At 40.9% G+C, this 61,030-nt stretch overlaps 11 protein-coding genes across 11 annotated transcripts; 7 read left to right on the top strand and 4 right to left on the bottom strand.

The window, feature by feature from the left end:
* The first annotated feature begins 11,052 nt into the window (after nt 1-11,052).
* Nucleotides 11,053-31,069, top strand: mrps5 (mitochondrial ribosomal protein S5). Its single transcript, XM_084375247.1, has 12 exons — nt 11,053-11,121; nt 11,947-12,099; nt 13,590-13,715; nt 14,231-14,344; nt 14,998-15,117; nt 17,159-17,193; nt 25,360-25,450; nt 25,853-25,899; nt 26,250-26,307; nt 29,709-29,771; nt 30,154-30,290; nt 30,466-31,069. The coding sequence occupies exons 1-12, from the start codon at nt 11,073-11,075 to the stop codon at nt 30,688-30,690; spliced, it is 1,218 nt and encodes a 405-aa protein (XP_084231373.1). The 5' UTR covers nt 11,053-11,072; the 3' UTR covers nt 30,691-31,069.
* A 4,243-nt stretch (nt 31,070-35,312) lies between these two features.
* Nucleotides 35,313-35,707, top strand: LOC311270533 (histone H2B-like). The gene has a single exon (XM_084375453.1). The coding sequence runs from the start codon at nt 35,327-35,329 to the stop codon at nt 35,693-35,695; it is 369 nt and encodes a 122-aa protein (XP_084231579.1). The 5' UTR covers nt 35,313-35,326; the 3' UTR covers nt 35,696-35,707.
* Nucleotides 35,708-37,454: 1,747 nt separating this feature from the next.
* On the bottom strand, nt 37,455-38,125 carry LOC311270985 (histone H3.2; the record flags this gene model as incomplete). Its single annotated transcript, XM_084376289.1, has 1 exon — nt 37,455-38,125. The coding sequence occupies one exon, from the start codon at nt 38,123-38,125 to the stop codon at nt 37,715-37,717; it is 411 nt and encodes a 136-aa protein (XP_084232415.1). The 3' UTR covers nt 37,455-37,714.
* Nucleotides 38,126-38,382: 257 nt separating this feature from the next.
* On the top strand, nt 38,383-39,004 carry LOC311270341 (histone H2A-like). The gene has a single exon (XM_084375150.1). The coding sequence runs from the start codon at nt 38,487-38,489 to the stop codon at nt 38,868-38,870; it is 384 nt and encodes a 127-aa protein (XP_084231276.1). The 5' UTR covers nt 38,383-38,486; the 3' UTR covers nt 38,871-39,004.
* A 583-nt stretch (nt 39,005-39,587) lies between these two features.
* LOC311270528 (uncharacterized protein) lies at nt 39,588-40,618 on the bottom strand. The gene has a single exon (XM_084375448.1). The coding sequence runs from the start codon at nt 40,330-40,332 to the stop codon at nt 39,634-39,636; it is 699 nt and encodes a 232-aa protein (XP_084231574.1). The 5' UTR covers nt 40,333-40,618; the 3' UTR covers nt 39,588-39,633.
* Nucleotides 40,619-44,456: 3,838 nt separating this feature from the next.
* On the top strand, nt 44,457-45,395 carry LOC311270538 (histone H4). Its single transcript, XM_084375458.1, has one exon. It carries the CDS (start codon nt 44,464-44,466, stop codon nt 44,773-44,775), a length of 312 nt encoding a protein of 103 aa, XP_084231584.1. The 5' UTR covers nt 44,457-44,463; the 3' UTR covers nt 44,776-45,395.
* An 838-nt stretch (nt 45,396-46,233) lies between these two features.
* Nucleotides 46,234-47,009, top strand: LOC311270535 (histone H2B-like). Its single transcript, XM_084375455.1, has one exon. It carries the CDS (start codon nt 46,245-46,247, stop codon nt 46,611-46,613), a length of 369 nt encoding a protein of 122 aa, XP_084231581.1. The 5' UTR covers nt 46,234-46,244; the 3' UTR covers nt 46,614-47,009.
* Nucleotides 47,010-50,378: 3,369 nt separating this feature from the next.
* Nucleotides 50,379-51,955, top strand: LOC311270529 (histone H1.4-like). The gene has a single exon (XM_084375449.1). It carries the CDS (start codon nt 50,737-50,739, stop codon nt 51,430-51,432), a length of 696 nt encoding a protein of 231 aa, XP_084231575.1. The 5' UTR covers nt 50,379-50,736; the 3' UTR covers nt 51,433-51,955.
* A 4,179-nt stretch (nt 51,956-56,134) lies between these two features.
* LOC311270532 (histone H2A) lies at nt 56,135-56,532 on the bottom strand (the record flags this gene model as incomplete). The annotated part of the gene is made up of 1 exon (XM_084375452.1): nt 56,135-56,532. One exon carries the CDS (start codon nt 56,530-56,532, stop codon nt 56,149-56,151), a length of 384 nt encoding a protein of 127 aa, XP_084231578.1. The 3' UTR covers nt 56,135-56,148.
* Nucleotides 56,533-56,888: 356 nt separating this feature from the next.
* LOC311270531 (histone H3.2) lies at nt 56,889-58,398 on the top strand. The gene has a single exon (XM_084375451.1). It carries the CDS (start codon nt 56,895-56,897, stop codon nt 57,303-57,305), a length of 411 nt encoding a protein of 136 aa, XP_084231577.1. The 5' UTR covers nt 56,889-56,894; the 3' UTR covers nt 57,306-58,398.
* A 1,567-nt stretch (nt 58,399-59,965) lies between these two features.
* LOC311270534 (histone H2B-like) lies at nt 59,966-60,395 on the bottom strand. Its single transcript, XM_084375454.1, has one exon. It carries the CDS (start codon nt 60,382-60,384, stop codon nt 60,016-60,018), a length of 369 nt encoding a protein of 122 aa, XP_084231580.1. The 5' UTR covers nt 60,385-60,395; the 3' UTR covers nt 59,966-60,015.
* Between the last annotated feature and the right edge of the window lie 635 nt (nt 60,396-61,030).

Below are 61,030 nucleotides of genomic sequence, written 5' to 3' on the forward strand. Positions count from 1 at the left end.
AAATTATTTATCAGCTTACATTATTCAACAAGTGTAATAAGTGCAGAATGCTGGTTAAATGAATAATGGAATGGCAATCATTTAAAAAAAACACATTTCTCACTCGGTCTAACTGGCAACAGCTTTTGCATGACTGCAGGGTATTGGGCCGTGCTGTGCTGAGCTGTGCTGTGTTAGCTTGAGTTTTGACTTACTATGTGATGCTGCACAGATGCCTGTCACATGCTATAACTGTAAGTGTGGATGCTAACAACTGAGGTTTGACAGATGTAGGTTTTTCTGGTGAATAAGAATATATATTTTTGGATTAAAGATAACAATTGTCTGTATTTGGCGCAGTACAAAAATATCTTTAATGTCCAACTTAAATGTAATTCTTTGTCATTTACAGCACATACAAATCATTCTACTTTTAGAAAAATCTGAATCCCAGGAGAAAAAAAATTGTATTTGTATCCACGTCTTAATAATAGATTGATGCTAACAGCCAGCCAGCTGCCTGCTATACAACACAAGACTTTGAACAACCCACATTGGCTTTTCTGCTAAAGTCTTATCCATCTTACAAACATGAACACGCTTCTCGTCCTGCGCCTTGGCTTGTTAAACTTCCAACCAAACACTCCCCAGGCTAAAGTGCACTGCTAACATCAGTTTGTAGGTTAGCTAATTGGCTGCTCAGTCCTAACTCTTCAATAACACGAACAACACACATGTAGACTTCCATGTTTCCTATGCCTCTCTCTCCCCTGCTGGTGCTCAGCCTGCCAGACAAACAGAAGCATGAAGCTCTGCCCTCATGTGTTATGTTTTGCGTTTCATTTCCTCCTTGTGTGTGATTTCCCACCCTTTTCCTGTGTTCACTTGTGTCCTGTTAGTTAATCAGCCCTTGTGTAAATACTGTAGTCTCTGTGCTCCCTGATGCCTTTGTCAGTTTCCCTTCTACTATGGTTTGTTTCTGTTTTTTATTCCTCGTGTTTTTCCTACTTTGTAATTTCCCCCTTGATTTGTACTTTGATTGTCTTGGTTTGTACTTTGTTTAAGCTTTTGTGTTTCTTCATTGTATTTTGTTATTTTTGCACTTAGTGGATTTTTTGGATTTGGATTCTATGGTTTTTGGTTTTCAGCTTGCTATTAAAAAGCTTGCCTTTTGTTCTGAACCCTGCCTGCCTCCTGAGTGTCTTGCATTTCGGTCCTCACTATTTTGTCAAATGTCACATATAAATATATGAAAAAAAAACAAATACATGATAAAAGCATGTTTTAAAAACATGTTGCCATTATTTTAAATCTGACTAAATGTCATTTCAGTTGGATTTTCATAATTTTGGTGTCAGTAAAGTCATTTCTTTTCCTTTGTCTGTCAAATACTATACTTTTCTGACATTAAACGTGGTTCACAAAATGTTTTTTTCCAGGATTACAATCAAAATATGCAAATACTGTAGCTTGAGAGCCATCTCACCTTTGTTCTTGATTGATTCAAAGGACAACTGCACACAACTTTTCGCTTTATACCGTCTTTATAAGGGACTATCAAGTAGTTACAACAATCCAGCAATGACATTCTCGGTATGGTGGTATCCTCTCATCAATTTTAGCTAAATTATCTACTAAATTCTCGGTTTTGGTAACAACGCAGTGAAAAAGCATGGAATTTACATGCTAATGGCTGGAGCACTGGAGTCCATTCCTTGAATTTCTATCCAGTTCAAAGGAGAGAAATGAATGAACATGATGTTGTCTACAAGTGAAATAAACTCGACCAGACTGTGATGTAACTGTAGTAAGTAAGAGCTTTTGTACGAGCCCAAGCAGTGTCTCACTGTGTCATCACAGTGTCAGACAGAGTGAGTAATGATGAATAATCCCGGTCATGGCCTGCTCATCATCACTGCAGGTGAAAATGTGACTGTCTTCAGTTTTGGCTGCTTCACTTCTCTCCCTTTACTGCTGTGAAAGATGACACAGTGTATCTGACATTAAGAGAAGTTGGCAGAAAGAGAAAAATTGTAGATAATGAACAGATGTCCAGAGGGAAGGCAGCTGGCTGAGGTTCAGGTGAGGTTACATATTGAATTTACTTAAATGTCAAGTAAAACTCTGCTGGCGCAATGAAGGTGAGCCAGGCTTAAATCATCAGAGCCTGAAGGAGTCCAGATTGAATGATGTAAAAGCACTAATCTATGACGAACGGGGAAAAAAACATGGTTGCTCTCAAAAAGAAGTGAAGGCAACTCACATATCCTCCTTTTTACTTACTCTTCTCTGAGTTTACGCTGGTGTGGCTCTCTCCCCTTTTCTTCATTTCATCTATTTATTCTCCCATTGTTTTCTGTCTTGTACCTAAGTGGAGAACAGCCATGCTTGCAGATCACAAGTTTATTATTTTGTTATTGAGTCGAGATAACAAAGCCTTGTTTTCTCGTGATAACAAGCATAAGAGTGGACGGTGACATACACACCACCTGAACCCTTTTTTATGAAGTTTTGTTGTTTGCTGTAAGTATATTTTCCCTCGTAATTTGATTGGAGAGCATTAAGATAATGGCTAATTATTTTAATGGAGGGGCCAGTGGTCGCATTAAAGGAACAGTTCACCCAAAAAAGAAAATTCTATAAACATGTATATAATACTTTTAGCTTAGCATCTACAGGAAATTTTTGGCTTAAAGGGAGTGTAAATAGTATCTTTTTTTCAATTTAGGACCTTAAGAGACCTTGATCATGCCAGACAAGCTGTATGGCACCGTTTAATGTTTTGTGGACTATGAAGCTTTACTCAACCTTCCATCAACATGGATAGTGAGAAGAAACTACGAACATTGAATGGTATAATAAAGTATTTATATAAAAAAATAGATTGTAGCACAGTCTCATGCATTGATTAATCATGAGTTCTACTTTATCTGTAATTTATGTAAATCAGTTGCTACAGCTGGCAAGACGTTATGCTGGCATGGCGCTCCTGATCTCTAATAAAAAATGACAAATAATACGAGGAAACGACCATTTGTTTTCTAGTGCTAATGGATTATTTATCTTACAATCTCAAGATAAGGAGATGACGTACTAGTGTTCCCAAGATAACAGCAGTAAAAAATAATCAAAACACAGCTGTTCTCGCAATGAAAAGTCTCCCCAGTGTTTATAAAAAGTCAAATCTTAGTCAGTTGTTGCTCATTTGTTCAAAAAGGGGTGAATGTTAAGTCTAAACCCTTTCATCAACCTCAATTATAAAAATATACTTATTCCACATTGTTGCGGCTTCTGCTCGCACTGTAATCCACCATATAACTACTTTTAAAACATCCGATCTCTCCTACTTGCTCTTGTTTCATGCTTGTGATTCTCTTTCTTTCTCTTTCATCCTTCCTTTGGTCTCAGTGGGTGTCCATGTGTTTCACTCCTTATGTCCCACCCTCTCTGCCTGATTCCCTTTATGTCTCATTAACTCTCATTTCTGCTTCCTTTCTTTCATCCTTTTTTTGGTTTTCTGCTTCACTTCTGTTGTTTTCATTTTTTTTAAAAGATCCATTTAAGTGACATTTAATCTCCCTCCGTTTCCGGTCGGGTCACCCCTGGCTGATGATACTGCTGGCTCTGTGGCTCACAATATACTTATTTACTTACAATTCCCTTGTTTCCCTCTTGTCCTTTCACCCTCTTCATCCTGCTTACCTTCCATCCTTTATCCTCATCATCCTTTTTCTCTTCCTGCCTCCCTTACGCCTTCCCCCAAGCTTTCCTTCCCCATTATGCTTCCTCCTGAGTATCCTCCTCTTTCCATATTTACCATTCCTTAAATTTTCTCGCCTCGTATTTTCCTTATTTTCTTCTCTACTTTCTCTTCTACCTCCTCAATCCTCTACACACACTTTTGTTTTCATTAACAACCGTCCCACCCCTCCTCCCTCTGCTCACCTTGTCTCACAGATTTCCTTTTAAAAACTCATTTTATACTTGACCTTCCCATTTTCAAGGCACATACAGGCCAGTGTGCACACACACACATCTCTTACTCTGCTTTCAGAGTGCTTTCTCATCGATTGCACTGACTATTTATTTACACACTTTCGGACCAAGTACTTACAGTAACGTCCATCACCAGGTCGGATTCTGACATATCTTGGTTAAAAAACAGGGTGGAGGTGTGAAAACATCCTGGTAAAACATCAGTCTTTACGAGTTAAAATAAAAAAAAACTAAATCTGAGTTATGAGTGTGTGGCTTTCCTATTCTTTCTTTTAAGTCTGCCTCATTAGAGTAAATGCCAGCTTGTGAATGTGAAAATAAGGATTTTGCTTCAGCTGTCCACAAGGTGTTGTGGGGAGATGTGGAGCTGCAGAGGAAAAAAAGAGAAAAACTCCTCAGAGAGAAGTTTTCTGTCAAAACTTGTTTAACACACAGTCAGGGGGTGAAAGATTAAAAGGATGGGGGCAAAGTGAACTGAACTGAGACACAGCTTTGTAGTCTTCATGCATGAATATTTAAAGAAGCTGTTACAAAGTCTAGTTTTGCAAACACGTACAGTATACATTCATGCAACATCTTCTTCATCTGTCTGTTCCTCCTCCTCTTCCCCTCTTTCTTCTTTAAGCCACCACTATTTTCCCTTTCTTCCCTGTGTATCCATGGCTTCCTCCCTCTCTCATATCCCATCTCTTCATTCTTTCAATTTAACCTCCACCATGACCTATTCCTTTTCATCTCTTAATTTTTCCCGTCTTTTTTCCCCGTTACATAATGTCTCACGTGGTATTTTTTTCATTTTACCCTGAACTGACGAACCTTTTCTTCTGTTCAACGAGAAAAACAAGAAAAGTGGAAAAATTGGGTGTTATGGCAGAGATGGATTAAAAATCAATCACTGAAATTATAGTCAGTGCTTTGTAAAAAATGAAAAATCCAAAATTCACCGCAAGGAAATGACAAAAGTGAGAAAAAATAAAATGGTAGACACAAAAGCAACAATCTAAAAACAACCATGGTAATTTCACATTTTGCAGAATTGTGTTCTTGAAAGGGAATGAAAACATTCTTTCCACTTACAGCTCCACATCTCTATTGTCCTCAATGCTACCTGACAATTGGGCTTTGAATTTCTGCAAACACCAAAGTCACCAAATTACTGCCCATTTTGCATCCGAAGCTAAATTAAAATGAATGACCTTCGACTGTTCCCTGTTTCTGCACTGAAGGGAACAAAAACATCAGACCAGTCATTTTGTTGAGTTGTGTACAACGAAGTAACGGTGCGTTAAATGTGGTCGCCTGTTGCTGCTTCCGGGATAAGAAAGTCTGCGAACAAAGACTAAAGTCACATCTGACAGATTTTCATCAGCAGTGGTGGTCGTTTAATGGTTTATTCACCACCAGCAAAGTCAGTTCCACCATGGGATGTATATTTTCTCGCTTTACTTGCACTAGTGTTTATCCGCTCCAAACAGCCACATTGCTTTACTGTACATTAGCCGGTAGCTAGCGAGAAACGGCACACAACGAGGGTGTGTGTGTCTTTATGTTTAAATTCAGGTCAATTCTCAGCATGCACCATAATTAATGGTAGAAAAAGTAGGTTTCCCCTCCAGCTCCAGTCAGCGGTCAACATTACAGTATAAACACCCGACAGTGGAGGTCACCTGCTGGAGTCAGGTTGATAAACAGGAGTGAATATAAACCCACATTTTTTAATCCAAAATGCTAAAAAGTAATCTCTGAGCTCTCCTCACGTTGGTAAACAGCTCCAGATCAGAGCAGAATCTCAAGGTGTTTATTCCTCTAGAAGGTCTGGCTCTGCATCAGGCTACTTTCTTCTGTTTTGTCTTGATAGAGAGCCCCCTAGCAGCAGAAATTGCATAGTATGTGTATAAAGGTGCTACTTGTGAATGAGAAAGTATGCGTCATAACATTGTCACTGGCCTCCATGTCAGTATTGGATTGGTACTGTGCATGTGCAGCTCTCAGCAGAGATGATAAGAAAGAGAGATGGCTAACTGCTTAGCTTCTTCCATCATCAGCCCAGGAAAAATTATTTTATTGATCAAACACAGGTTTTAACACCTTCTGGTTGCAGTCTGATGAGCTCTATCGTCTGCTGCTTTCTGCCGTTCCCTGTTTTCCGGCAGCCAGGAAGGATTTGGTGACAATTACCGGCCGGTACAATCAAAGCCAGGTGTGCTGTCACCTCCCCTCGCCTCCTGTCCCGTCCTGTCTGCTCGAGGATAGAAGAGGAGAAGGAGAGGAAGAGGAGGTGTCAGAGAGGGGCCAGCCGGGAGTTAGGGTATCGATCCACGTCAGGTGAAGATGACCTGAAGACAACTCCGCTGGGAGAGCCCTTCAACTCTTCCTCTAACTATCTGCCTCTCTCTTTCTGTTTCCTGCTGCTTTGTGCTTCGGCTCTCTCTGCTGAGTAAGTATTTAAATTCAAGGTGCTTTGGAAATAAAACTGACATTGACAAAGTGACAGTATATAATTTAACGTCTGACATTTTGCTCTGTGACGAATGAGACGCTTTGAACGAGAAATATAAGAATCACCACTTTAATCGAGAGACATCCGTGTCTTCTTTTCATTGTAAACACCATCATAGTCTTTGTCTCTCATTCCCACGTTTTTCTCCCACTCACTGTCATATATTTCTGATATTTTAAGCCCATATACAACATCAACACTTCTCAGATCTGTGGACTAACGGCTGTTAAATGTTCTGTGGTCAAGGCTCAAAACGAAGCTGTGCTTTTACAGTTTTAGCTCCAGCATCACGAGCAGCCTCCTCCTCAGGTCAACTGAGTCGGCACTTCATTTGAAAACTATTTCAATAGATTTTCATATTTATGATGTGCTGCTGAATTACTCCCATTCGTTCTGCATTGTTTTATTTTGCTGCTATTGAGATTTTGTGGTTTTGTCCTTGGTCAGTTGCTTTGCCGTGGCATACTTTCGAGTGGATAACAAAGCTTACTCAGACGATTACTCTTTCTCTTGAGAAATCACACTCACGCTGTTCAACTCCTGACTTGCAGCCTGGAGAGAGTCTCTGGCAGGCGGTGTGATAGATGTGTACCTTTAATCTCTAAAGCCACCTGGAGGAGACAGATGATTGGAGGATTTCTTCCCTCTGTCTTTCTATGTGTCTGACCTCGCTCTCATTCTGTCTTTCTCCTCTTCCTTTCCAAAATAAAATGTTTTGTGGTACCATTACATGCCGTGTCGGTGTTGTTCCTGAAACATCATCAATAATGTTTCTCCTGGACCGAAATGCAAAACAGCCAGATGTATAGTCTTGTTTTTTCACTTATAGCTAGTGGCACGGCTCCAGACTGAAGACACATGTCTCCAAGGAGCACAAGAGAACAAATACCAACAGTACAAACATCGAGGTGGTGAAGGGTCAGAGGAAAACAGATTGTATCACCGAACATGGAGGAGCCAGAATGATGTTTTGAGAAAGGGACCTGCTGTACAGATCTGAGGAGAGAGAGGTGGCGCTGATGTTTAAGTCCCAGATAAGAGCGCAGCGGAGAGAGAGATTATGATTGAACAGGTAGCGATGGTTTGAAGTCTCACTGTAAGCCGGGAGATTTCAGTCTCTGATGGAAAATGTGAAGTTCAGCTATGAGAGTGTGAGTATAACAAGATGTAACATCAGTCGTTCTGGGCCTCATTACCTCTGTAGCACTTTATTCTTTTTCTGAGAGTGATTTAAACTTGACTTTTCTCTGATTTTAGGAAAATGCCTGATACCATAAAACAATTTAAAGTCCAACTTGCCTCCTTCATTACAAAATAACATAATCAGGTGTGGATTATCAGGAGCTGTTTGTTCTGAAAGTTTTTTGGTCATTTATCTAGTTTTACCACTGTTGTCTTTTAAAGCTCATTAACACCCACACAGGTGTTTTCAGTTGATTAGCTTCATTAGTCCTCTCCTCAGACTGTGTGGGCGAGTACAAATCGCTCCTTCTTTCTCCTGTTGGTTATCTTTCACCTGTGATGGCAGGGAAACTTATCACTTATCATCTTGCAGGTCATCCCAAAGCTTTATTTGTTGGTCATGGGCGTGGATACACGAGAGCAGCCTCACGGAAGACTTGACGTTTAAATACTCCACTCCTACATTTGGCATATTTAAACAAGATGGCAGATGTGCCGTCATATGGGGCTTCAGAGGAAAGGACATGCACAGGGTCTCTCCATGCATCCTCAGTGGGTGGGACTTGGACGCAAGGAAAAGAGGCAAGTATGAAAAAATGTCCACTAAAGACACGTCGGATGTAGCCCACTGTCTTTGTTACCAAAGTAACTGACTTTCACCACCAGGTTCCTGGATTTCCAAAATAACGACTCCCACGTTACATTTGTATATGAAATAATATAATATTTATTGACCCTCGTGGTTTGAAACAGCCCACCCAGTCAGTGCAGAAACCAAAACTGCATCACTGACATTTTCTGAGCTTCACTTCTGTTTCCAAGACAAACTTCTCTCACTTTGACTCGAGTAGTACTGAACTCCCGCAGCACCACTGTGTTTACCTCAAAAAAAATATTTTCCCACTCTTTACTCCCCCGCTCGCTACTGTACAAAGCCGCGGAAAGTGACTCACTCTTTTACATAAAAACCCTGGATGAAGCTGTCATTATGGGGCAATTATTTTGGAGAAAAGTTACTGTAAGAAAAGGCATTGATTCTTTCAAGAGCACCTCCCACCTCCTGCTGTCACACAGCTGGGCGGCTGCTCTTTCTCTCTTTCTTCTGCAGCATTTTGATTGCAGCTCTCCACTGTTTTGAGAAAAAGGCAGGAAATTATCTTGAATAAGGTGAAATTGAGACGCATACGCCGTATAATCACCACTCAATCATGCAATCATGTCCAAAGGTGCTGATTGGTGGCCTGCAGCACTTGATTTAAGAGAGAGCTGTATGTATGTATGTGTGTGTGTGTGTGTGTGTGCACTTGACAATAACACGTGTGAATACGATAACATGCAGATGACACAGCTTGATCCGGGGAGGTTGTGGTGGAGACAGGCCTCTGTAAAGATGTGGGCACAACAGTCTCTGATTTTCAATTGTCTGGACATCCTGAGTCCCATTTCATCTATTTAATTTCCCTGCGACTGGACTTTAGCCAGCAGCAGCCTTAAATCCAAGATGGATTACCGTGACTCATATCCCGACTCTCTGCCTCTCTTCCCCGGGGCGATCTGGCTGGACAGGTTAGATGGTCGAAAAATGACGTCGGCAGTGATCGTCTCAAAGTCTGCTGCTATTAAAGGAACATTACGTAGCTTTTTACCTTCAAATAACATCGCACACAATGCCAATTTCTACATAATGTTGCTAAGTATGATGTGCATTGCTGACTTCTTGTGTGACAAGTTTTTTTATTGGTGGTTCAATATTTTCCCCGCTGTGTGGATGATTACACACTTCTTCTCCTATTTTACGACCATCTGTAAGCAGTATTGAATTCCCCCACCGTCTCCCTTCACCGTTCCCTCTCATACCTTCATGTAGCTCATCCACTTCACCTTTCTCCTGCCTCTTCTCCCCAGCTTCTCCACATTATAATCATCTTGTCTCCTCTCCTCTTGATGTGATAATTAATATCAGAAGAAAAAGGGGGGAAATCCAGGGCTCGGTGGGGTTTTTGTATATGCAGCCAATCAGCAGAAAGCCTCCTGGAAAATAATCTGTTTAATTTGATTTTTCTCCTCATGGAACCGAGAGCTCATCAGAGAGACACGAACACATCATTCGCGTTGAAATTATTCACGTTTTTCATACAAATTATTCAACTCATGCTTACAAACAGTTTAAAAAGCATTGAAGATGGCTCAATATTGAAACATTAACATAATCAAATACAACAGACCCGATATAAAACGTAGAAACAGAGACAGAGATACAGGGGTGGAAGTGTGTGTGTGTGTGTGTGTGTGTGTGTGTGTGTGTGTGTGTGTGTGTGTGACTGCTCTACGTGAAGCAGTGCCAGCAGTAACAGCATCAGTGTTTTAATGAGGAACAGGAGGTGATGTTCTGTGTTGTTTAACAGGAAATGAGAATAAGAAGAAAATTAAGGAAGATGGAGGAGGATGAGAAAATGAGCAGAGGAGGAAGGCGATGACCGAGACGAAGGATGTTTGCTCTGTTGTGTTTTCACTATTTGATTATATTCTCGTCCATTGCGGTCTATTATATTGATGAAATCACAATGATGTTGACGTCATAGAATTTTTCCATCAGTTGAATTTTGTTTTAAGCTGTTTCCTTTCATGCTTATTTAATTTTGTGTTATTTTTTCCCCCCTAAATTGTTGTTGACTTACTGTGAACTCTAAAATGTCATTATCTAACAGCACGTAGAATCTGCAAAAGGCCTTGGACTCTTTGCCACCGCTTGGGCAGTTCAAAACCCTTATTTCAGATTTTGTTTCATTTGATTGTAGATGCTAGTGTAATTTTATCGGTGTATTACTTTTTATACAAATTCATTTACATTTCTCAAGATACAATGTACACTTAAACATCAACCAAAGACCCACAATCTTCATGGCGAAGTGAAGACAAACTGAACAAAAACAACATATAACACTACACACCTTTAAACCACACATCAAACAAATCAGCTCAACATACACTTGTATTTATTTATTTCATTATTCTTATACCTCATTGTTTATATTTGTATATACATATTATATTTATTTAATATTATTATATTATGTGGGCTTTCTCCATAGCAAGTTTAAGTAAAACATAATAATATTTTCCTTTTTTTTTTTTTTTTTAAATGTGTCGAAGTTTATTATTATTTATTATCAAAGTCATCAGTATGATAGTAATGAGACAAAACCATCCAAGAATAAGCTGGACAAATTACAAAAAATAATAAATAAAATTGAATAAATGAATAAAACATTTTTTTTTGTTGAAACAAACAACAACAACAACAACAGCAACAACACAAATCAAACCCACATATCGCAATTTACATTTTCCTATTTTTCAACAGGCATATTCAAGACGCCATGTTGTCCTCTGAAGGACCCCTCAGAATCCCAATATGGCGGCGTCCTTTCGGGTGTGCTGTGCCCTCCGCATCTCACTCGGAGGTGAAGTATTTCTCTTTCTTATCCTCCAAAGCTTCTTTAACACAATACTTTGTATATGTCGCTGTATGTTTACTGTGTTTATGTTTACGTGTGACTGTTTTGTTTGTGGTCAGTTGTGTTTACGGACCCGGGAGAAGCCTGTCGCTGCTGCAGAGCTGTCATTAGCGGGGGACTCCTGGGACATAACTGTGTTTTCAGTGCAGTCGGTGTTTTACATGTGATAGTTTATGGTGTATAAGCACATCATGCAGTGAATAATAACATCAGGTCGTCACATTTCAGACGTTTAGATTGAAATTAATTGTACTCGCTGCCTCGCACCGTGTCTGTTTTACATGCTGGATGTTCCTCCGCGGTGTCACTGCGCTGTAATCGTTAAGCAGTTTGTCTAACCGTTATTGTAACTAATACTTATAATAGTCTGAAGTATGGAGATGTTAGTACTGATGATTAACACTGTAGCTTTATTTATGGTAAATAGAAATGATCCCCAAGTAGCCTTGAAATGATTTGGGCATCCACCACCAAACTCTATTCAAAAATGTTTCAATTTAATGTTCCCATGTTTATTAGGAAACGTAGACGCATCTCAGAACATATCTGAAGACAAGCTACGCAGTCATGGAGTGCAAGCTTTAATTCGGCAAAACTTACAATGTCATCAGGCTTTACTGTCCATACTGTTTTACTCTACTTTACGCTGATGCTTAACTAATATCAGCATGATGCTTGATGTGACATTTATCAGGATGTTTACTGTTAAGTTGATGTTCTAAGCGATTCTACACCTCTAAGTGATTAAGTGATTCTGTCTCTCTCTTTCAGGTGTGGCACCACTCCGTACAATAAGTGGAGCAGTTCAGGTGTCCCAGTTGGCGAGTCGAGCCTCAGCTGCATCCCTCCAAAGAAGCCCTGCACTCCCCCTGTTCCCTGCAACAGCATGGCAGCAGACAAGACACGGCAGCTTCTTCAACAAGTGTAAGTATATAAAGATCACTCGTCCCCACTTCAGAGCCATAACATCATAGTCTGGGTGTAATGTCAGGGTGTCCTCATTGTGTTGGTCCTGTAGTGTATCTTATCAGCAGATTCAGTTACGTTGTTGTGATGTGAGTCTTTGAAATGTGCATATATTTAGCTTTTTAACACTCTCTTGCTTCCTGAGTGTCTCCTTCTCGCTCGCTCACCGGCTCACTAGCTCCTCTTTTTTATAATCCTGTCTTTTTCATTTACAGTCACCGCCTGAGCATTTCTCAGACAATTGCATATTTTGTGTCTGTCAGCATGTCAGGAATACAAACACTCACACTGTCAAACACTCTTTGAAAACCGCCACGTTCCATCGACTCTGTAACCGGGCTCATATTTCTACATGAAGAGTCTTTTAAATATTTACTCTCAGGAGGGTTTTGATTGTATTAACCAGTATTTTTTTGGATGGGTCATCTGTGCATGTACTGCAGATCCTAAACTGGACCGACCGTCCTGTATATCTACTTTAGGGGCCGAGTCTTTGCACACATTAAGACTTTATTGTATTTTAATTACAGTCCCTTGGCGATCCCACATGTCAGCTGTTTGACGTCTTTATTCTCGGCCTTTACAGCCTGCAGAGTCCATACATCCTCAGAGCAGCTGGCACTTAAATTCGGCTGCGTCATTTCTAAGAAATCGCATTCATAGTCTTCTGAATTTTTGATTGTTTTCGATTAGTATGCGAGCTAAACTACCTGCTGTGAAAGTGTGGCTGAGAAAATGGATTGACGTTGAACTGAGAACGCCCCGTCAAGTTGTACAGCGGCTCTGTCGGCAGGATTGCGACTTTTCAGTCAGGGAAGAAAAGAAAGTGGTGTTAAGACAACTAGCTGAGACTCATTGTCGGAGAATTTAAATGGTAATTTACAGAGTAGAGCCAGTCTTGTGGCATTGGATGCATCTGATCAAAGTAATTGAGGGTTGCAACTAAAAATGATTTCAACAATTAGTCAGCTAATGAGGGGGTCGTTTAACTGTCAGACAACAATGGAAGATGCCAATCACAATATCCTAGAGAACAAGGTGACATCTTGACGGGTCTTTCGACTTACAATCAAAACACTAAAATAAAAGAAAAATATTATAATGTTAGACCAAAAAATTATTGTAATGAAATGAAAGGCAGTGGCAGTGATGAACTGACGTAAAATCTAAACATTTAATTGTAAAAGCCGTACTCAAGATACACTTAGACACTTCTTTCTTGTAGTTTTGGGGTCTGTTTTTTGAATTTAGAGATCAGCGACAGAGTTATTTGCTGATGAAATCCTTGTATCTTATTTAATTTGACTGACAGTGTGTGTTCAGCAAAGTTTGGGTAGTGGCCAGATGTCTCACAATCCTTTCTTTTTCTTGTCTTACACAGATAAAATTGAGAAAAGATACACATCTGACCGATCTTTTAAAGCTGTGTGTGTGTTTTTTATTTACAGTGACGGCTGAGGAGTTGTGGAAAGGTGTGTTGGCTGAGTCGGGTGCCGGAGCCAGAAAGGGCCGAGGAAAGAGAGCCAAACGCAAACTGAGGAGAGATCTGAACCGAGGACAGAGGATCGGAGAAGGTCTGTCTTTCTTTTAGTCTCTGCAGATTTCTGTCTTGACCTTCCTGGGTTTGATGTCTGAGTCATACCTTCCAAATATTAATTGGATTGTTTCTATGATCTTTTATGTTCAGAAGTTTTAAAATGTCTCTTTCTTTCCTGTTATGTTGTGCACTGCTTTGCTGATGGACACGACACACTAGAATATTCATTAGTTGATGTTAGTAATTTATTGCAGCACTCTGCTGTGCGGAGGAATCAGCCTTTATTCATTCCGCATGTCTTCTTTCTCCTGTTTTCACTTAAAGAGGAACGATCAGTCTTCATTCAGTCTCAGTGTCACAGTCGTGTCAGTCTGTCTCTTCTCTCCTTTGCTTTCACTTTAACTAAATGCCTTTAAATTATCACTCCTTCACGATCCCTGCTCGGCTGTCTGTGGTGGTGGAGAAGTCTTAAATAATGTAATTTAAATTAAATCACATGATGCTCCTTTTCCCTGATTGTTTTCTCTCTTGCTTTGTGTCTTTAACTCGCAGGTCGCGCCGGTTTTCTGTGGCCTGGTCTGAACACTCCGGTGGTAAAGGACGGGACTGTGCGGGCCGTGAGCCAAAGAAGCGAGAGCGAGCAGCAGGAGGTGCAAGCTGAACTCGGTACGAAGCCTCAAGAAGAGGCCTCTGTTTTTCAGAGTTTTTTGTCATAGTAAAGGGTTGAAAGACTGAAAGCCTGATGGAAACGTTTTGGATTTTTTATTTGAAAGCCAAACAGCAATTATTTTACTGGAAATGGCTCATTTAGGAAGCAGCAGAGATAGCACAGAGGTCTTAAAGCGTTGCTAAGCTTTTTTTACATCTGATGTAACCAGAACTCATTGTGTGTATTGAGGTATAACAAACATGTCAAGTGCATTTCCTTCCTCATGAAACATTTGCAAAGCTGTTTTTTTTTTATATCCAGCATTGTTTACATCCATATTAACTAGCTTGCAGCCTTCTTCTTCTTCTTCTCTGCCTGTGCTGGCACATTGCTGCATATCTTGGCATGATACCACCACTAGTGGATCAGTGGAATAGTGTGAAACCATTGGCAGGAATGTGCACCGACAAAACGGGGTCCCACTCTGAGAAAAACGGCTCCATAGCCGTCCTACGAGAGGTCAAAATCTCCACAGGGAGCTTTTGATTTTTAGAAACAGACGCGCTGCTGGTGTGAGATAGAAGCTGCTAGTTTTTCTCCATTTGTTCACAAATAACGACACAGTTAATTTGAAAAATGACTAATGGCACCTATCATTTTCTTCTTGCAGTTAATCAGAGAGATGAGTGGGAGAGGAGGAAGAAGATGAAGGTGAAGAGGGAAAGAGGATGGACGGGAAACTCGTGGGGGGGCATCAGCCTGGGCTCCCCTGACCCTGGACCCAACGGAGGTAAACACTCACGCAGTGCAGAAACATTTAAGTAGACGACTGAAGCGATGGAAAAAGAAGAGATGGATGAAGTAAAAGAGGACGAACGAGGAGTGACAAGGCAGTTCGGCAGCTCTTTAGGACTAATGAAGATGAGAATGTGACCAAAGTGTCAAGTGAGACAATGTCCTAATTTAGAAAGACATCTCTCTCCTTTTGCTGTGTGGCTTTTCTTCTTTTCTGTCACACTTCCCGTCTTTAAACCCAGAACTCTCACTTTTTCCATCTCACGCTCCTCACTCCTTCTCTCTCCTGCCATCTCTCGACCCATTTCTTTTTCTCTCCTCCATTACACATCTCCGTCTTTATTTATCTCTTTCCTCCCACACAGTCTTCGACAAGAAACCTAAATGGCCGTTCTCTTTTCTACCATGTTTTACTGTACAGTCACCTGACTTTTCATCTGGAGACGTCGTTAAGTAAAATGTCAATTTGTCCAATAATTTCTTCACCAAATGACCTTATATTTAAAAAAAAAAAACCTAACAACATTCCCGTCAACTTCACTGGTACTTTGTTAGCATGCTCATATGCTAGACATCATTGCTAGCATGGCTGTAGGTCTTTTGCCATATTTCCTACTTCATTGCAGAACGATAAGTGAGTTTGCAGAAACAAAAGTCCAGGTACACGCAGTAGATAATTTGCATTATCAGGAGCCAGCCCCAGTGACATTTACTACAAATTGTATTTTATTTTGCTGTATTTATTTCCCAGTAATTGAGTTAAACTAACCATTCAAATTAAGCTTAAAGCTGCTGTAAGCGTTGTTTGTCTGTTTTACAGTTAGCAGTCCCCTCCCTCCTCAATACGTCACCACACGTGCACGACTCTTTTACTTTTTTTTAGGCGTCTCTTGGCCGCTTTCTTTCCTTCAAGTGTTTGTCTTTTGCTTGATGGCTCCATTCCATTCATGCGTGCCTGTGAGTCATACCTTAATGGTATGTGGCCTTTATTGGTAATATTAGTTGGACATTTCCTGCTGTTACATGTTGATATTTCTGCCTTGTGTTTGTGCTTTTGACCTTTTTGTTTTTTAATTGACTGTCAACTAAAGAGCAAATTGTCCTTTGGGGACATTAAAGACCTACAACAATCAAATCTTCTGGGTTTGAGTAGAGGCTGTAAAGTTCACAGGAGGGTTTATATCAGGACTTTGGGTTGAATGTAATGTTTTTTTATGTAAAAAGTCTCTGGAGCCAATAAAGGCGCCTCTGCAGCCTAATCAACTCTTCATTACAAACCCACAGCTGGTTAGAATCCACCTGATTCACTGACGGAGCTGCTCGCCTCCTGTTTCCATTCATTATTACTCGTTTTAACTTTGTCTGAATCGAGTTCAGCACATTTACCTCAAACTACTTCCTGACGGTGGACGAGGTGCTTTCTCCCGCTTCTTCTGGCTGATTCTTTCACATACTCATCTGCTTTGTTTCTCTTATTTCCTCTTGATATTACCTCTCTCTCTCTCTCTCTCTTGTCGCCGTGCTAACAAGCTCTGACACCGTGAAATACATTTGCGCTCTCTCCAACACGTACGAACACTTTTCGTTAACACACACGCTGTATGAATACACAGCGGACCTGGTGAATGTGATGTTCAGAGAGCTGTAACTAGGTTGTTTCTCTCTGATCAGGTTTAGCTTCTTGCAGATGGTGAGCTCTAATGTCCCAGCTGAGGTGTGCGTGTGTGTGTGCGCATGCTTGTGTGTGTGTGTCCGCGTGTGTGCATGCATGTTTTCTCCTCGGTGCCTCTGAGTCAGCGCTCCTTTGTTTGTTGTTAATTGGTAAGAAGTGAACAGGCTGCTGTTGGGAGAGTCACATCCTTCAGAGGTCACTGACAATGAGAAGTGTCAACTCGTTACACTGCAGCAGGGGCTTCTGGGTATTTGTTACGCTAGCAGGAGCCTGGTTTAATCTGTTTAAAGTGTCTGAGAGTGTGTGTGTGTGTGCCCAAATGTGTTTGTATGTAAAAGCTGTCTTTGTTTCGCTCTCTCCACAGAAACCTACCAAGACTTTGATTCCCGTGTCATTGAGGTGAGCGTCTCTCTTTTCTGCTGAAACAAACCACAAACATAAACATGGGAGTTTTTAATTATCAGCAGCTGTTTTTGTAAATGTGAGTCAACACCGTTCAACTTTTAAAAGCTTCATTCTGACCTTGTAGAAACTACAAGTAGCAATGTCAGTGTTTTAATTGGATGTTTTTCTAATAATTACACAAGTTATCAGCAACATTAAAAACTGCTGAAGATATAAAGAAAACTAACCTGACACGTCAGACGGTTTCTTACACAGAACCATCTGGGAAGTCGCCCCCACAAACTGTTTGGAAAAGGGAAGACACTTTCAGAAAGTACTCGAGGTGGTTCGACAAACCATCTGTCAATCACTGTCTATCGCAGGCTGACTTCCACCAATTAGATCAACAGTAGGAGAGCGCTGCCTTCAGTGGAGCTAGCTGGTAAATAAAGCTCTTGCCGACATCAGTCGGGGGAAGAAGGAAAAAATAACATCAGTGCTGCTCTTTGCTATACGTAGAGTAGCTTGTGAGTAGCGAAGAATCTATAACGCAGTATTGATCTGCCACTCGTAGCTTGAAGCCTGGCAATATGAACTCTTATATTTAACGATATGCTACTTTGGCTCTGATGCAGCGTCCTCTCACACACTGTCCCGCCCACAACAATATCTGATTAGTTACATGTCACAATTAACAGCCTTTAAACAATAAAATAATCTGAATCTGTAACTCGTAACTACGTTGATCAAATAAATGTAGTGGAGAGGAAGAATAAAGTAGCAGAAAATCTAATTACTCAAGTAAAGTAACTGGAAATTTAACTTAAGAGCAGTACTTTGGTAAATTGTACTTTGATTTATTTCATCACTGGTTGTTTGAAATTTTGACACAAAGAGATTAATTTTTACTGCAAATGAATATCGGCTCCAAATATCGGTTTTCACTCTCCTTGATTTCTAATAATCGGTATCAGCTCTGACAAAGTCACATCAGTCGACCCCTACTCTTGAGATCCCAAATTCAGCTGCCTTCAAAGGTTAAAAACAAAACAACAACAACAACAAAAAAACAGCCATTGAATATTGAGTAGTATTAAACTCATGAAATTGTCACATTAATTACTGAGAGAACAGTCTTTGGATGGTTTACATAAAATATTTGTAAAACCAGTAACAGCTGACATGTTTGTCCACATGGAGGCAGCAGAAACATCTCTGTGCCCTGCAGTGACAGTGACAGCGCTCTAACTAAATCCGACTGTACAGAATAATGATGCAGAAAGCCTCAGAGGCTGAAACTGTTTTCAGGAAACTCAGAATGGTGGAAGATCCAGTGTGGCGTGTACACACGGATGGTGTTGGAGGCAAAACTGCTGAGCATGGATAGCTGCAGTTGAGCATTAAACTTGATGTCATTCTGCCGCTGCAGCGTGTGGAGATAATATGCTTATTAAAATGTTCAGTTGACCTGAATTTTTTATATTTTTGTGCTTCCTGAGGCCAAATAGTGTAATTTCTAAAAAGTCACATTTGCATTTGTGTTTGATACAAAGCAGGTACAAGTTTTCATCAGCACGAACTGAATAAGATTAAATACAAAGTGTGTGTGTGTGTGTGTGTGTGTGTGTGTGTGTGTGTGTGTGTGTGTGTGTGTGTGTGTGTGTGTGTGAGAGAAAAGATAAGCTGTATGGACGGACTCAGTTCATTTAGATTCTCTGTCTGTCGTACTATATTTTACCTTAATTCAATTAGCACTAATGGACCCGACTCAACTAATGGGGGCAATGCAACAAGGTCACACACACACACACACACACGCACGCTGCATACACATTTACTTGTACAGGGACACACATGCACGCATTTAGCTAAATACACATTCTGTACATAGACTCTCTGTCACACAGTATCTACATTGTGTGTGTCTGTGTGTCACATTAATAGTCTTCCCCAGCCCTCCTTCCTGCATAATTAAGAGTGGTGTCGCAGACATTAGGCTTCCCCCTGGAAACTGACGGACGCTTTTATGGTGCCATCTCCCTCTATAAATACATCCTCCGTGTGTGTATCTGGGTGTGTATCTGGCTGTGTGTGTGTGTGCAGCACTATAAATTCAGGCCTAATGAAATGAAAAAGGCTTACTGGAATAAAAGGCTCGTCTCCCAAGGACGATGACGTCGGCATACCGTTAGTGAACACGTCCGACGGGAGGAGAGGAGGAAGAGTGGAGGAGAAGAGTTGTGAGAGGGAGTTAAGAAAGTCGGAAGGTGAGAGAGAGGAGGGGAAAGAAAGTAAAGAGGGTTGAGTTATTTTCTTCACCACAAAGTACAATGGCATTCAGTAGAGTGCATACCTCCGCTCAAAGGCCCATCAGTGACCTTTTGTACTCACTCATAGATACCAGCCACCAAAAACATGCCTGACAATGATGCCTGACAATGATGTTGAAAAACGCTCTATATTGCATTCTTAATGAATGTCAGGAAACATTTCCTGGATCTGTCTTTTTCTCCGGGTCCATACCAAAAGTTAATGCGGTCTGTTCTGGGTATATGCACGTCGTCTTTCATCTCATTGTGCTGCTCCTGCACTGTGAAGAAGCAATGATTTATGGAGGTTTAAGTTGAAGTGTGTGAGGACGTGATAGGGTGAAACACAGAGAAACATCAAAAGTAGAGCGTGCACCATCGTGTATAATTTAATCCAGCATAATAACCATTTAGCTGAATGTGCGCAGTCTTAGAAGGAACTGTAATCTGTCGGAGCTTTAGAGACCGAGGGACGACGGAGGTAACGGTAAAGACGAGAGCGAGAGGAGAGTTAGAGCGACAGAGAGAAAAGTGATGTTCATGGCCTCTCTCCAGGTACAGCAGCCACTTGGACAGGACTCAGTGATTTCATTAACAGAGATGGAGCGTTGTCAGTGTCAGAACAGGGGTTGTTATCCTTTTTTCTCTCTCTCGCTGAAGTCAACAACCTTGAAAGTTTTGCTGAAAGTAAACAGACAGCAGGATGGATGAGAGCAACTTTGCGAGACTTTCTATTGGATTAAATGTTGCGGGTTTTTTTAACAGGCAGCTCAGCGAGGCACGTACGAAACTTAATATCCAAAGTGAGAAGCACATTTTAAAAGAAGGCATCGCTTGTAGATGAAGCTTGCACAGAGCGTGCTGCTAAATTGCACGCAAATAATATGCATTTTAGTTTAGTTAGATGTTTTTTAATGAAGGCAATTTTGAGCTGTTGGAATTAAAACAGGAGGCGGTTTCTCACACATTATTGTCTCTTAATTGCAGACAAATGCAGCGGTTTCAATAAAATGTAAGATTTTAACTCATTTAACTGTTCTCACAAAGATTAAAAAAAGCTGAATGACAATAGTTTAATTTTGTCTCATTTTCTCTTGTTTACTCACAATAACCTACGCACATTTGAGTCACTTGCATGAGCCAACATGATGATTATTTTTCTGCTCAGTGGTCCTAAGAAGCTTCCTTTAGACATCAGTTTGTTTTATTTTTACTCTCAATATGAATCATACATGACAGCATTGCAGAGATGTGTGTGAGGTCCTTAAAAAACATTATTGTGACGATTTTACAGCCAACTCTTAACAGATTTTTAATGAAACGATGTTGATTTTTACTGAGTTTATTATGTTTTTGTTCATTTTTTTTCTGCAATTTGTGAGTCAGCAGGATTTCTCGTAAACTTCTGAACAGACTTTTATTTTGACAGTGATCTACATTTTTTTGTCAGTGCAACAGACTCAACACATTGAAGCCTGTGACATGAGCCCTGTTCACATGGGACTAGTTTTACCTGGAAACCTCTAGTAATTTTGTAATAATTGTGGAGATAAAGTAAAAGTTCCTCTGCATATTACTGACCATACCTCACCAACACAGTTAATGTGATAATAAAAGTCCTGTTTGAATTGGCATCTCTGTGATTTGAGGTCATATTTTCTTTAACATCTCCTGTCTGTAGTCGGACAATGAAACAATTATGAAATTTGATTGCGGTTCATAATGTGTTGAGCAGTTACCAGCTGTGCCGTGAGATCGGCTTAATTGGTGGTAAAAATGAGTGATGACAGAGAAGGTTAGAGCAGTGAGGAGTCCTTGTATTAAATGTAGCCACAAATCATCTGTTACTTGATCCTGAAGGAGCTGCAACTGTGTATTAAAGCTTGAAACACATTTAGAAAGTGGACAAAACAACTGTAAACTACAACTCAGGTGGCTGTTGATGAAACGTAGGTAGAAGTTGCCAGCTAATCGTGGGGCAGTGCAGTATGCTGGGCACATACTGTAGATCTCAGACATTTTTACTTTTTTTCCCCCACAAACTGGCAACTACCATTTATGGGATTTAAAGACTTCTGTGGTTGAGCTTCACTGCCTTGGCTGTAGTAAAGATAACCCTTTTGTAAATCAATAAAATGTATTACAGATAAAATATGCCTTTGAGGAAAAAAGGAGCAGAGGCACGATATCACACACCGAATCAATATATGTAATGAGTGAGGCACTTTTCTGGTCAGGATGTGCCAATTTGGCCGAGACAGTGATCATTTGAACACATTCGAAGTTTGCTTCACAGTAATTCATCAGTTTTTAAAAGTTGGTAGTCAAACAGGAAGGTCATGGTGGATGAGAGTCACTACATGGTCCTGCTTACTACACAAGCTAAGGAAACACAGACCGATGTTAAATCATCATATCGCATAGAGATGGACAATTAACAGGATCAGGTCATGAGAATACATCTACTATAAAACAAACATGACATTAAAGGGGCACTATGTAGTTTTGGAGAAGAAATTCAAACTCAGAATTGTAATGTTTACAATATTAATGAGGTAATAATACAAACTCAGAAATATAAGAGGAATATAAAGTCCCTAGAACGCAGTTTGAAGCTAGAAAGGCGGCAGGGTTTCGCCCTCAAAACCACGTACTGCACCTTTAAGTATTTTATGTATGTAGTCAGATATTAATATGTAGTACAACAAGGATTTATCCTGTCCAGCACCGCATGGAAGAAATATTTTCAGTTGTGCAAGAATTAAATAAGCTCTTTGCCCTATTCAGTGTCATGAGCGGCGTAAAGAGTCGAGATGTCATCTCAAGTCAGAGGAGTGTTTAGTTTGTGCACTCGCGGCGCCTTCTGCTTCCATGTGGTGAGAACTCCTCCCCTGCACTGCAGCGTACAGACAGATACAGGGGAGAGAGACGCGCAGCAGCAGATTGAGAAAATCAGAGATGAAACAGAAGTGAGAGCGAGCTAGAAGCATCCTCCCACCGCCATGCTGTCGCTCATCCGGCGGAGGGATGAAACTCGGCCCATCTGCTCCGCTGCGAGCGCTGCGCCAAAAAAACTGCTGCATCTTCACCTAAAATGTGGAGCCAAGAGCCGAACGTCACTGGAGATATTTACACATATTTCGAGTAGAGTTTGGCTGCAAGAAGCTACAAGTCGCATCGAAACATGAGAATTCATAACAAGTTGCATTTTGATTTGAAGAAACAGCGTTGAGATCCAGTCTGGTCTGGATCTTTGAATAGTTGCCTTATCCTCAACTAAGCATTACCGCGAGAAAGAACATGTCGATGCCCTCCTTCACATTTAAATTTGGCATTTACGCTACAACAGCTCTTCTGTGTGCATGTATATTTAAGGTAGAGAAAGGTAAAAGAAAACGTGTCAAGTATTTGGAGGCTTGTGGCACCATTAGTACCTCTTGTGTGTTTGTGTGAGTGTGTTTGTTATGCAGGGTTGTGTGTTTTTTTTGTTGTGTTTTGTTGTCTGCTGCCTCTCTGACCTCAATCCTTCTGCTGTGGCCCTGCAGTCAAATTATAAATCCTCCACTGAAATGCGCGTTACATAACGAGCGAAGCTGAAGGCGCATCTTGACTTTGAAGTTCCCCTCAGCCGAAACTCAACGCTTGTTCTGTCACTTGCGCTCTCTGGCGGGGAATGAAAGCGTCAAGGTGAACCGTCCTGGTGGTCCCTGCACAAGCTCGCCCTGAGAAAAAAAACACCAAGCAATAGATACGAAGAGACATAGGAACACTCCTGGATCCTTTTTTGTTTACAAGAGAAGAGATATCACTTTTTTTACTGTGGTGTTTGAGGTCAAGTTGGAAGCCACGGTTTTGGGGTTTATAGGAAAGTTTTATCAAGACAATCAAAAAAACAACAAGGTGCATGATAAATATAACAGGATTGTTTACTGCGTGTTAAGAACAACAGCATCTAAGTTGAGTACACAGAAGTGAGGGAGTCGAGAGAGCTCAAAGGTTTGTTTTCGTCACTAGGAGGCGTTGACCTGTTCAATTTGTTTCAAGTACCCAACGACAGGGGAGCAATTCCACCACAACCTTTTCTTATCCACAATTCACTGTTGATTCGTTGCTGATGAAGTTTACTGGGAAGCCAAATTGTTCTCCAACAACTGGTTTTGAGGAAAGCAGGTGATTCGTCCAGCTCAGGCGTTTCAATTGACTCGCACACAACTCAGGGCCGCTCAGTCTTTCTTCCAATTTTACCTAGTGGCTACTCAATTTTCCCAATGGAGCACCTTTATATATGAGACGTCTGTAAAACTGTTGACAGGACACCTCAAAGTGCAGAAAAGGTCAATTATGACTCTTTTATTTCCTACATTTTTGGTTCATGGAGGTTTTAGATTTGCAAAACATAGTTGCTGTGATATTTTCTTTATTTAATAAAGTGTTGAATAGCTTCATATTCCAACACTAATCACTGTTATAGTGTGTGTTTTCAGTAACTCTCCTGCCTGCGCTCAAAAAGCATTTTCTGGTATCCCAGCCCAATATATCCAGTCAGGACAGAGAACTCCATTAAGAGGTGGTCCCGTACTGTTATATGCACGTCTGGCGATTACCGCTGCGAGTTCATGTGGTGATGTAGAGAGGAGGGAGGGGGTCGCTAACTGCGAAAAGGACAGGAAGTTAGCTGAAAAAAGTAAAGTCAGTGGGCCAAGTGGGAACACACGGGTTATGGTTATTCAGCACACAGGAGTGGGCTGAATAACCATGAATTAAACCCAGAAGCTAGAAAACTTTTTTTGATGTTTAGTATCTAGGTTCGGTTATTTGATCCGTGAATTTGGTCCTTGTTGATTATGTGCATCATTCCTCATATTGTGTAGCGACTGTGACCCCCATGCCGTCACAGCTCTAGTTACTTCCTACCTGCTGAACGTGTAAACCGGCAATCGTTTGCTATCACGTTAGCCGTAACAACTTGAAAAAGAGAAAGATTATTGTAACATAATTAATCGTAGTTAAAAGTAGTTACGTTAGTCTTGAGGGTTGAAGCTACTATAAAATCAGAGGGTTTATTTATAAGACATTAACTGTAGAAAGGTACGGCTTAAAATATCTTCTAATCAGTGCTGTAATTATCCTAATGAGCTCACTTTAATTAGCTCATCAGTATAACTGGCTAGTTTTATTTATCATAGTGACGTTCGGCAGCTCTGCACACTGTCGCTTCCTGTGTGAGTGTGTGTTTGTAAAGTTTTGTTAATCTATAATCAAGACGTTTGTGTCTTTGTCGTCCTCTTCATTACTTCCTAATCTAAATCATCCCATGTCTTCAGAGGCAGCAAAGCCTCTTTTCCTTTCCTTTTCTCTTCCCTCACCCTCTACCCTTCTTCTCTTTTGCTATTTTCTTCCTTTACCTTCCCTCCATCTCTCCTCTCTCTGTCTGTGGTGTGTCTCTGCTGCCCCCTGGTGTTTTAAAAGTGGTACTGCAGATAGTTGATCAGCTTGTGTGGTTGCACAAGGGGGGACGAGGCTGCATTGTGTGTGTGATGGAGAGAGATGATTGTTTACTTTGTTTACAGATCGATGAAAGTCATTTAAATCTGAATCGGGATTGTGGTCCACAGTGACAACACACAGACATACATTCACATTTAAAAACCTAAACAAACTGTTGTAGTTGTGTCTGTTCAGAAACTTTAAAATAAGGTTCTTTCTATCTTGTTCTCATATTTCTATGTTATACACTCTCTAGCTATTTTTATTTTACGTTTTTTATTTATCTGTATTTATTTCTGTCCTGCTGCTCTGGCACCCAGATCTCTCCGGGGCATCATCAATCTAAATAACTTCAAAACGGTCGTGTTTGTTTGTTGTTTTGTAGGTGAAGAGTGTGTTCAACATGACGGCCAAGGAGGGCAGGAAGAGGTCCATCAGCTGTCTGGTCGCCGTGGGAAACGGCAACGGAGTCGCAGGTTCGACCCTCTGAAAACTGAACATAGCTCATGACTACAGGAACAAAAGTAGGAAAAGTAACCGAGAAACCTCCCCAGCCTCTGTTGATTTGGAGAGGTTCAGGAAACAGTTTGACAGTTTTCAAGCTCTTCAGAAGGCGAAATCAAAAAGAAGAAACTGCTGACGAAACTCTGTAGAAATCCGCCTCAGCCTCTTATTACAGTCTGTTTATTTCAAAAGGCATCACATCAAAGAGTTCATGTAGTTTTATAATCGCTAACACGACATTCACATTTTGGTTTTAATTGAAAACATCTCTTACAAATGACACCGTGAACTGTCTCCTCTCTGTGACGTGGAGCTCAGTGTTCGTCTCTTCACTCTCTGAGATGTTTTAAATCTGACTCCTCTCCCTCCTGCAGGCTTCGCGTTGGGTAAAGCAGCAGACAGAGTCACAGCTCTGAGGAAGGTGAGGTTTTTCTGCTTTTGCAGCATTTCTACTGAACTTCTACTAAACTTTTCTCTAATGCTCCTGGGTTGTCACTGATTAAACCTCTTCACAGCTCATTTGTTCACATTTAGAGACCAACACAAACACGATTAAACTACTGTGTAGATTAATTTACTGATATTTGTTTCCTTTGAGTTTCTGCAATGAAAGAAAAGTGAAAACTAGCCAGTTTTTAAATCACGGTATATTTGGATCATTGCCACAAGGTTGATACCGAAGAAATATGTGTACCTATGAATACTGATGTTGATTTAATAAAAAAAGATAACTTCCTGTTTGTGTTTCTGTCTTGTTACTGTTATCCGCAGGCCAAGAACAGAGCCATCCACTACTTGTACTATATAGAACGATACGACAACCACACCAGTAAGTGATGATATTTGTGTTTTCTCCGTCTTTTACTTTTCCTTTTGGAACAGCCTCTCCTCCTCCGACTGCTCATTCACATCCTTCCTTTTCTTGTTTGAAGAGCCACTGCTGCTTTAGTTTTTGTTTTTTAACAAGAACATCCTCAACATTACTAAGTTTAGACAGATTAGGTTTGCTGACAAAGTAACGATCTGTAAGTTAATGTTATGATTGGCAGCTGCAGTTGACAACTCTAAATACTACAATACCCACGAGCCTCGGAGAAGAAGCCAGTCTTCTTTGTCACGGTACTAGAGCTCCTGAATTCACCCCAAATTGACCCAGAAGTGAAGTTGTTTAAGCCACACACTACAACTAACAATAATTTTCGTTGTTGATTATTGTTGTCTTAATTGAATAGTTGTTTGGACGACAAAATGTCATAAAACTGTGAAATTAATTCGATTGATGTTTCCAAAAGCCCAAAATGACGTTCTCAAATGTTTGTTTGAAAAGTAATTTACTATCAAAGAAGAGGAAAGAAACTGGATAATGTACACATGTATGAAGCTTCTATTTTGACCTTTTTTTCTTAAAATATTACAAAAACAGATTAATTTTGGAACCAATTAGGTTCTTAAATTAATTGCTGATTAATGTAATTGTTGACAACTAATTGAGTAATTGTTGCTGCTCTACTGCAGACTGATTGACGCAGCCCAAACCATTTATAATAATGATGTTATTGCAACAAAGAACCGGATATTTTCTTACACGGTTGATTACGGTTTGTTCTGATGACTCAACCTAACAAGTTTCATGCTGGTCCGAGCTGTAGAAGTGCTCCAACTCTGAGTCCCATAAAATGAGTAAATGAATGGGACGTAACTTCCAGAAGCAGGTGCACCAAAAATAGCATCTCCCACTTTATAACTCTATTACTTCCACTTCCCCCCCTCCTGCCTTTCTCTCCATCTCCTCATGCTCTTCCTCCCCCATCCCTCCCTCGTCTCCCCTTTTTGTCCTGCACTGTCTCGTCATATCACCTGTTTGTACTCATCTTGAACTCGCAATGTTGAAAATGGATTTTTGAAGAAAGGTATCAGAGTCAAGAAGCACCAGTCGTACTTTCGTATTGTTCGGCGCCATTTGGCTGCTGCTGCTGCTGCTGCTGCTGCTGCTGTTGGAGAGCAAAGCCAGGAAGATTAATGAGTGTGAGTCATCAGCCTTCACCGCGCCCACCGGAGGAGAAAGTTAGCTTCCTGTTCTGGCCTGAGACCAGATCAGAAGTGTCTGTATGTGTGTGTGTGTGAGCTCAAACTTGGTCATATTTAATTCATAGAGAAAAATAGTGAAATCCTCCCGCATGCCGGCTCTCGCCGTGCGACCATCTGCAACCTGTCTGGACTGTAGTGTGATTGGTTGTTTGTTTACCTCTTTGTCACATAGCTCATAAATCATTGTTGTCATCATTCCTTCGTCCACCTTTGCTGCTCCACTCCCTCACCGAAGCCAGCGAACGATTTTTTCAACCCCATCTGTTTGTTTGACAGTCAGTAAGATATCTGAAATAGTTGAAGTCCAGTGGCCAGTTTGCCTGCAGGTGTGTAATCACTCAGGTTTTTGGTGGCAGTCCAGATCTGGGATTTCTCTCCCACCAGATGATCAACGTTTTTTCTTCAGAGAAATCGTTCAGGAGGCCGCAGGCTTGTAAATTGGACAATTGCTCAAATCTGGCAGATGTCCGAGCTCCACTTACCTTCCAGTTCTTGGCGCTGACACCAGTATTCCCACTTCCTGAGGACCAGGGTTACTTTGTGAACATTCATGTTGCTCCGGTGGTTTTCAGTTCGATACGAAGCCAAATTGAATATGAATAAATTTGAATGTGGCAGCGAGCTGATTGGTTCAGTTTGGGCAGTTTCCACTTTTGACCTTCAGGACTGAAGAACAAGCAAACAAACCATTTTGACCTGTTGATTTAGCTTTCACACAAAAGATATAATATCTGCCACTAGTGGTCTCGTTATTAAAGCAAAATAAAAGATTTATGCCGATTTATGTCGGACAGAGTCGCTGTTCAGCTGGTCAGAGCCGGCCAGCCCTGGAGGGAAGAGTCGGTGCAGAGCCAGACCGTCTGGAGGAATAAATACCAGGAACCACATCAGATTCTGCTCTGATCAGAGCTGTTTACCGACGGGAGCTCAGAGATTACTTTTAAACTTTTTGGATTGAAAACTGGATTTATCTTCACTCCTGTTTATCAGCCTGACTGCCGCAGTGATCCGTGGAGGTGACCTCCATTTTGGGGTGTTCATGTACTGTAATGTTGACAGCCGACTGGAGCTTCTTTACTTCATAAACTTAACGTTAAAGAGTAGGAAGACGGGAAAAAAAGTGAAAGAACAAGAGATGTGGGGAAGTGAGTTCAGTGTTCGACCTGAATGCAAACACACAAATACACATAACGTCAGTGTGTATCATTACTTGCTATCTTACAGCCAATGTACAGTAAAGTAATCTGCCATGTGTAATGCACTGTTACCTTCAGTAAACTTTAGATTTCACTGCGTTTGAATATTGTTGGAAAAAAATCTGAATAATAGAAGTACACGAGATTCTTCCATTCTTCGTCTTTGAATTCGTATCTTAGTCAGAGTTGGTGTTTGAAACATGTGAACACACTCACTATCATTTCTGTCTGCTTTGACTTTGTCGCTGTTTGGATCTGTGAGTCACACAAAAGACACGCACTTCCAAATGAGCGCGGACCTCCTGCAGCCACAGCAAATGTTCAGCTCCCTCTGTGGTGTATGTGTGTGACATTTAGTTTTGCATCTTCAACACAGCAGGGTGTGTCCTCCAAGCACAAAATGTTCTTTCTATCACTGCTTCATATCTGTCCTCCCATCCATAACTCCTTCCTTTGCTGCTGTTGCAGCACCAAGTTAAAAACCTCATTCATTAAGAGTGTTACATTTCAGCTGGATGTCTAGAGGATGCAGGGACGGCAGCCAGAGGTGATTCAAGAGAGATTTGACACAACAAGATTTTAGCCTCGAGCTACGAAGTTGTACAGTTTCATCAGGCGTGATTCAGCAGCACACGGCTCCCGCTGAGGGATTGTGTCTGAATAACTTATGAGCCACAGCTGCTGCAGTGAGCAGGAGAAGCTGGCATGTGGAAGGACATCTGGTGGGCAGGTGGAGAAACACAAGACCGGAGGGAGAACAGCAGAAAAGATGCATAACATATAACACAAGTGCCTTCACTTGGAGATTGCACAAGACTCATGAAAATAATGAGAGTTTTTAGAATAATTTTGTTTGGTTTTAATTTAGTAGTTTGGATGATTGCTCTCTCTTTTCTTTCTATCCAGTGAGTAATTGAGGTTTTTTGTTTGTTTTTCTCTTCAACAGTTTTTCATGACATTGAGTCGAAGTTCAAGAAGACGACGCTTCGTATGAAGAAACAAAACGAAGGTACGTCTCTGTTCGTTTAGTATTTAGTCGGCGTGATAACGGCTTCGATTTAAGCTTCCTGGAAACTGTTTCTAATACGTAGACTCTACTTGTTGGAATCGCCCAGATATATCTGGCTCCCCTTTTTGGCATTTTTTGGTATTAGATCCCTCTTGTGAATGCACTGATTGTGATGGTATATAAGAGAGAAACAGAAAGGTGAGTGTGTGCATTAAGGTGGACAATTAAAGCAACACTATGTAGGTAAACCTTTAAAGCAACTCTGAAAAAGATTGCTTTTTGAGTGTCATTGTCAGGACGTCAAATACCGACAGTTTGAGAGCTCAGTCATGATAATAAATGTGTTTATGTTGTGCTTGATTCTCTGTGTGTGTGTCTGCAGGTTATGGTCTGCACTGCCATCGGGCGGTCATCACTTTGTGCAAGCTGATCGGCATACAGGACATGTACTGCAAAGTGCAAGGATCTGTCAATCTCCTCAACATCACCAAGGCCCTCTTCACTGCGTTAGCCAATCAGGTGAGGGCATGCTGACAAAGTAGGAGGGATCTTTAATAGGAGATTGTTCAGAAATGTGTTTTACCTGCTGCTGGGAAAGCATCGGTCTCTCGATCTGAAACATTTTGGAAAACTAGAAGAAACTTGTCCTGTTGAGCTCAGAGCCTCAGTAACCTCTTTTCTTCCCCCCCTGCAGGAAACCCACCAGAAGCTGGCAGAAAAGAAGAAGCTCCACGTTGTGGAGTTTCAGACGCAGACAGGCCCGCTGCCTGTGGTGGTGGCAAGTCCAAAAGACGGGGCGCGACCCGACAGGGAACCCGAGGACGATATCCCCAACACCCGTCTGCACTGGGACGAAGTACGAGCCGCACAGGGAACCAAACGCTCGGTCTGGGCTGGTGTCAAACGGTCCATCTGGTAGTGTGGGAGTGGACTGATGACTGGATCGGAACCACAAGATGGATTATTGATTGGACTGATAGAGGCCAGAAGTGCCACATGGAAAAGCTGAAAATATGTGTATAATAAGGATGTTTTTTTTCTCAAGTAGAATAACTTTTTTTGTCAAAAATCTCCAAAACTAGTGGATTGTGAGCATTTTTATCAAACAAGATTTAAAGATATTTTTTTCTCAAACTGATGATTTTTCATTTGGTGACATAATTCTCCAGATACATCCATTAAAGGACTGTTGAAATGTTGAAGTCCTAGATACCTGTGTTTCCTTTATAACTGTAAAAAATTGAATTGTTGCAAAAATACGAGATGTGTCAAATAAATAAAATACAGACCGGTGAAAACTTTGTCTCTAACTCATTAAACAAGTTGTGTATTTTAAACAAATGAACTCCCGCAGCTGGGAGGCCTTGTTTATCCTCCATAACAGAAAGATTAAAGCTGAATTATTCTGAAGATCAAACTTTTATTCACCAAAGGCCTCTGACTAGACGAGTGCCCTTTTTGCAAGACTATTTTTCTATTTGTTTTTCTGATTTTACAAACGGCAACAGACAAATCCTGCATAATATACAGTGCAGTGACGAAAAGGTGCGTCTTTGTACAGGTACACACCTGCTCCTGCCCATCATGGTGTAACGCACAAGAATTACAGGCATTTTTACCTACAGTAGGTACTACTTCGTGGCCGAGTTCACGCGAGAATCACGCGCCTTTTTAGTGGAGGATCAATTGTGTTTTCATGAGAAGCGGCAATGTGCCCAAACAACCACCAGGTGGCATCTGTGAGCAGGAGGACGACAACATGCAGCAGCAGGGAGCAGTGACCATGAACGGGGAATGGACAGAGTTACCTGATTTATGTTTCTGTTCGTTGTTGCTTTAATACAAGAATGTAGCTAGTAATACCTCACCCACTCCACACCTCAGTCCAACTCCTTCCTTCAGCCTGTCGCTACAGGGTCCCTCTTGCAAGGACAAACTTAGTGAAAAAAATCATTCATCTCATCCGCCATCGACATCATCAACAACTCACTGTGAAGCCTTTTAAATGTCTTTTAAGGTCTTATTCTTTGTGTTTTGTATTTATCTGTGATATTCCCATTTTATGTTTATCTGTTTTCGTTTTGCTTTTATGTTTAACTGTGGTCTTTTTTTGTGCACACGTCAAAGACCCTAAAGACATCTGAGGTTGTGGTTTTCCTCGCTCGCTGCAGCCACGGCTAATAAGCGTAAGGCAGAAACAATAACGCACAGCCTACAGAAGTTTCAACGTCCATACAAGCATTTAAGAAATGATTCTTATCAGCTCCATAATTCAGAGAGGATTTTTACTCAACGAAATAGGGATGCTGTGTTTTTAGGACAACAATTCTGTGAATTGAAACTGTGTGTGTGAGAGGAGAGCTATTAAGAACCGATTTTCACGTTATTCAAAGAATTGAAGTTGAACAGCTGTAAAGTATTGTAGGGGGCAGTGCTTTTGCCTGACAATGAGAAGGCTACTGTAGCCTACTTAAGTGAAGTATCAACATACATATGCACAAGCACACATACAGTATTTGGTCAGAGATTAATGGAGGTGCTAATGTGTCTATTAAGCTCATTGCTTTTAATAGACCCGAGAAGGTGGAACATAAACAACCATTACAAGCAGAAAGAAAGCCGGTGAATCAGATCAATAGAACGTTTCTTTTCTGGTTATCATCTATTGATATTCGGTACGCTACAGTTGTCCTGTCAGAATTTAACACAAATATTTGTGCTTTCTATTCCTTATATTTTCTACAACAGGCTTGTAGGTTTTCTAACACACATATATATATATATATATATATATATATATATATACACACACACACACATACACACATACATATACATATACATACACACACTACTATTTTATCAGTCACACGGCAACTACAAGGCTTATAGAAAGAACTACGCCGCGTCATGTTATGTGCAGCTTTCGAAGCAGGTTAACATTCAAAAAAGAAATATTTATATATAAATGTTTTTCAATCTTTAAAAAAAAAAAATGTGGAACGTGCTTCAAATGAAATTATTTTATTAAAGAAATTCAACAGGTCAGTGCAGTGCAGGATATACTGTAGGCTAGGCTATTTAAAGCATAGTGACTGAGTCCACTAGAGGATTTGCGTGGTGTTCGCAGGAACTCATTGATTTTGTCTATGCAGTCTTTCAAGTCCTTCATCTCCATCCCTGGAAATTGTCTCTTCAGGGTTTCGATGACAAAGTTTTTGATGTTTTGTGGGAGTCCTTGCTTGCCCCTTGATCCATCCCAGTTGGTGGTTTTGCGCCAGGCTTTGTAGTTTTCGTCTGAGATGATACTCTTGAACAGCAGGCACCCGTACCTTCCCACTTGGCCGTGGCTCTGTTGTCGGATCCTAGCGTGGTCTTGTGGTCCAACATCGCGCAAGCTCACGTCAGGATGTTGACGGCGAATTTGGATGCTGTTGTTGAAGGTGAAGGACAGGGCCAATGGAGACATCTCCGCTTGTGAAAAAGCCGATTCAGGAGTTGAAGTGCTGCTGGGGATCGGTCTCACAGGCGTAGCAGGGACTTTCCGGGTTCCCTGTTCAAAAGCAGCTTGCAGTTCTTCGGACCCAGCTATCACCTCTTCCATAAGAGCTTGTCCCCCTCTCTGGCACTCTGAGTGGCTGATCTCTTTGAGTCTTTGGTTCTCCTCTCTGAGGTGTTGGTTCTCCGCTTTCATGGCCCCCAGGTCAGCTTTCAGGCTTGCAATATTGGCAAGCAGGGTCTCGTTCTCAGCAAGCAGTGCTTCTTGTTGGTTCTCTGCTGCGGCAAGCTCCGCCTCTGTCCGGGCTAGAAGGTTTCTCAAATGTACCACCATGTCCTATTCGTCGTCGCACCGCTCGACATTGGGCTGAACCACCTTAACAACAAATGCCTGTAATTTGAAATAGAGATAAGTCATGAGTCATGGTTTAGATAAGCAAGGGTGCCTACCATATAGAGAATTAAACACTTGTACTGTATAGGTTGCACAATAGCACTTACCTCCTTTTTTTTGAAGAGACGCTTAGCTGTGCTTGACTGCACAGATGAAGAGGCACGTGCCTCTTTGTTTTTATCCCGAGTCATTGGAACGAATCTGTAACCAGAATAAGTATATCAAAATGTTACTGTAAGTCTACATTTAGTGCCAGATTATCACAGTGGTAACTATAGCCTAAATGTTGTAAAATGAGATGTGTTACAGTACCTGGGCTTCCCAAACTTCCAGCCAAGATGACGAACTGCTTTTCTCACTGAGCATAAACTGATGTTTATATTGTGCCTTCTTAGGAGAAGCACTTTCACTTTTCTTGCAGGTAACTCGTCGTCCATTTTCAGGATGGAGTCTATTATTTCCATCACCTGACTGGTAGAGAGACATTGTTTCAATACATAGTACAATTGTGGGCTACATAATAATTTATTTGTATTGCAAAACCATGTGCAGAGTTTACACGTTTAAAGAACAAAAACAAACAATACCTTGTCAGTTTACTCGGCGTATGGTTCTTCTTCTCAACAACAGCATGCCGACAATGACGTCGGATAGTGCGCAAGGAAGGTGTAACTCCAATCATCTTCAGATGTTTGGCGATAGCTTGAGTCGTCCAACCTCTCATCCGCAGACTCCTGATGAGCTCACTGGTTTGCGAGTTGATCACAGCCATCTCTGACATCGAGGTACCACATTTAGTCCGATACCACTATTTATTCTTGCTGAGTGGGCGTGGATTAGGCTACTTGGATTACTCCCTGCCTTGGTTCACTCACGCCCTCATTCCTGCTTCTCCACCCTCTTGCCACTCCCCCACGATGGGTAGAGTAAATAAGTGTTGCACATGTGCCGAATTAAGGAGCTGTTTGTGTGGATTTTTTAAAAAACCTATTTCTTATATTAGTTTCTTCACATTTTCCTCATAACATATTTACATTGGAGTTTGGTGTCCTCTGCAAACCTCCCTGTCACAGATGCAGGAAGGAGACGTCTTGACTCACAACCTTTCGTTTTCATTTCAACAAGTTCATTACAGTCATTATAATATGATGTAATACACAGTTTTTATATCAGTATTATGATACAGAGAGGCTCATCTTCATCAGCTGCTTTCAAGCATTCACTGTTTCCACTTAAATTAAAGAATGAAACTACAATGAATCAAAATGTCACACTATGCAGAGGGCTCAGGGTAGTTTAGTGTCACTAAATCCTACATGCTACTGCCTTTAGAAAATAAAGTAGACCTAAGGACCACCATTGAAAAGCTGATACATTTATTTAAAAACATGTTTTTCATTGTCAATGGTCTATTCTTTATTTTTTTTATCAGTGTGGTTAGAAGACTCTGTGACGATGTTAGAAATACATTCACCGGATTCATGATCAATAGTCTCTTCATGTTTCAGACCGTTACTTTGTTCTGGCGCATGCTCAGTCTGGGCCGAAACAACCCACCAATCGTTTGCGAGCAACGACACAGTCACATTTGCATCGGCGCATAATTTAGGGCGTACTGACCGAAGCAGTGTATCACTCGCAACTGATCGTTGACTGAGAAATCATGCCTGAGACCGTGAAAGCGCCCAAGAAGGGCTCCAAGAAAGCCGTGTCTAAAGCGACCAAGACCGGCAAGAAGAGGAGAAAGTCCAGGAGGGAGAGCTATGCCATCTACGTGTACAAGGTGCTGAAGCAGGTCCACCCCGACACCGGGATCTCCTCTAAGGCCATGGGCATCATGAACTCCTTCGTGAGCGACATCTTTGAGCGCATCGCCGGTGAGTCTTCTCGTCTGGCTCACTACAACAAGCGCTCCACCATCACCTCCAGGGAGATCCAGACCGCCGTCCGCCTGCTGCTGCCCGGTGAGCTGGCCAAGCACGCCGTGTCCGAGGGGACAAAGGCTGTGACCAAGTACACCAGCTCCAAGTAAACCCGCTGTTACCCAACAACCCAACGGCTCTTTTAAGAGCCACCCACTACTACCAACAAGAGCACATTTCCTGTTAAGTTAAAACCCACTGATCACAGTTAAAATGCATGTTTTAGATTTTGGCTTTGGGGTTACGTAGATAAATGAAGCTTTCTGCTGGTCCCGATATCATTTATCTAACTTAGATTTTGAAGCTCAGCCTCAACTTCTACACCCCCTCAGAGGTTCATGGTGCTGGAAAGTCCCTTTAGTCATTTATTCACAATCACAGCTGCAGTGCATTTGTTGACCACAGGGTGATGCTGTCAGACTATACTGAACTTGATCAAATCAATTTTGTCTGTACAGCCCACAATCACATTGGGGGGGTCCCTCTCCCAGGATGGACATACATGCAACAGTTGTCGCATGTACAGAAAAGAACAACTTTGCAATTTGCATTAACACACTTTATATAATATATGTAAAGTGTGTGGATACAGGAGGATGACTGAGCAGGCGGAGGCATTGCCACATGACCTCCTCTCCACCATGGTGACCTGGAAGAGGGCAGGCCTTACAAGATAATTAGCATAAAAAAAAAAAAAAACAGAGTGAACAGACTTGAATTTAACAGATATTAGGAAATGGTAAACATGAGAGCAATTATCCACCAGAGCCCAGGTTATGACGGTAGAGGAGGTAGATGTTCCCAAGGCCCTGTAGTCCATCAGAAGGCTGCCTAAATGAGAAGAGAGGAAGAGGAGGAAGCTATAGAGAGTAGACAGTGAGAGAGCGACACAGCTTGCAGGTTGCAGGAACAGAAAACAGAAAACAAAAGTTAGAGAAATGCAATGTTAATGAGAATACTACTTCAACTGAGTCCTGTGTACAATCTGTATAAACTGCATGTCACACTTCGTATGTTACAGTCAGTATCTTACATCACTACTATCCTACTGTAAACTATTTTTTTCTGTCATGTAGAGTGTAGTTCTTATACTATTCCCACGACTACTATAATAAGTAGAATTGGACATGTGGCTCAGAACATGTAGGCTTGAAAATATTAATATCATTTGATATTCATTACTGATTACATGTTATAAATGTAGTCAGCAATGTAATCCGAGTATCACAATAGAAGGGCAACGTAACTTCATTACTTTGTTACTTTTGGATAACATCAATACCAAATATGTGTGAATAAAGTCGAAAGAAAATAAATGTCAATAAGATGACAATCATAATATAATTTTATAATATTTAATCTTAATAACTTTTAATAACTGTTTGGTTTCACTTAAGACCAGAGTGATGTTGTGTGAAGCTCATGTTTACAGACTAGTCGCCTATATAATTCTTTATTTTAAATATGTAGTCCTTTAAGTAATCCTAATTTTACTGAATATGTCTGTAATCTCATTACATCTTTATGTTTTCATCAACACGTTTATAGAAATAAATTATAAATCACTTGCCTTTTTGAAGGTAATATACATTTTTAATTTAAATACGATTAAAGGTGCACCAACTAGTATTGGAGAAGAGAGTTTAATCAGATCAGAAAGATCTTCATTGACTCTTTTTTTTGTGCCTACACAAACTAAATAAACTCAGTTTTCATGTCTGAATAAACAAACTGACGTTAAAAGGACAACAGTGTCCTATTGTTTTACTTTGTTTATATTTGGCGGACCCTGCCACCTTTCTAGCTTCAAACTATGTTCTGGCAACCTTATTTTCCTCTGCTTGCTCATTCACTTGTGGAAAAATTGTAACATCCTTGTTTATTCATCTGAAAGGGTTCAATATTTTGTAGGACCCAACACCCTGAATGTTGATGATTTGTGAAGTGTATTGCAGAACAGCTCCCCTGTATTCTGACTCCCCAGCTGTATGATTTAGCGATAGCACTGTATATTATAGCATTAATACAAATAATCATTGAGTACACCAGAGGAAGTAGCACTTTAAGTGAGAGTGAGGTGGCTCTTAAAAGAGCCTTTGTGTTGTTAGTTGAGCGGGTCTCAGGTCAGTTTAAGCTCTCTCTCCACGGATGCGGCGGGCCAGCTGGATGTCTTTGGGCATGATGGTGACCCTCTTGGCGTGGATGGCGCACAGGTTGGTGTCCTCGAACAGGCCGACCAGGTAAGCCTCGCTGGACTCCTGCAGAGCCATGACGGCGGAGCTCTGGAAGCGCAGGTCGGTCTTGAAGTCCTGAGCGATCTCCCTGACCAGGCGCTGGAAGGGCAGCTTGCGGATGAGCAGCTCGGTGGATTTCTGATAACGACGGATCTCTCTCAGAGCCACGGTACCGGGCCTGTAACGGTGAGGCTTCTTGACGCCGCCGGTGGCCGGGGCGCTCTTACGGGCAGCCTTGGTGGCCAGCTGCTTTCTGGGGGCTTTGCCACCGGTGGATTTACGAGCGGTCTGCTTGGTTCTTGCCATCGCGTCTTCTTTCTCTAAAAAGGAAAAGAGTAGTGAAAAGAGCGGAGACACGCTGCTTTTAAGCTGTGAGACCGGCTGTGATCAGTGACGCTGCTTCATCCTCCGCTCCCTGATTGGTTAGGGGCTCCACGTGGAGCTTAGCACCGCCTAGAAGAGCGACCCACCGCCGAGTCTCCGCTGCTTATTGGAGAGAAGTGTGTTCAAAAAGTCCGCCAGAGTTGATCCGGCAGCCCTCTGCTGAAGCCTCTTTTCTGGTTGGTCTGACAGGAACTCTCCCGCGCGCTCCGCACACATATAAAGGAGGGTGGTGACTGTGAGTGACACAGTTTCTCTGAGTACCGACTCTAGAAAACACACAAACATGAGTGGAAGAGGCAAAACCGGCGGAAAGGCCAGAGCAAAGGCAAAGACCCGCTCCTCCCGTGCCGGGCTCCAGTTCCCAGTCGGCCGTGTCCACAGGCTGCTGCGCAAAGGCAACTATGCCCAGCGTGTTGGTGCCGGCGCCCCCGTCTACCTGGCGGCTGTGCTGGAGTACCTGACCGCTGAGATCCTGGAGCTGGCTGGAAACGCTGCCCGCGACAACAAGAAGACCAGGATCATCCCCCGCCACCTTCAGCTGGCCGTCCGCAACGACGAGGAGCTCAACAAGCTGCTGGGCGGAGTGACCATCGCTCAGGGCGGCGTGCTGCCCAACATCCAGGCTGTCCTGCTGCCCAAGAAGACCGAGAAGGCCGCCAAGAAGTAAAGACCCGGAACAGATCAACAATCAAAGGCTCTTTTAAGAGCCACACACTTTGCTGATAAAGAGCCATGTTTCTCATGTTGCTGATACACGATTATATCAAGCACAGTACAATAATCATTTATGAATGAATGACCTCGATTAAGATTAATAGTTGTGGATCGTCTAACAGTCTGTTTATCAATATGTAATATTATCAGTTAGAGTAGGCTTCTTTTTTAAAACAATCATACGTACCAATCAAACTACATTTTAAATATCTGTACGGCTGAAAAATGTGCAAGATATCTTTGATTTCTTCTTATCTGCAAGCTACTTGGTAACTGGTACTAAATATGTTGCCTTGGTGAGCACTCCAACACAAGCTGTTTCTGACACAATCTGCTTCTCAACCTCAAAGTTGTCATAATTGTGAATGAATGCGGTGAAATGTCTCTTGATTGGCTGCTCAGTCATCCTGAACTTCCACACAGTTCACTTTCAGGTTGGACTGGAACTGAAGTTAAGTATGGGATCCTGCATTGTTCCGTAACTCAATATTTCCCTAGTTTCAAAACCCAATTTATTAACATTAAATGATGTTTAATCTCGATTAAATAATTTAATTGTTATGGCCCAATACAACTCCAATCTATACCTATTGATGATGATAAAAACACTACTAATAATAATAATTAAGAAAAGAGGAACAGGATGATGCTCTTTCTGGATGGTGTGGGTGGCTCTTAAAAGAGCCTTTTGTTGGGACGTGTAGATTGAAGACTGCTCACTTCTTCTTGGGTGCTGCCTTCTTTGCTTTGGGCTTGGCGACCTTCTTTGCGGGGGCTTTCTTGGCTGCGACGGCCTTCTTCACCACTTTCTTGGGGCTCTTGGCGGCCTTCTTCGGGCTCTTTGTGGCCTTCTTGGGGCTCTTGGTCGCTTTCTTTGCTGCCGCGGGTTTCTTGGCCACCTTCTTGGGGGATTTCTTGGGGGTTGCTGCTTTCTTAGCTGCCGCCTTGGGCTTCTTAGCAGCGGCGGGCTTCTTGGCTTTAGCGGGAGCCTTCTTGACCGGCTTCGTGGCTTTGGGCTCAGCCACCTTCTTGTTCATCTTGAAGGAGCCGGATGCTCCGGTGCCCTTGGTCTGGACCAGAGTCCCCTTCACCACCAGACCCTTGACGGCGGTCTTGACGCGGGAGTTGTTCTTCTCCACATCGTAACCTCCGGCGGCCAGAGCCTTCTTGAGAGCGGCCAGAGACACGCCGCCGCGCTCCTTGGACGCGGCCACGGCCTTCACGATGAGGTCCCTGACGCTGGGGCCGGCCTTCTTCGGCTTGGCGGCCGCCTTCTTCTTGGTGGCTTTCGCCGGGGCGGCGGCGGCCGGTGCTGCTGGTGCTTCTTCTGCCATTGTGTGATTTGTTCCTGCTCTCTCAACGCGAGTCTGACTGAACTGACTCTCAGAGTCCAGAGCTGCACTTAAACACACCATGAGAACCGTGGAGACTCAACTCAGCCGGTGTCTGCTGAGTGCGGGCTGAATGTCGTGTCACTTGTGTTTTCTCTTCATCGATAAAACCCTCCAGACTAACTGTGGGAGAGGTTTTGGAGGCTGACAGTGAAGGAGACGATAGCGGACTCGTGTCTCTTCATATTGAAGTCGTGTTGAGCTCTGATGATCTCTGCATTTTGTTCAGGGAGCCTCCAAACCTCACACTTTCACCGCCGTGCTCAGCGCTGCTCAGCGACTTTTCCACCTCATTTCTCTCCTAAAATGTTTAAAATGCATCAGAGATCCATCAAAATATGATTTCTAGCTGCTCAACATGTTTGTTCAGAGATTAGAGATAAAAACAAGCATCTGTTTGTGGTAAGTTTTTAATAACCTGAAGTTATTGTGACAGCAGCAAACACACTGATCAGGGCTGAGGCTTCCCGTCAGTTAATCACCATGACTATAAACATGTCCTCTGCTGAGGACGACTGTTAATATAAATACACTGATAATAGTTGTACAGTTTAATCGGAGGCATCATAGAATGTGTCCTGAAAATAATTTGTTCATTTGATCATTTCTGAACATTAAAAACTATAAAACATTGTTTCACACAACATTTATATTCTGCTGTTGCTGAAAGTGAGAATTTGGACTCTACAGAGCTAAAATTAAAATATTGATCAGAAAGTGTGCCTTACTGGTGGCAGCAGTACAAAGTAATAAAATACATACAATTTTACACAAGTTGAGTTGATTTTAAAAGGCAATATAAATATATTTACATGTACTGTTGCAGACTATGGCCAATTATTGAAATCAGTGTTCTTTTTATTTTTTCTGACTGACAATAAAATAGATACATTTAAAATGTGCTACTATGGCTCAAGTGCAGCATTCAATCTGTAAAGTAACTACTGAATAAAGTTATAAATTTAATGTTGTCAAGCAAAACATACAAAACTTGCTTTCAAAATGTAGTGGAGTGTAATATAGCAAAACAAATAATCCCTGAAATACTCAAATAATGTAAAAGTATTCAACTTAGTCACACTACTTCACTTACAATATATTTAGAAAGAAACAAAGGCTTCAGTATAATGTTGAAGTGTTTTTTACAGTGTAGAAAACCAACATAATGGTCATTGAGTTTATGCGTTGAGCTAAATACTTTAACTAGTGGACATTTTAATGGTTGAATTACAAATGTACAATATAAGATAAAATGAATTTTGTTTAATCACTTTGGACCTGTTGTTACCAGTCTGATTCAGTGTGCAAATAAAATATAATGTAAGATAATACATTCTCTTAAGATTAAAAAGAGACATATGTTGAGTTGATTTTAAGAGCCAGTGAAATGAAAAGGGATGTTTTACATGAGGTCATGCCAACTCCCCCAAAACTTTTCCCAGGTCACGTCATGGATATTTTTAAAAAGTTCTCCAAATACTTTTGAAGTTATAATTTTTTTAAGTTTGGCCCTCAGAGCTCAATTTCAGCATCTTAGTGATTCTGTGAATGTGTATTCTAAATGTCACCAATCGCTTATTTATTGATTTTTTTTTTTTTTTTTTTTTACTGGATTGGGTTCAAATGTGTCTTGAGCATCCATGAAACCCTCAGGAAACTTGGCAACATTCATTCATTTAATTAGTTGTTACTAAATGTTTACAGTAATCAAGTTAATGACAGGAAGTCTTTTTTTGAAGAAGAAGAAGAAGAAGAAGAAGAATTTGCCATTTTCAAAACTTCATATCTCTCCACTTCTTTTCACTTTCGGGGTTTTGTGTAGTATTGGCGTAGTTCTGTCACATCCAGAAGTTTTTTTGGTCCTACATGAAAAACTGAGTGCCACACAGCTTCAGAGCAATATGTAAACACTTCATGGGTTAATTTGACTGTAGAATTTCCCCCAAAAAAATATTAAAATGTTCTTTAAACGTCAGTATGTGAAAGAATTGATAGGCTATTCATTGTTTATGTATATAAAAAATATAAAAGATGTTATACTACTCCATCACTATATATTTTTTATTAAACTAATTCTTTGCACTTTACACTGTCTGTAATCTCAGTAGATATTTTGTATTGTGTTGACTTCAAAGTTTTGTATCTCTCTGATACCTATTGAGTCTGTTTTTCATTAGGTTCTGGAAATCTTGAAGTAACAGCTTGAAATGGTTTGGTTTGTTTCAGACTAGATGATGTCATCTTGTTTTATGCATCTGGACACACTCAATACACATATATTTCACAATTATAAGCGCTCCAAATTCATTTCTGATGTCAACAATTCAGCTGAACTTACAGCAAAAATGAACTTCTCCGGGCTGTTTCATGACGGATGGCTTCTTGTATGATTTGAAAACTGAGCAGGGCTCCATGATCTCACTACCTACTTAATAATGAAACCAAGTATAAATGCACTTTAAAATAATTCTGCTTTGTTTTGTTTTTGTTTTTTTTATCCATTTTGCAGTTATCCACTCAAGCCTGTTTCAGGTGGGATTTTTTTTTGGTTTCAATGCAACTTGATGTTAAAAATTAGCTGAGAGACTCTGAAATTGTCAAATAGTATATGTGTGTTTTGAGCTAAGGAATTAAGATAATTATTATCTCCAGACACAGATGACAAGATGACATCATCAAGTCTGAAACAAACCAAGCCATTAAGGCTGTAACACATTTCCAGAACACAATGAAAAACAGGCTCAGTAGGTATCAGACAGATCCTGGAAGTCTAATACTACACAGAACCACATTTTGGTTGAGGGAAAGTGAAAAACTAGTTGAGATATAACATCATAACTTAGGTCTTGTGAATTTAATAGAAGTTGCAACATGTTTTTGTTTTGTTTTTTTCAAGAAAATCCGTGACATGAACTGGGAGGCCCTGGGTGAGTTGGTCTGGAATGACCCATTATCATCTTGAAACACATTTCTTCTGATATGTGTGCAATGTACCAACAAATCAAAATATACATAAAGCAAATAAATGCATTCTCAGGGGAATGAGTGCCATCTGTCAGTGTGCACCAGCACCATGGACAGCTCCGTCATCTGTTACCTGTTTATAAACCTTAAACACTCGTTTCCCATTTCTACCAGCCGCCGATCACTCTGACTGTTTATACACTGAATTTAATACATGTCACAGCAGCTGTGGTTATATGGAAAATATGTATTTAACCCAATTAAAATCATTATGATTCTGTTGCTACTGTAATTACATGGACACTAAATACACTGATAAAATGATTATTTACACATCTCAAATGCATTTAACCAGAAAGGCCTAGAACTTTTTTGACAAACGTAAAGTGGCTCGGTCCGCTAAGTGCTTAATCTGAAAGAAATAAAACTGAAGAAGAAAAAGATATGTGCATGTCTCAGCTCGCCCAGGTGAGCGCAGGTGGAGCTTCTGTTCTCTTCGCCTGAGAGGCCCGTGTCACTGTCCAAGGTGCTGAACCGACACCAATAGAGACGGTTTCATTGATTTGTTTATTGTGTATGTTTCTGTCTCAAGTGCATAATCATCAAAGTACATAAAGTCATTAAAAGGTTGATAAGATATGTGTCTAAAGGGTACTTGCATGTTTGTTTAAGATAGATTACACTTTATGTAAGATCTTACTGCAGAATGTAAGGTGATTGCAGTTTAGTTGATGGCATTGTGGGAAATTTGATGTCATATGTTGAGGTCATGTCAGCAGCATTGTGGGTCAGAACAACATGGCTGAGGATGATGAACATAGACTCCAGAGTAACGATACTCTACATGTGGTCCAAGAGGCGCACATGTTTTCACGGTGTCTGCTGAAACAGACAGAGAGAGCAAAAACATCTCCAAAAGACATCTGTATGAATCATGGCCATTATTTAATTTGGCCGGTGTAGCTACACTCCTACAGGTGACACGTGGTGAAATGGTCCATCATTCACAGCAGGTGATTCATGCTTTTCTTCAGTAGGTGGCGCTAATGTGCCAAGGAGTTCATCATCAGCCCTCATGACAGGCCAAAGAAGAAGAGACCTTACCCTCCTCAATTACGTCCTCAGAGAGGACGTAAATAACAGAGACTTCTGGAGGAAAATCATTCGGTTTGTTACATCTGACGAGCAACAATGAGCGGCAGAGGAAAGGGAGGCAAAGGACTCGGGAAAGGAGGCGCCAAGCGTCATCGCAAAGTTCTCCGTGATAACATCCAGGGAATTACCAAGCCCGCCATCCGCCGTCTGGCTCGCCGCGGTGGAGTGAAGCGTATCTCCGGTCTGATCTACGAGGAGACCCGCGGTGTGCTCAAGGTGTTCCTGGAGAACGTGATCCGTGATGCCGTCACCTACACCGAGCATGCTAAGAGGAAGACCGTGACCGCCATGGATGTGGTGTACGCTCTGAAGAGGCAGGGCCGCACCCTGTACGGCTTCGGAGGTTAAACACGTCAAACTCTTCATCAAAACCAAAGGTCCTTTTAAGGGCCACACACAATACCACTGAAAGCTCTTGTTCCTTCCACTTTTACTCTATACCAAGAAAATGTTTGCTATTAATTGTGTTACATCTTTGTTCCTAAATCACTTGGACCGACAACTTTTCAATGACTGACACGTAGTAGCCATTACTCTTATCAAAGTGGCCCTCAATCGTGTTGCTTCTGGACCTGAGGGGGAAGCAGTGACCATATTATCAGTTCTAATAGTCCTACAGCATTTCAGTGTGGTTTACTTCCATAAAGTCCATAGAAGTTGTCAGCGTTGTAGATAGCATTCATGTTTTTTATTTACATCCTCCGCCCTATGGTGATCATTAGCTAATCTGGTTGGAGCTGTATAGTAGGTTTCCCTGTTGACAGTTTAATTGTCTTATCTTACATATAGTGGGCTTTATGCATTGACATATTTCATGTGTTTTTGCCAGACAAGTGACGCTGTGAAATTAATAAACACCTTCTGTAAGATGCCTATGCCTGTATTGCTTAAACACAAAAAATATGGAAACTCCCACATAAGCTGCTGCAAACAACAAATAGATAATAGAAACACGGCAGTGATAAATGTGTTTTTTTGTGTATTTGTTACTGTGATACAGACTCTGGAGCAGATGAAAAGTGTACAATGGCAGCATCAATGGTCACATCATCAGTAGTGTCCCACCACAACTATCACTTTACATTAAAAGGAAATGGTCTCATTAATGTAGTGAACACATGGAGGCTGTTTAGAGAGTTGTGTTCAACACAGCTATAAAATAATAGTTACTCTATACTAGATCTAATCTAGATTGATATTGTTGTATTGATACTTCAGTACTAGCGAGCTACTTATTTAATGTTGACTCCTTTGGAAAAATATCTATAATAAAGTTAAATGACTGCCTGTGTTATTTTCAAATATCTTCTGTACTTTTGTTTGTTTGTGCCAAAACCTCCCTGACATATTTAACTGGCTCGTTTCACAAGACTGTGGAAAGTGTTACATCTGAACTGACTGAGAAGCTCAAGTTTATAATTATCGTTCACACATTTACTGTTTCAACTCAAACTAAAATGAAACTACAATGAATCAAAAGGTCACATTATGAGTCTCAAGGTCTGTTCTGTAGTTTACCATAAGTGAGTCTAACTTTATTTGTAGGCTATTAACTGTAAATTTTGCAACGACAAAACCCACTGATTCTGCCTCTAAATAAAAGAGAAAGAATAAAGTCAGGACTTGTAATTTTAGGTCAGATGAGATGAGTCTTTAGATTACGTGATCGATATGCTGACGCATGCTCAGTCTCATCCAAACACTCAGCCAATCCTCTGCGAGTAACGGCCGAGTCACATTTACATCAGGCGCCCTTATATACCGCGCTCCGACCTCTTGGCAGTTATCCGTTACCCGCAAGAGTAATCGAGCCAATCATGCCTGAGACCGTGAAAGCGCCCAAGAAGGGCTCCAAGAAAGCCGTGTCCAAAGCGACCAAGACCGGCAAGAAGAGGAGAAAGTCCAGGAAGGAGAGCTATGCTATCTACGTGTACAAGGTCTTGAAGCAGGTCCACCCCGACACCGGGATCTCCTCCAAGGCCATGGGCATCATGAACTCCTTCGTGAGCGACATCTTTGAGCGCATCGCCGGTGAGGCCTCTCGTCTGGCTCACTACAATAAACGCTCCACCATCACCTCCAGGGAGATCCAGACCGCCGTCCGCCTGCTGCTGCCCGGTGAGCTGGCCAAGCACGCCGTGTCCGAGGGCACCAAGGCTGTGACCAAGTACACCAGCTCTAAGTAAACTCGCTGTTAACCAACAACAACCCAACGGCTCTTTTAAGAGCCACCCACCACTTCCAACAAGAGCGCTTTTCCTGTTTAGTTAAAACCCACTAAACAAAGTTAACATTACTTGTTTCATTAAGTGTAGGCCTATGTCTGGACTGTAAACGGCAAACTGTAACTAATGCTACAGTCAAACTGCTTTATCAAATCTAGGCAGTTCTAGTGGCTTTGAGTTACGTAGATCAACGAAGCCTTCTGCTGGTGAGCTCACTGATCTCTAATTCAGATCCTAAATCGCTGCCTCAACTTCCCCCTTGACGAGATTCATGGTGTTGAACAATCCCTGTAGTCGTTCATTGAAAATCACAGCTGCAGTGCATTTGTTGACCACAGGGTGACGCTGTCAGACTGTATACTGAACTTGATCAACAGTAAATCTGCTGTTACCCAACAACACAGCGGCTCTTAAGTGTCCTCATTTGTTGATCATTTTGGCTGTGTTGCAGCTTATGGCATGAATTTTTGCAAAAACTTTTCTTTTTAGTAAAATTTTTGAAATCCAATGTCTTTTACTCTCATGTCTTTTATACTCTATGCATTTGCACCCTCTGGACAACTTGGTGGCAAAAATGTACACACAGAAAAACTGCGATAAAATCATACATCAATATTTTTTTCTACCTTTTTTTTTCATAAATCACTTAAACAACTTCCCACTTATTCAAAACTACCAAACATTCAATATTTTTCAGGATTTTAAAATCCTGAAAATGATTGAGTAAAAATAAAATTGTTGTAGTCAGTCACAATTGCTTTTTTTAGATCGAGCAGAGGAAAAAAATATGGAATCACTCAATTCTGAGGAAAAAACACTACACCATTAGTGCTTTGTTGCACCAGCTCTGCCTTTTATAACAGCTTGAATTCTCTGACGCATCGACTTAACTTTTGAAAAACTGTAGTCTTCATCAATCCGGCTCCAACTTTCTCCTATTGCTGTTACCTGATCAGCTTTGCAGGTTGGAGCCTTGTCATGGACCATTTTCTTCAATTTCCACAGTAGATTTTCAGTTGGATTGAGATCCGGACTATTCGCAGGCCATGCCATTGACATTATATGTCTTTCTTGAAGGAAAGTTTTCACGTCTTTTGCCCTATGGCAAGATGCATTGTTATCTTGAAAAATGATGTCATCTTCACCAAACATCCTTTCAATTGATGGAATAAGAAAAGTGTCCAAAATTTCAATGTAAACTTGTGCATTTATTGAAGATGTAATGATGAGATGTCATCTCCCCTGTGCCTTTACCTGACATGAAGCCCCATATCATCAATGACTGTGGAAATTTGCATGTTTTCTTCAGGCAGTCATCTTCATAAATTTCATTGGAACGGCACCAAACAAAAGCTCCAGCGTCATCACCTTGCCCAATGCAGATTCGAGATTCATCACTGAATATCACTTTCATCCAGTCATCCACACTCCATGATTGCTTTTCTTTAGCCCACTGTAACCTTGTTTTTTGCTGTTTAGGTGTTAATGAGAGCTTTCGTTTGGCTTTTCTGTATGTAAATCCCATTTCCTTTAGGCGATTTCTTATAGTTCGGTCACAGACATTGGCTCCAGTTTCCGCCCAATTGTTCCTCATTTGTTTTGTTGTGCATTTTCTGTTTTCAAGACATATTGCTTTCAGTTTTCTATCTTGACGCTTTGATGTCTTCCTTTATGCTTCCCTTTTACAACCTTCCCATTTTCTTTGTACTTGGTCCAGATTGTAGACACAGCTGACTGGGAACAACCCAAATCTTTTGCAACATTCTGTGATTATTTACCTTCTTGAATACGTTTTATAATCCTCTCCTTTGTTTCAACTGACATCTCTCTTGTTGGAGCCATGATTCATGTCAATCCGCTTGGTACAACAGCTCTCCAAGGCACTCTTTTTTTAACTGCAGACTAATTAGCAGATTTAATCTGATGCAGGTATTTGTTTTAACACTTCAAATTACAGGGTTTCCATAATTCCATAATATTTTCCTCAGAATTGAGTGATCGCATATTTTTTCCTCTGCTTGATCTAAAAAAAGCAATTTTGACTGACTACAACAATTTTCTTTCTTTCTTTTTCTAATGTTTCTTAAAGCCAGAAGGTTGGCATTTGAAAAAAAAAAATAGTTTTGTGGCATGTCTATGATTTGCTTATTTTTCTACAAAATTAAACAATTGAATGAGCATCATCCAAGAGTGGTGATTCCATAATTTTTGCCAGGGGTTGTATAAAACGGATTCAGTTCATTTAGGTCAGCCCAAGATGAAGCTGTTACAGTTTCTAGCTGTTATTTTAGATTACTGATCTGCATGAAGAACTGCCAGGTCAATCTGACAAGCCTTGTAAACTTTGTATGCACAATTAACATAGTTCTTATTCTCCACCACTACTCTCCACACTTATCCTTTATTATAAAATAGCATTCTGATATTACTCATATTTCCAATTTGCATTGTGAATGGACATATTGGACACGGGCTTGACGTAATTTGAAACGGGAGTATTTCACACTTAAATGTATAGTAAAATACTATTAATTGTGCAGGACAAAAATAGAAACCGTAAATTTGAATGACAGGCCGAGCCTGTAGAACCAGGAGGAGAGTGCAGTGTTTGTAGCAGAACATCAACATTGTTTTATTGGTTGATTTATCTGATACAGAGCATATTTAACAAAGGAGTGTTTAAGTAAATCAACTAGACTTTTGATATGAATGTAATTTACACACACACACACGCACGTGTGTTGCACTTTTTGAGATTTCCATTTACTGATTTATTTTTTTTATTGTGCCTCAACAAACAAAATAAACAAACTTTGTTTTCATGACTGAATAAACACACTGATGTTAGTGTAGATCCACCTTTCCAGCTTCAAGCATTGTTCTGGGGACCTTTCCTCTGAGAACAGCATGTTTTAATCAGGTATGGGGGGAAAAAAAAAATATATATATATATATATATATATATATATATATATATTTCTGAATTTGTATTATTACCTCATTTTTATTATATAAAATATAATATAAAAATTCTGAGTTTGAATTTCTTCTCCAAAACTACATAGTGCCCCTTTAATGTTTTTTGGATCACACAAAACTCACTGACCATTATGTTTTGTACAGTTGTTTACATGTCAACATTATATTAAATCCTTTATTTCTTTCCTATATATAGTGATGGAATGTAACTAAGTCCATTGGTTAAAATACTGTATTTGAATACAAGGTATTCGAATAAAATTATGTTGCTCTGCCTCCTGCACCCTGATCTAATTCAACAGGTCAGTGACTAAACTGAATTATTTAAAATCCCACCATGATTTTCATAATCAGCTCCATCAGTAGGCCCGAGGCAGCTCGGGATCATTTTTATTCAAACTGGGTTTATAAAGTCAAAGAGTTTATTTTAATCCAAAATCCAGGAACCCGAATCCTCACTGTCAGCGTCTGCAGAATACAAATGTTGTGTTTTTGTGTTTTTAATATTCAGCAATGATAATTTATGAATGGGTTGATTTATTTATTTTCAAGAAACATTCTATGCTGCCTCCGATTAAACTGTAGAACTATTATCAGTGTATTTATATTAACAGTCGTCCTCAGCAGAGCACATGTTTATAGTCATGGTGATTAACTGACGGGAAGCCTCAGCCCTGATCAGTGTGTTTGCTGCCGCCACAATAACTTCACTTTATTAAAAACTTACCACAAACAGATGCTTGTTTTTATCTTTAATCTCTGAACACACATGTTGAGCAGCTAGAAATCATCTTCTGATGGATCTCTGATGCATTTTAAACATTTTAGGAGAGAAATGAGGTGGAAAAGTCGCTGAGCAGCGCTGAGCACGGCGGTGAAAGTGTGAGGTTTGGAGGCTCCCTGAACAAAATGCAGAGATCATCAGAGCTCAACACGACTTCAATATGAAGAGACACGAGTCCGCTATCGGCTCCTTCACTGTCCGCCTTCAAAACCTCTCCCACAGTTAGTCTGGAGGGTTTTATCGACGAGGAGAAAACACAAGTGACACGACATTCAGCCTGCACTCAGCAGACACCGGCTGAGTTGAGTCTCCACGGTTCTCATGGTGTGTTTAAGTGCAGCTCTGGACTCTGAGAGTCAGTTCAGTCAGACTCGCGTTGAGAGAGCAGGAACAAATCACACAATGGCAGAAGAAGCACCAGCAGCACCGGCCGCCGCCCCGGCGAAAGCCACCAAGAAGAAGGCGGCCGCCAAGCCGAAGAAGGCCGGCCCCAGCGTCAGGGACCTCATCGTGAAGGCCGTGGCCGCGTCCAAGGAGCGCGGCGGCGTGTCTCTGGCCGCTCTCAAGAAGGCTCTGGCCGCCGGAGGTTACGATGTGGAGAAGAACAACTCCCGCGTCAAGACCGCCGTTAAGGGTCTAGTGGTGAAGGGGACTCTGGTCCAAACCAAGGGCACCGGCGCATCCGGCTCCTTCAAGATGAACAAGAAGGTGGCTGAGCCCAAAGCCACGAAGCCGGTCAAGAAGGCTCCCGCTAAAGCCAAGAAGCCCGCAGCTGCTAAGAAGCCAAAGGCGGCAGCTAAGAAAGCAGCAACCCCCAAGAAATCCCCCAAGAAGGTGGCCAAGAAACCCGCGGCAGCAAAGAAGGCAGCAAAGAGCCCCAAGAAGGCCACAAAGAGCCCTAAGAAGGCAGCCAAGAGCCCTAAGAAAGTGGTGAAGAAGGCCGTCGCAGCCAAGAAAGCCCCCGCAAAGAAGGTCGCCAAGCCCAAAGCAAAGAAGGCAGCACCCAAGAAGAAGTGAGCAGTCTTCAGTCTACACGTCCCAACAAAAGGCTCTTTTAAGAGCCACCCACACCATCCAGAAAGAGCATTATCCTGTTCCTCTGTTTCAGATATCAGACAAGTATGATTACTGTTTGAGAACAATTATGAAACATGCAACAAATGTAACGTTTTCATGATAAATCTGCTTCAGCAGGGGAAACATTAAGTGCACCAGGTGGTGTGTTAATGCAGGTCTCTTTTATAGGCTACTTCTCTGATTATAACCAAATAATGAATATGAGCGGCGACATGTCTGGAAAGGTCAGAGTGAGACTGAGCAGCACAACACGGCTGAGCATACCGAGGTGAAGTCAGTTTTAGGTTGGATATTGATCAGACATTCAGTCCGGAGACACCCGGCGGGGTTCTTCACTCCGTTTCACCCAGTGTTGGCAGCAGGAGGACGGTCAGCTCCCCTCCCAGAACCTCGCGCTGCGCTGGAGGCTGATTTAGGGACCATCAATAAATGACACTATTGTTTGATTTACACAAAAACAATGTTTTTTCACATGCTGACATGGATATATTAGTGCATTTTATTATTTAAAAAAAAAATAATAATAATAAATAAATACTAAACTGATTTAATGTACTACTACGTGTTACTTGATATTTACACCAAGACAACTCTTCACTTTCTCTTCACTTGGAAACAAATGAGCTCTTTTGTTCCATAAATATCTCAATGTGTCAACTTGTCTGTGTGGATGGAAAAGGTGAGAAATAACCGACTCCGTCTGTTCAGGAACATTTCTAGTAAGTGTCTCTTAATGAATTGTTAATGATTCGTAAGATGACAGACTATTTTCCCCTTTAACAGTAAATTAAGTCCCTCACACTGTTGAATTTACGTTGGAAACAGCTTCTGGATATTATGTAGAAATATCATTCATATATTATATCACCCGAAAACGACCTGTGTACAGTCATATCGACATCGTGTTTTACTACAGTTAATGCCTATACCTGAAGAATATCTAAGACATGAAGAGAATACACACAACAGGGGCAGGTGTTTCCTTTGCACTCCTTATTTATCATGCAGTGGGGGTAAAGGAAAACCGCGTCTTCAAGGCAATCTCCATGAAAACAGATGACAGTAGCTGCGCAGCAGCATTAAAGCGTATACGACTGTAGCATGTAGTAGGGGAGAGCAGGGTCGAAAGTAACGCAGATGAAAGGAACAGAGCGATTTTCTCCGAGCCCTTATGAGTCTGACGTGTCAAATGGCGTCAGCACGTACAGCACGCACCCCTCACCTGGACCACCAAATCACATAAGGATACGTCACACTCCCACCGAGTTATATGGCAGAAGCTGTTTTTCACAATTGATTATAAAATACTGGCCTTAGTCTATGCCAACAGATTAAAAGTAGGGCTAGATATGATTATTGCAGAAACTCAAACAGGTTTTATGAAAAATCGACACATTAGCAATAACATTAGACTCATTTTAGATTTATTGGACTATGCTAATGAAGTTAACACCGAGGCTCTTATTTTGTTCTTAGACTTTTACAAGGCCTTTGATACGATTGAACACAACTTTCTTTTTCAGTCCCTCAAAGTTTTCGGTTTTGGAAATAACTTTATTGATATAGTCAGTATGTTCTATAAAGACATTAACAGCTCTGTGATAATCAATTTGAACACGTCTAAGAGATTTCAAATTAACAGAGGTGTCCGACAAGGCTGCCCTATATCTCCCTTTTTATTTCTTTTAGTCACTGAATTATTGTCAATCAATATAGTAAATAATGAGAAATTTGAGGGTATCTCAATCTTTGGCAGAGAATTAAAAATCTCCCAACTGGCAGATGACACTACACTTTTTCTAAAAGACAAGAATCAACTCTCTAATGCTATAACTCTAATTAACCAATTTTCTAACGCCTCAGGTCTAAGACATAATATGTCCAAATGTGAAATTTTGTCTTTGCATGATTTCAGTGATTCTACTATTGAAAATATCCCAGTAAAGACTTCTATCAAATATTTAGGAATATTCATAACTAAAGATCTTACAGCTAGGCAACATTTAAATTTCTCAAACAGACTTAAAAAGACCAAATCTATTTTTAACCTTTGGCTTCAAAGGGACTTGTCTGTCCTAGGTAGAGTTCTTCTCTCCAAAGCAGAAGGCTTGTCTCGCTTCGTATATCCAGCATTGTCCCTATTTGTAAGTGAACCAACAACCACACAAATCAATAAAATTTTCTTAGATTTCATCTGGAAAAATAAATCGCATAAACTTAAGAAATGTGTACTCTCCAACAGTAAGGCAGAAGGAGGTCTTGAAGTCCTAGATTTTAGTGACACTGTCAATACCTTTAAGGTTAACTGGTTGAGAAAGTGTCTCAGAAACCCTGACTCTATCTGGTTCTTCATCCCAAACCACATCTTTAATAAAATTGGAGGTCTTTCCTTTCTTTTAAAATGTAATTATTTACCTAATAGATTACCATTCAAACTATCAAAATTTCATCAACAAACCCTTCTAGCGTGGAAGCTGGCTTTTGTCCACAATTTCTCACCCCACAAGGCTTTTCTCTGGAACAATAGCAATATTCTTATAAGAAACAAATCATTATTCTTGCCAAAATGGTTTGAAAGAGGTATCATCCATATCCTCGATCTTTTTGATAATGCTGGTAATATTTTGTCTTATGAACGTTTTATGTCTGTACACAGTTTTCCTGTTCCCTCCAGAGAATTTATATCTGTAACTCGTGCTATACCAACAGAGTTAATTCAACTTATAAAAAGCCATTTGACTTACAGTGACTATAAAACAAGGCAACCTGTACTGATGTTGAGTGGAGTAGAACTAACAGATAGAAAGTGTAATAATAAACATATTCGCCAGTGTTTTCAAAGAATGAACAGAGTTGTGCCTAGAGGCAAGTTTTACTGGAGATCCCAAATAGAGAACATAAATTGGAGAAAAGCTTGGCTTCTACCCCACAAATATTGCATATCTAACAAAGCTAAAGAAGTGCATTTTAAAATACTGCATAAGATATACCCAGTTAGTAGTATTATTGCTAAATTTATAGATGTTGATGATTCCTGTACTTTTTGTAATCATAATACGGAAACAATTTCACATTTGTTTTTTTATTGTGATATATCTAAAAGGTTTTGGAGTGATCTTGAATCTCACTTTTTTGATGCTGCCAATTCTGTCTACACTCTTACCCTTAAAGATGTTATTTGCTACTATGTTAACCCAAAAGACAATGCTCTTGAACACTTGATGAACTTTGTTATTCTATATGCAAAATTTTTCATTCACAAACAAAAGTTTGCAAATTCGTTACCTAGATTTGCTCCTTTTCTCCTGGAACTGAGCTCTTTGCTCAAATCCCTGATTTTGTTAAATAACAAAAAAAGTAATACCTTACTGAGTCATTATGAAAAGTTTTTTCCTGAAACCCCTGCTTGAACTATTTATTTATTATTATTATTTTATATAGATATATATATTTGTACTGTCTTTTTTATTTACTGTTTGTCACCTATGTGCTGTGTGTTATTGTATACCTTGTATTTTTGTACACTGAAATTGTTCAATAAAAATGTTAAAAAAAAAAAAAATAAAAATAAAAAAAAAAGCTGTTTTTCACCGCGTTAAGTAAATTCACTCAAGCGGTAATCTTTTTTGGTTCACAGGTTGTGTTTATTGTTTTGTTTGTCATAGTCAGTATCATTTGACAGGTTTATTAGTGCCTTAACACATCCTTAAGTTTGACATGCCAGAGTTTCACAGTTTAGAGGCAAGACAGGCTAAACTGACAGGAGTCACTGTCGGGACGAAAGTAACAGCTGTTACAGGTGAGGCAGAAAGTGAATGGTTGGCCTCATCTGAAAATGAATAAGCCTATATTTAACTAATTCACTCAATATGCATGGAAAAGGGAATATAAAAAAGTTGAGCGCGTTAAAGGCTGATTTACAAAGGTCTGAAAAATCAGAAATGCGAATTGTTGATCGTTAGCTCTAAAAATGAAATATACATATATATTAATTAAGATTAAGGGCATAACATGTTTGCTATAACATATTAGCAGGGATATAGTCATACATTTAAAATAAAAACAAGAATAATCCAATCAATTCAAGTTTATACCATTGTGATACTTATGACCCACCCCCCTGTTACTTTCGTCCCTGCCGGTGGGACAAAAGTAACAAAATCGCAACTTCCGCTCAAAATCAAATTATACTGAAGTCGTTTTACATTTGTACAAAATAGGGCCTGGTTTTGATAAAGCACACATATGAGCTGTTGATCACAACAAAAAACAGTTTGTCTGTAACGTTGTCTTTTAAAATGACGTTAATGTGAAAAATTTTACTTTTGACCCTGCTCTCCCCTACTGTAACAGTATATGTACATTTATAGGATGTAACTCATGTAGCCTACTTCAGTGGGCTGTAATCTTGAGTTAGGCCTATTCATAGTATCTATTAAAGTATCCTACATTTAATATCAGATGTTAGGTGGATTGAGCTGAAGTAGCCTCGGTTCACCTTCAACTATGCCAAAGTGATATGTAACCTCGATTTCTATGGACAGTGACTCATATACGAATTGATGTGTATCAATAATATAAGAAACATGGCTCTCTATCAGTAGAGTGTGTGTGGCTCTTAAAAGAGCCTTTGTTTGTTGGTCTGTTGCTGGTCTTTTACTTCTTGGCGGCCTTCTCGGTCTTCTTGGGCAGCAAGACAGCCTGGATGTTGGGCAGCACGCCGCCCTGAGCGATGGTCACTCCGCCCAGCAGCTTGTTGAGCTCCTCGTCGTTGCGGACGGCCAGCTGAAGGTGGCGGGGGATGATCCTGGTCTTCTTGTTGTCGCGGGCAGCGTTTCCAGCCAGCTCCAGGATCTCAGCGGTCAGGTACTCCAGCACAGCCGCCAGGTAGACGGGGGCGCCAGCACCAACGCGCTCGGCATAGTTGCCCTTGCGCAGCAGCCTGTGGACACGGCCGACTGGGAACTGGAGCCCGGCACGGGAGGAGCGGGTCTTTGCCTTTGCTCTGGCCTTTCCGCCGGTTTTGCCTCTTCCACTCATGCTTGTATGTTTTCTTGAGTCGGTGCTCAGAGAAAGTGTGTCACTCACAGTCACCACCCTCCTTTATATATCTGCGGAGCGCGCGGGAGAGTTCCTGTCAGACCAACCAGAAAAGAGGCTTCAGCAGAGGGCTGCCGGATCAACTCTGGCGGACTTTTTGAACACGTTTCTCTCCAATAAGCAGCGGAGACTCGGGCGGTGGGTCGCTCTTCTAGGCGGTGCTAAGCTCCACGTGGAGCCCCTAACCAATCAGGGGCCAGAGGATGAAGCAGCGTCACTGAGCACAGCCGGTCTCACAGCTTAAAAGCAGCGTGTCTCCGCTCTTTTCACTACTCTTTTCCTTTTTAGAGAAAGAAGACGCGATGGCAAGAACCAAGCAGACCGCTCGTAAATCCACCGGTGGCAAAGCCCCCAGGAAGCAGCTGGCCACCAAGGCTGCCCGTAAGAGCGCCCCGGCCACCGGCGGCGTCAAGAAGCCTCACCGTTACAGGCCCGGTACCGTGGCTCTGAGAGAGATCCGTCGTTACCAGAAATCCACAGAGCTGCTCATCCGCAAGCTGCCCTTCCAGCGCCTGGTCAGGGAGATCGCTCAGGACTTCAAGACCGACCTGCGCTTCCAGAGCTCCGCCGTCATGGCTCTGCAGGAGTCCAGCGAGGCTTACCTGGTCGGCCTGTTCGAGGACACCAACCTGTGCGCCATCCACGCCAAGAGGGTCACCATCATGCCCAAAGACATCCAGCTGGCCCGCCGCATCCGTGGAGAGAGAGCTTAAACTGACCTGAGACCCGCTCAACCAACAACACAAAGGCTCTTTTAAGAGCCACCTCACTCTCACCTAGAGAGCTTTTTCCTCTGCTGTTCAAATTTAATAATTTGTAGAAGTTTTGTAAAAATTGTGAAAGATTGTACAGCATTTGTGCTCATTCAGTTTGGGGGAGTGTCACGTTACAGGGGAGCTGGTCTGTAATACACTTCACAAATCATTAACATTGCAGAATAGAGTTGGACTCTTACATACAGAGTTCTGTGTGAGCTTTGCTGAGCCTTAACGAGCTGCATGTGTGAAAACCGCGCGTTTAATTTTGTCTTTGCTGTGGGCTGCTCCTGCTACACGCTAACCAAATGACGCAGCAGGTGTCATGGTGGAGTAAAAGGTATATAAGACTGAAATGTTTAACAAATATTCTGTCACAACAATTATAATTAGCCTACAATTCTCATGGATTACAAGAACTGTCACCAAGAAATTTCTTCTTTTTATTTGTTTATTTTTATTGTTAATCTGTTTGTTTCCCTCTTTGGTTAAACTCTTATGATATCATATATGTACACCTGTATTGTTACAATTTTATGAAATGTGAGCTGGAATGACTGAATTATTTGTTATTGTTACAACTTTCAATACAAAAAGGTATATAAGACTTTCAGACCATTTATCCTCAACTAGCTACTAAAACATGTCATGTCATGGGCCCACAGTCACTGCACACCGCAAGCAGCCGAGATGTTGGCCCACCAGGCTGGAGAAGTGCAGTCACACACTGAAAAGGGGACAGTTGATTTATGATTTATGCTATTTCCACTTTATAAAACTACATGTTGCTGGAAACGTTTGTCAGAAATATAAAATTGTACTGGACGAGCAGAACAGGTGGTTTGATGTGATGTATTGTTAATCCACCTCTGAAAAGCAATACAGGTCTAATACGTAGGACATACGATGTTCTCTGCTTTATTTTAGAGAATGATTTTCTTGTAATATATCACTAATCAACATCTGACAATGTCTAATAATGGTCTAACAAGGTTGTAATTAGCATCTTATTACCCTGTGATAAAGTGCAACTATACAGAATAAAGCCCAGTTGCATGCATCGTCCTCTAAACTCTCTTCTTTGACTGAACATTATTAATATGACACTGCATTTGTCAAATTACAGCCTGTACAAAATTACATTAGTGTGATTTAGGTGTTTAGGTTTATAATGAGGATATAACTATCTATATTATTACAGTACAGTACAGGAACAGTTTTTGGGGTTTTTTTTATATCTAGATTTTGCCTAATTTAATACAAATGATGGATTATGTATGTGTTACTAGTGAACTTTCCTTAAATGAAGACCATATTATTTCTAGTTTTTGCCTTATTTGATACAAATTAGGTGTTATTACATCATTATTACATAACTTAATTTAAAAAGGTGTATGTTTACTGTCTAACAGACCATATTATTCGTCGTTTTTGTCTAACTTGACAAAAAGTAGAGTATATCACATCTTATGAGTGTACTTTAAAATAAAGTGCAACCTTTATTTTTAAAGAGAGCTATTGTGTTACAGAAATAAAACAGTGTGCACAGCTATTTCTTTATTTTTTTTATCTAATTACATATTAATTTCATCTCTAATCTATTTCTAATTAACATAAATGTAGTTATTGTAAGAAACAGACAAGTTCAAACTCTTTAAGATGAATACGGATGCTACAGAGATTAGCTATATAACATTGTGATCAAAATGTTTTCTGTCGGCTGGATTGTTTTAGGTTGAGACTTATCTTTGAGTCATTAACGCATCAGGTAAGGTTCTTCCTAACATCAGTCACTACATGAATGAATTTGAAATTTACACGTCAAAGCATAATGTAAAATAAAAACATTAATGCATGACCTTGAACCTTAATGTTTCTCAACGAAAAAAATCCCTGACAAATGATCCTTGTATGTGAACTGTTCTCTAATCTTGTTTGAGATTTAGTGAATTGTTTTAATGATCAAATTCCCACAAGGTTCAAAATCTTGGTGACATTTATTTATATAATCTAAAGCGGGAGAATACCTTTATATTCTCTACATGCTGATCAATGTAACACTTGTTTTGTTGTATATCATGATGAATGATTATTGTCTGCTACATACCCTGCTTATTCGTGCGAAGCAGCCATTGTATATGTCATGCTGTTTCTATTTCATTTTTGTGCAACAAGTTATGGCACAAAATGAAGTAAAATCCAGATGTATGGATGGGTAAAGGAATAGTTGGATGGACAATAGTTTACTGTAGATACTAGTGGTAGGATACTGACAGTGTGATAAAGTGTATTTATGTACACAGGACTTCAGATTGAGTCAGTATTTCTCTGTCACAGGTCACTATACAGTCAACAGCGACACCTTGTGGACACAGCTGTGAATTGAATTCCGATTTTGTTCAATTTGATGAATCACTAAAAATCCAGCAGCATAGACAAGTCAGCTCAAACTAAGAGTTACAGTAGTAAATGATGGTGAAACCCTGGTAGGGAACATTTTACTGCACATTTAATAGCCTATGCTTTAAATGCAACAGAGAACTAAGGTAGGCTACAATAAGCATCAAGTTATCATGTTGAGATGATACATAACAGGAAAAGCGCTCTTGTTTGAAGTGGTGGTTGGCTCTTAAAAGAGCCGTTGGGTTGTTGTTGGGTATCAGCGGGTTTACTTGGAGCTGGTGTACTTGGTCACAGCCTTGGTGCCCTCAGACACGGCGTGCTTGGCCAGCTCACCGGGCAGCAGCAGGCGGACGGCGGTCTGGATCTCCCTGGAGGTGATGGTGGAGCGCTTATTGTAGTGAGCCAGACGAGAGGCCTCACCGGCGATTCGCTCAAAGATGTCGCTCACGAAGGAGTTCATGATGCCCATGGCCTTGGAGGAGATCCCGGTGTCAGGGTGGACCTGCTTCAGGACCTTGTACACGTAGATAGCATAGCTCTCCTTCCTGGACTTTCTCCTCTTCTTGCCGGTCTTGGTGGCTTTGGACACGGCTTTCTTGGAGCCCTTCTTGGGCGCTTTCACGGTCTCAGGCATGATTGGCTCGATTACTCTTGCGGGTAACGGATAACTGCCAAGAGGACGGAGCGCGGTATATAAGGGCGCCTGATGTAAATGTGACTGGGCCGTTACTCGCAGAGGATTGGCTGAGTGTTTGGATGAGACTGAGCATGCGTCAGCATATCGATCATGTAATCTGAAGACTCATCGCATCTGACCTAAAATTACAAGTCCTGATTTTGTTCTTTCTCTTTTATTTAGAGGCAGAATCAGTGGGTTTTGTCGTTGCAAAATGTACAATTAATACAAATAAAGTTAGACTCACTTATGGTAAACTACAGAACAGACCTTGAGACTCATAGTGTGACCTTTTGATTCATTGTAGTTTCATTTTTGTTTGAATTGAAACAGTAAATGTGTGAACGATAATTATAAACTTGAGCTTCTCAGTCAGTTCAGATGTAACATTTTCCACAGTCTTGTGACAGGCCAGCTACATATGTCAGGGAGGTTTCAGCACAAACACACAAAAGTACAGAAAAGTCACACAGGCAGTCATTTAACTTTATTATAGATATTTTTCCAAAGGAGTCAACATTAAATGATCAGCTCGCTATTACTGAAGTATCAATACAACAATATCAATCCACTCATTAGTATATAGAGAAACTATTGTTTTATA

This window comes from Pagrus pagrus (genome assembly GCF_965226575.1).
Source record: "Pagrus pagrus genome assembly, chromosome: 15".
NCBI classification, from domain to species: domain Eukaryota; kingdom Metazoa; phylum Chordata; class Actinopteri; order Spariformes; family Sparidae; genus Pagrus; species Pagrus pagrus.

Bases quoted from the DNA above. Each gene is read 5' to 3' on its own strand.
- LOC311270528 (XM_084375448.1), bottom strand. From the start codon at position 40,332: ATGGTGTGTTTAAGTGCAGCTCTGGACTCTGAGAGTCAGTTCAGTCAG.
- LOC311270533 (XM_084375453.1), top strand. From the start codon at position 35,327: ATGCCTGAGACCGTGAAAGCGCCCAAGAAGGGCTCCAAGAAAGCCGTG.
- LOC311270534 (XM_084375454.1), bottom strand. From the start codon at position 60,384: ATGCCTGAGACCGTGAAAGCGCCCAAGAAGGGCTCCAAGAAAGCCGTG.
- mrps5 (XM_084375247.1), top strand. From the start codon at position 11,073: ATGGCGGCGTCCTTTCGGGTGTGCTGTGCCCTCCGCATCTCACTCGGA. The intron at 13,716-14,230 runs GTCTGTCTTTCT...TTTAACTCGCAG, and splicing joins AGGACAGAGGATCGGAGAAG to GTCGCGCCGGTTTTCTGTGG. The intron at 25,451-25,852 runs GTTCGACCCTCT...TCCCTCCTGCAG, and splicing joins AAACGGCAACGGAGTCGCAG to GCTTCGCGTTGGGTAAAGCA.
- LOC311270531 (XM_084375451.1), top strand. From the start codon at position 56,895: ATGGCAAGAACCAAGCAGACCGCTCGTAAATCCACCGGTGGCAAAGCC.
- LOC311270538 (XM_084375458.1), top strand. From the start codon at position 44,464: ATGAGCGGCAGAGGAAAGGGAGGCAAAGGACTCGGGAAAGGAGGCGCC.
- LOC311270529 (XM_084375449.1), top strand. From the start codon at position 50,737: ATGGTGTGTTTAAGTGCAGCTCTGGACTCTGAGAGTCAGTTCAGTCAG.
- LOC311270341 (XM_084375150.1), top strand. From the start codon at position 38,487: ATGAGTGGAAGAGGCAAAACCGGCGGAAAGGCCAGAGCAAAGGCAAAG.
- LOC311270535 (XM_084375455.1), top strand. From the start codon at position 46,245: ATGCCTGAGACCGTGAAAGCGCCCAAGAAGGGCTCCAAGAAAGCCGTG.